Here is a 72,089-nt window from a genome sequence, read left to right as displayed (position 1 = left end):
TAGAGGAAACTGAATTGAATCTAAACAAGCAAAAGAGTTTTATATTCTGAAAACTCCAACCTTTGGAGAATGTCTTATGTACTCTGTACTAATAAGAAATGTAGTAAAAAATTACTCTGAAAATTTACACAGACACATAAACACATATAGATGCAAATTTGTATAACGTGCAATGGAAAAAGGGAGGTAGATTTAGATGTAAATGCAAGAAGGAAAAACTAAACACAGCTGTGCTGTCGTAGCCAGAAAATGAATTAGTACTGCATTTTTCTGCCAAGTACAGCACATGCATCTAATTTTTGATTGTCTCCTGAGCCATGGATATACAGCAAAATAAACATGATGGAAGGTCAGAGGTTTTAAGCTCCATGCTGAAACAATGAAAAAGGCAGAACTAATTGTCCTGAGACTTTTTGCATCTTATAAGAAGGACAAATAAAGCAACTTCAGTCTGGTAATTCAGACTTGATCCTGTGTCATGGAGTTTAGGGACATATTGACCTTTCCCTGTCCCATAGAGAACTGGATTTCTTCCTCAGCTAAGCATTTGTGAACTCTTGGCTCAAACACTTCTCAGGCAGGGCTTGAGGCTAGAGCACACCAGAGCTGACAACAATGCTGGTCAGCTTCAGATCCATCTTAATTATTAGTCTCCAAATTTTTATTTCTCTCTTGAGACATGCAGTTTTCTCAAAATTCAATTCTAATAAATCCCATTCCTCTGCCAGTAATGACAAAACTACAGGGGAAAAAAAGCAGTGCTGTGAAAAAAGTAAAAGACCAAAGTCCACATAAATATTTGAAACTATGAGAATTTACCCTCTCTGCAGAGATTTACACCCATCTGCACAGGCTCCAAAGAAGATCTATGAAAACTGTCATCTGATTCTTCCACTTCCTTCTTAGGGCCCAATCTCTGTTTACCTTGATGACCATCTCACAACCATGGCCAGCTGTCTTGTGCTAATCTGTGGATTGGTTTTCTCTATTTCTCCTTTCTACTGACTCCCCAAGAGGGCTTTCTGCCCTTACCCTTCGTCCTCCCAACTTGTGCCCATCCATCCTTCCCTAGCCACAAATGAATAGTGTTTCCATCTTTGGCAGTAGCAGTGATGGCAAATATCTTGCTCTTTTTCACCTTCCTGGCACTGGTAGTAGCTTGTTGCTGTCCTGCTGGGCTGTAAGTCATTTTGGTGTGCTGCCAAGGAAGTGTAAGTTTTGGTAGACTTTGTCAGCTACATGGCAGCACTCAGGGCTTGTTCTGCTCCAAACTACTCCTAATAAAAATTATTTATGAGGGGCATTGTTTCCCAAGATGGTTTTGAATAAATTACCCTGGTATCTTTATCTATGTGTCTATGGACACACATGTACAAAAAGCAGTGCTGGTTTATTTTTCATAAAATTAAACATCTCTGCACTTAAATACACAAATTTTATTTCATTTTCCTTCTGTGGAAATTTCAACACTACTGTACAGTGTTTCCCTGTTTATTGTTGGAGTGGTGTAATACTGGAATGAAGTTACAGATATCTGAAATCAAGAAGTTTTTTTATTTATTTTAAGAGTGGCTTAGAATAATCCCAAAGTTAGGAATTGTTCAGAACGTATATCCTCTGGAAAAGAAGCAGACATTACACTGCAGTCTGTTTATTCCTCTTTGTTTGCAAAATAGTCGTCCTTTCACCTTAATAAATAGAAGAATTAATGACAGCTTTTTTTGGCACCGTGGCTATTACTTTTATATAGTCATCAAAGGAAATGTGAACAGGATTGACAATTTCATTTATCTTTGTGATAGAAATGCAAAGCAAAGAATCGGTAGCAAGTTGTGTGCACATCATAATAAGAAGGGCAGCAAGAAGCCCTTTTCCAGCCAGTGCAATTTATTTACCTCTTTTCAAAATCAGCTTCTTATTGTGTGCCTACAAATCTGCCTGCTCTGAATAGGCATTCAAAGAGAAAGAAAACAGGACAACTTTGAAAGGATATTACATAGGAAATTGCAAAAAGTACTTTATAATTGCTTGGAAGTTTTGTCAAATTGGGCGGTGTATTTTTGTGCATTTCAATAGGGTATAAAAATGCACTTAGCTGATGGCCATGTAAAAAGCAAGCCATCATGAGACTAGCCAGGTCCATTCCTGCTTGTACAGGTGAGCATGTGTCCATCTCTAGTAAAGGAGTGACTGCCTAAAAGCTCTCATCTACAGGGGGTTAAAGACCAGGGAAAATTCTGACCCTGAAACAGAAGTGATTAATATACCCTATGATTAGGTATTGTTACATGGAAAGGACTGTAAGATGAAGGGACTGAAATTAAGACTTGAAAGAGATAATTCTCCTCCATCACAGGGGCCTCTTCATTGTGCCTGTAGGATGGAGATTGTTAACTGCCTAGTGTGGGTGACTCCACAGATTCTAAACCGCTGTTAAAAAATACCAAATTTTCAGATAAGAATTTGGGGAAAAAATTGCCCACATCTATCTGCCCCAACCTCCTTTGTCCCACCCGCTCAGACACACCAGGTCTGTTGACCCTCACTGCCACAGCCAGGGGCAACAGCTTCACAGATGCATCTGTGTGATGCTCCTAGCTCATCCCAAGTTGTGAAAAGGCCCCAGTAAAGTTAGCCAATGTGAACTGCCCTGGAAGCCTTTTCCTGCTGAAGCAGTTGGGTAAAGTAGGCAGTCAATTGCATTCATGGCCCTCACACCCTCTGGACTTATTAAACATAACAAATTTAAATAATAACACTTATATTAAAAGTAGCCAGTGTTTGTTACAGGAATGGAAGAGAAATTTACTCCTTGGTAAAGGGAAGGAGCATTCTAGAAAGAATTCTGGGCTTGAGCAAGGCAAGATTTTTAAACATGAATGCTATAGTGCCCACCAAGCACCTGCTAGAAAATTTCAGATAATTAGCCATGAAAGGGGAATCATGACAATGAATACCTGGAGGGGGGGAGGGGAGAGAGAAAAAGAAAAAAACCACAGGCTCTCCGTGCCACTCCAAAGTGATATTTCCATAATGTCCTACTCAAGGAACAGATCACCAGCATTACTGTTTACCTAAACCAAAGGTTTATGTGGTTCTCTGTCCTGGAGATAAAATGCAGTCTCTGCAGAGATGAGTATTAAGACTTGCAAACCTAAAAACTCACAAAACCTTCAGTCCAAAGGCAGAGGTACAACCAAAAACATTGCTGAGTCCAAGATAAAAAGGATTTTTGGCATTCAGGTTGGCAGCATCAGTGTGCAGTATCAGGAATATCTTCCTCTTTCCCTCTGTCTCCTACCAGCAGCACAAGTCAAATGTGGAAATAACAATAATTCTTCAGTAGAAACTATGCTGTGTTTCATGTGTTTTCTCTGTCTGGCTTTTCATTGAATTTGCAAAAATCTGACAAATCTAACCAACCATTGACAAGTCTAACCAACCGTTGACAAATCTAACCAATGACAACAAAAAGCATATTTTGGAGGAGCATACACATGTAAATACAGCTGATGAAGAAACATAAGTAGCATTTCTGACTCAGAGATTGAATAATCTGGTCAGACAGTTTTAGTAATTTGTCATTTATTCATTAACTTGTACTGTAGCATGTTCCTACTTATTTTGAGTGCATTGGAAAAGTATATCAGCACAGAATGCAGGCAGAGAGCTAGCTCAAGGACAGTTTTAGGATAAGTGGTGTCCTAGATGTGTAAGAAGGCCTTTCTATAATTAACACTGGATTCCCCACATCCAAAACATTCACTCATGTAATGTGCCTTCATGTCTTATCAGAGTTATACTAATGCCTAGCAATTACTTTGCAGAATTCATAAAAATATAGACACCTAATATATTTGGAGAGTAAAAAGGTGATTCACTAGCTGCATTTTTAATTTAACAAATTTAACTTCATAAATAAGATTTTTTTCCCCTGGGCTATAATTTCTAATTATGCACCTATATAAATTCACACTATGGTATTAACATTTCATAAACTACAAAGGAAGTTCTCAGTCTGTGTAGAATATTGTAGAAAATTGTCTGTGCAATACAAGTTAATGGCATACAAAATTACAGTCCAAACACTTGTTCAATGTTTTTGGAAGCAGCCCTATGTCAAAAGTGTAGCTTTTTTGTTCTGCCTGGGTAAGCCACAAGTTCAAGCGCAATCAGGTGAACATTTTAGTCTTAGTTTAACCTCTAATGTTAGACAAAGAGTCTGGAAAGCTATCAGTTATTGCTCAAGAAAAGGTCAAAAATAACTGGCAAAAAGACTGAATTCTTTGTTACTGAAAATAGAGGTTGGTACAAGTACAGGCAAATCAATAACAAAAAAATATCTTGCAAGAAAAGCTAAGTAAACTTAAATCTTAAAAACAGAAAATATCACACCAGTTACATTGGAAGGAGAAATCTACCTACATTTTTAATAATCTCTAATATTAACTTTACCCCCGAAAAGGTGACATCTTTTGGAGACTTCATGACAGTAGTGCCTGTGGGCTGTAGCTACCCAGTGCTCAGGAGCCTCCATAGCCTCACTGCCTCTGCCCTTGCATCCTTGTGTCCTGTCCATCTCTCCACCCATCTGTTTCCCAGATTGCTTACAAACAAAGGAAAATTTTACAGAGTTAATATCTTCTGCTCTACAGAGCCTGGGGTAACAAAGAGCTTCATTTTTTTTTTGGGCTTCTGAGCAAGTTCTCCTGCACATCCCTCCCCTGGCTTTAGGTGCCCACACATGCAGAAAGCCATAGATTATTCCAGCAGAGTGCTCTTCCTTTACACAGCACCTCTCCCTTCTCTGTAGGGCCATGCTATAACATGGGAATTATTTTTAAAATCAATATGATTTTTTTTTTTTTAGCCATGACCACCATCACCAACTTCATGCTTTTGCTTTCCAGAGATCTGATTTGACTTTACAGTGTAACAATGACAGAGACACTACAGACAACAAAAGAGCTTCCTAATGCAAAGAAATGTTGCTTATTATCAGGATTTTCAATAATCATTAGCTAATCTGTGCTTCCCTATGATGTGAAGAGTCTCATTAGCCAACCAGCCCTGCCTATTTGACTTGGCATTTCTCATCCACAAAACAAGGTCATGAAGTACATCTTTCCTGACAGCAGAAAGTGTTTTGTAGAAGATCTTAAGCTGCAATGAGGAATCATCACCCACAAGATAAAATAATACTCTAGTAAGCAGATAATGTAATACTGATAATCAGTAGAAGCTGAAGTTCGGTAAGGTTATGATTTTGAAGGTCAACTAGGAGATGCCCATTCAAAACCACCTTTGAAATTTGAGGATAGTGCTTATAGCAAAAGCCATGTGTGTCATCCAGGAAAGAAACACAGCAAACATTTTGGTGAGGTTTTGGCTTTTAGGAGCAGGTCTCAGAGGCACAGCCAGACGAGTCAGACAGTGCAAAGCAGCCTCTCTCCAGTGCAGTGACTGCCCCTGGAGGGGTGGTCCCTGTGCCTATTGGCTTCCTGCTGAGAAAACAAGGCAGCGCTCAGCCCCAGCATGGCTAGTACTGGCAGTGAGGAGCAGGAGTGGTGCGCCTCACTGCCCAGGTATGCAAAAGTGTTTCTGACGTTTCTCCCCATTTATTAGAGCAACCATCTGGCCAACGGACTTGTTCTGAGGTAGAAAGCACTGCTCAGTGAGATTTTATTGCTAAGAAAGATACAATAAAAACAGATAAGCAGAAAACATCATATGTAGACCTTTCATACACAGAATAATAATGCTGTGAAAACAGACTGAACTTCCACATATGGTGGCTTGAGTCAGAAGCACTGGAACAGACCATGAGTGCTCAGAGAGCTCTAAGAAAAAAGACTGGCCTGGCTGGGATAGAAAACTCTAATCAGCGCTTAGAGTTTGTTGTCCTTGCAGTGTTTCATCTGCTAACAGTATTTTGGCTGCATTCATTCTGTTTATCACTGCAGTTAACATCTTAATAACTGCTTCCTCCTGGTTTCCTCCTGAAAACCTGAAGTCCACAGTAGGAGAAACTAGTGAGTGACATCAGGTTTGCTGCTGTATGCAGAGAGCTGTAAGACAGAACCCATATTATAGTAAACTTTATACAGGATTGTGAGGATTATCTCCTAAAAAAGATCAAAATAAAGCAGACCTTCTGAACAATGGAAATTCCTGTCTCTAAGTATCAGTGTAGTCAGTTTATTTAAACAAATATCTATTTTTATATGGTTGATTAATCTTGGATTAGTGAACTAAAAGCCTTAATATTTAAGTAGCTGTAAATATTTGAATTCTAGCATTTTTGTACAGTTATTACTGTTTATTTCAAACATCCTTCTGCTTTGTGATATGATTTACACATACCTTTACCTTTCTCCTGTTGGTTGCAATACACTTAAGGAGGATGTTGATCTGAGCAGGCTGTAGGTCCCTGAGGTTGGGACAGAACGTGCCTTGGCACAGCTGGGCTAGACCTGCAGTCCCCAGCACCATGACCGCTGCCCAGTGGGTGGTTACCCTGCCTACCAGCTGAAATACCTCACAAATGACATCCTTATAGCCTGAGTCCCAGAAACACAAATTCCTAGCATGCTATGAAGACTGTCCTTTCCAATTCACCTGGATACTTGCCTTTGTGTTTGAATGGCTGCCTGCAGTGAACTGGCATGACTGAATTATAGCTTCAGATGTAACCATTCTGCTCAAAATTTTTCACCATGTAGAATGCTTAAATAAGAGCAAAGTCACATCTGAACATCAGGACTCTTACCCACATAAGAGACAAGGAAAGGAGAAATGTATTTATGCGCTCAAGTTTTATCATCTGCATGTTATCACCTAAATTAGTCTCCTGATAGTCAGCAGAGCTTTCACAGGGAAGCATGTGAAGTTAGACACATGCTTTCCCTAAACAGGAGCCACTTTGAAATAATATGTGTTCCTTCTTTTTTTTTTTCACCCTAAAACTCTGCAAATAGAGCTATTTGCCATGAAACACTTTGTCAAAACTATTTGCTCACCTCTTATGGATTCATCTGATGAAGATCTTTATCTCAGATTCTTTTCAAAAATTATTTTGCAGATTAATTGCTGAAACTTGTGTATTCCTACAGTGGTTATTAAAATTATTTTAAACTAGAAAAACCTTATTTAAACTTTTGTCAAAGTCAAACTCTCTTGAGTGTTTCCTTGAATCCATCTTCCCATATGTTCAATACCTTATCTGAGTATTGGGCTTTATCTACCAGTATTTTCTGCCTCCTCTCCTTCCACCTGCCAAGCTCTTTTCTGCTGAAAATTGATAATTAGTTACCACTCTGTAATGCACAACTACCAACTCTGCTGCTGAGGTTAGGTTTTGTTGTTTGCTATTAGAATACAGAAAACCCTTATCAGAAGTTAACCCATTCTGATCTTGGGAGAGGGAGATGAGAAAATATTATTTTTAACTTTATTTCCCTGAGAACATTGAAAAAAAAAAAACATCAGAGTTCACACACAAAGGACGTGGAATCAAGGACAATCTGCCTTTCAGTTCCCATCTTTCCTCTGCTCATGGCAGCATCTTCCCAGGTCTTCTGGTATCACAATCTCTTTGGAGGTTGGGGAGAGGCTCCTATTCCTGCGCCATTTGTGACCAAGTGACTTAAATCTCATAAATTATTAAGATGTTGTTGGTCCTTTGGGGCTGTGCAAGTCTTTCTCTTTTGGGAAAAATTGCCTTAGGCTTGTGGGCTTCAGGAAAATTACCCACAAGAAAATTCATCCTGGCACTGACCTTCCCAGACAGAAGTTGTGAAGCAGAGAGAGGCTTCTCTCACATATATTAGTTTCTCAGGTCACTCACTGGAGCATCCCTATTTCCAAGCTCAAAACATAGCCCTTCACAAGTGACTGCCAGCATCTGCCTGAGACTCACACTGACTGGTTTCTTTCATTTTGGGGGATAAGCAGTTCGATTTTCTGGATGGATTTTTCTTCAGTCTGAGTCCTTCCTACCATGGCCATAAAATGTTAACGTATCAACAGGCCATAGCCAAACTTCCACAGTGTCACCTCCCAGTTCAGCACTTATTCCTCCAGGTGAATCAGCCCTGCAGCTTTCTAACTACAGTGAGCACTGGGGGAACACTAGCAAGTAATTGATCCTGCTTGAACAAAACAGTCATTTCAATTCTAATTTAGAAGCCATAGTCTCTAACAGTCTTTCTGAAACAGTGGGTAGCAGGTTGATTCACCAACAGACTGAAGAGAGACATTATTGATGAAAGGGTTATCTGCAGCCTGAAAAATACACGTCCTTTTGCATTCCCTTCTCCCTTCCACAAACACATACTGCAATGAGAGGAGTGTGGAGGTGACCCCCACTCCTGCCACCCTCAGGCAGGCTGCTGCAGGCTGCAAAGATCCTCTGCTGGTATCGCCATCCAGACTGCTTTCTCCCAGTGCTGGGTTGCTGGGAGGAATGGGAACAGAATAAGGAATCTGGCCCAAAGTTTTTTTTTTATTTCATATAAAGAAACGTAATGTAAGTGCTTAAGTCAAAGCATCTAATTCATCTGTGCAGCATGAGGTCAGCTGATAAATTAAGACATCAACTTATTAGCCTAATTTTGGCAGAATTATTAAAAGCATGTTTACATTCAAGCTCATTAAGGGAGACATCTAAAACTAGAAACATCCAAAATTAATGGATGCTTTACAAAACTGTTAGCTTCAGTGAGTTGTGTTGCATTCTTTTATTAAATGGATAGGTTGTTTTGGTTTAGGCAGAGAACAGCTGCAGATAATTCCTTAAAAATAAAAGTACAGTCCTGACCTGTAGGAAAGGAAAGTTAATTGAATACTTAGAAGCTTTTCTGCACATCAGTCTAGATATGGAGTATTTAATAGAAGAAGAGAAGAATGTTTGTGCCTAACACAATTTTCTGTGTGGTTTGTGTAAATCATAACATGCTTGCTCTACTTCAACTTTTTTTTAATGCTTTAGTATTAATTGGAAAGACAAGATTTTTGTACATTTTCTGATTGCTCTGATTTAACAAAAGTCATGATTTTGGCTTTATCAACTAGACAGATTGACAGTCAACACCCATGATTCAAAGACATACCTCATTGGCATGCTGTGCATTTCATTCCTTAACTGACAGCTGAGGTAACTCGTGTCCATTTGCAGTACTCCCCTATGTTCTAACACCTTACTTGGCATTTAGAGAAGTATTTAATAATGAAAATCTTATAAATCATTTAAAGCATAACTTAGAATACTGAGTATCTCTACATATACTAGAGAGATATAGAGATATAGATATAGATGATATAGATATAGATATAGATATAGATATAGATATAGATATAGATATAGATATAGATATAGATATAGATATAATAAAATTTATTTTATGCTCACCTGTTATTAAAACTATTGCTTCTGGCAAAAGGCCCACAGATTACCACAGGAAGGTTACCCCCCCACACACCTGGATAATCATTGTGGTGAGGCCAGGAAAGAGAGACCATGGAGCCGCAGAGGATGGTGCAAGTCCTGCTGGCTCAGCTTTCCTCCTCACTTCTGCTGCAAGAGCAGTATCTCTGCCACAGCAGCTTATTGCTGTGAGCTACCTAGCAGCTAAATCAGGAAACCTCATGCAACCACATTTAATATATTTTTTCATACTAGCTTTATCTTCAGCTCTTGACCAGAGGGATGCGAGAGATGACTTTTTAACCATGTTTTTCCTTCTAATACTTTATCAAGTATTTATTATTAAAGCTTTTTTAAAATAAAAGAAATCAATGCATTCTAGCAAATAATAGTCATTTTCCCACCTCCAGTTAATCAGGCTTTATGTACTTAGTATCTGTGATGTTGCAGTAATTATACTAATTCTCCAGTCATCCATTGAGTCTGTCTTGCAAAACTGGACAGATGTGACTTGAATTTCTAATTCTTTTGATTTTCTGGCTTTGTACTCTTGGAAAGCCTAGCATGATGTGATCCTGGCAATGCAAATAACAAAAAGCAAATGAGAAACAGTCTTAGTTTAAAAGTAAAGCAAATTCTCCAGCTTTACACATGGAAAACATACAATCTGCTTTAAAACCTTGTGCAGTAGGTATGAACCTCACCCATTCACATCAGGAGCTGGCAGATTGCTGAGGTACTTATATTGCAGCTCACACAGAAATGCCTGCAGAACCAAGGTTAAACATTTTTAAAGTTGCTGCAGATCTTGTCTGATCTGTTGATTTCTTATATGTATGTTTTTCCATATGAGGTGCTGGGAGTTCTTTGAGGTCAAATACATGTCATTTTTTCCCTGTGGGAGATGTTCCTAGTTTCTCTGAGCCCAGTGGGAAATACAAAGTATCACCTAACTCAGTGGTAACATTTTTAGTGGTGCTCTTTTTTCAGTCTGTATTAATATTTTTATTTTAATTCCCCATTGGTAAAAAAAGTTAGAATTATTTCATAGATCCAAATGTAGAGTATTTTGAGTTTTGTCAACATGCTTCTCTCTTTCAAAGGACGATTATATTACTTTTTTCCCAGAAGAGGGACAAGTTAATTTATAATCTATAAAATATTGTTTTATAATAAATACGTTTAAGATATAAGACACTACAAGAGAGTGATCTAACATAGTTTATAAAGATCCTAGTGTAAATTAAACACAGAGATGCTCTCTTATCCTCCTGTCTACGTGTTAGGCAGCTAGCATCATGTCTTCTATTAAATCAGACCATATGCCAGTTAAAGTAGAACCTAAAGGCAATTAAAAATGCATTTGCTGCATAAAGTGAGAACTGTGCCTAGAGAGAATGCAGAATCATGCTTTCTACCTTAATCAGTTTCATGAAAAGTAAAATGAAGCATTTTTGGTGGAATTGCCACTTGTCCAAAGATGAGTAAACCAGAGATCCATAGTCTGACAGTTTTAACCTTGAATTTCCTAATGTAAGATTAACCAGTTCTTTCTCAAACACTTGTGTTACATTTCTGCCTATCCCCTAGATCTTAGAATAACTTCAAGGCAGTGCAGCCCATTGCTTGCATATGGGAAATAAGAAAATTATCATGTGTGTTTAAAACAGTTGAGTCCTTGGAACCTGCAGCTTTTGTGACCTTTTACAAACTTCTTATGGGAAAACAAATACACTGTCAGTTTGGTTTGGGCCTGATCAGGATGGGAATTTAGGGGGTGGTGGGAAGAAGGAAGGAAGAATGCAATTATACCTCTTGATTTGATGTTAAACCAGTGACATTTTAAAGGCAACCACACTGGCAGTTGCCAGCCTGTTGTTATGAGCTACTCTGAGGCAGAAACTCCACAGTGAAGGTCACTGTGCTAGAAGCAGAGATGTAAACATGTCAGCATCTCTCGCTTTTGCTTTTTTGGGGCTTCTTTATATCAAATACTCACTTCTGTCCCTCACCTATTTTCTAAAGATAATTCAGTTTTCAGAAGCCAGCCAGCATGCCATCTGCTTAGCCAGGTTCCTGGGGAGGCATGATGAGCCCCAGTTTGCTTGAACGCTGCCTGAGAACTGTGAGCAGCAGAACTGACTGCTGCACCACAGGAACTGAGGGCCAGGAGTGCCCTCCACATTCACAGGAGTCATTTGCAAAACCATTGCTCAGTGTGAGCAAAATTGGTCCCTGTGACTATGAAAACATGTCAGTCTAATGAGAAAACTGTGGGAAAAATACCTAAGAATAGAATGATGAACAGGACTTATTTCAGCTAGAGGATTTAGGGCAAAGATAAACATTACTTAGATATGGTAGGAAGACTATATCACATGAAGTATGGTACAGCACTTTCACACCAACTCAAAGTAAGTGTCTCATCACATGTGCTTTCTATGTGTAAAACTGGATGGTTTTGCAACCTTCTTGTTTTCAAAGGTGACGTATGCTGTTTTAATTTCTGAATGGATTAACTCCAAACAGCAGGGTATGACTTAAAGGCTCCTCAAGCAACCATTAGAAAGTATTTTGGTTATTTAAATAATGGAGTTGGTAGTAATTTAAAAAAATTACAGGGAGAAATGTTCTTAAATGTCATCAGCTACACAGAGCTTAGAGGATTTAATGAGTTGCTATAATGCATGGTCCAGCAACAGCAAAATCAGTCTGCCATTACCAGTCCTGTAAGTCTGTGTCTGCTTAAAGCACCAAATACTCATCTGCACTGTCACCTATCAAGGTTAGTGATGCTCCTGCATTTTGTATCAAAAGAGGATTTGGGCTAACAGTGGAATATGAGAATGGGACTAAGAAACAACAAAGATGACTGTCCCTTCAGGAGGAATTCTGTTGGTCTCATCTAATGGTCCCTTCAGACTCCTTCTGGCTTCCCTGGAAAGGTGCTCACAAGCCAGGAAGGGAACTTCAGAACTACCCTAATACCATCTCTTTGGGGATGGCTTAAGGATGAAGTCAGGTGGAGAGAGTGATGAAGAGTCCTGTTGCCAGAACAAATGCTCCTGTGTTTTGGCTTACCCTGCAGCAAAGAGAATCTTCTCTACTAAAATCTGATTTGAAAATGGAAAGCTATGGAAATGCTACAGAATTTCTCCATAAAAACAACCAATTTCAGTTTGCCTACATGTAAAATATTGTTACCTATCTGCCACACAACTCAATGTAATATCTGAGTGACAGATACAGAAACAAAAAAAAAAATATATGGTCAGCAAAGCAAAGGCTTTACTTTAAGCATTGAACAGTTTTCCTGATTTCACTGAGAATCGCCAGTATGGATGATGATGAAGAGAGAATAATGATGGAGAGGGAGGTTCTCCCTGTGCTATTCTTGCTATTCATCACCTGCTCAGGGTATGAGTACAGGCAGGTGATAGCTTCTGTGCTGTGGAAGTCCCTTTTCTGGCAAGATGGAATCAATAAATTACTTCAAATGTTGTTAGAATCCTAAGAGCAAAAATTATTTGCACAGAGTACGTGCTAGTCAGTGTAGAACACAATAGTCCCCCATTATAATTTCAGTAAAAGAAGAGAACATAAAAGGAATCTTGTTATTACTCTAAGACTGAAAAATATTCTTGTGTTCCTAATTTTGTACTTTAATTGAACACCAGACATCAGTGCTCCATATAAAATCAAATTTGGTGGGTAGTAAATACAGTAGAACTGAAGGTTTTATGTTACAAATCGAGAGATGCATTCATGATAAAACTGTCTTCACTTCAGCAACACTATTACCACAGATTTATTAAAATAGAACTAAGTTTAAATGCATTTTCCTTTTCTTTTCAATTTCATTACTTTTTATATCTAAGAAACAAAATTCATTTAACATGAACTGGGTTTTTTTATATTACAAGCCTTTATAAATTCTCAGTGCTGCAGATTCAGAAGAAAATTTGAAACATCAATATTAATAAAAACTTAAGTAAAAGTTTTTTAAATGCTATTTGTCTCTAGTAATTTGATCTAAAAAAAATACTGCTTTGATTCTGTTTCTACATTAGGAGTTTTCTAATTAGTCCTGCTGAAGAGGGCACAAAACGGTGGAACTACCTCACTAGCAGAAGGCTCAGCTACCCCAGTCTTGGGATCTGACTGACAGACTTCAGCTGCTGAGTGGAGTGGCTGCTGGGTTTACTTCCTCAGGTATGTCCTATCATGACTGCTTCTCCTTGCCTTCACACCACCGGGTAGGTGAAGCACTATGTGGGGACTCTGGTGGCAATAAAACCCACTGCAGTGCAACATGGCTTAAAGCTATATGGGAAAAGAGATGATGCTTACCTACAGCATGCAGCACACTGAGCTTTTGGGCAGAAAAGCAAAGCATAAGGGTTTGTTAGATTAATTAATGGTGTTTAATAGCTATTACAATGAAAGCTCTTATGATTGGTGGGGGCTGACTCCAGCTGCTCGGGGAACTGCACTCTGCCTGCTGGCAGGATTCAGGCTGGCAGGATTTACATTCCCAGCAAAGACTACAGAGGAAGGCAAGGAGTTACTCTTTGGGCAAGCTGTTGTAGACCTGCCAGAGGATTGTCACAGGATTTAAATCATTATATAGTCAGTAGGAATGACTGAAAATACTCAAAGAAAACATTTCCCAACAGGAAATACTGATTTGATGCGATTTCAGTATTCTTCAGGATTGTGTGAATTTTACTCAGACTTCCTGGTGGAAAGTATGCTGGTGGGGTTTTCCTAGCAGGGAGCAGCAGCGGGCAAAGCCTAACCGCTTCAACCTCCAGCAGTCTGTCTGGCCAAGCAGGCAGTTAGCTGGGAAGCTAGATAAAAGCACCCATTTAAAAATTGGTGAGATTCAGTTAATCAAAAAGGGAATGCATCCAGCTTTGTATTGTGGTACAGAACGAAACCATTAAATACATAAAGTTTCTGTGGATCATGATATACACTTCCCATGCCATCCAGTGATTAGATGAAGTTGTGGCTGAATAAAATGGTGACTTAATAAAATTTCAGGGGGAAAAAAAAGGCAAACATTTTTAAAAGACACACCTCAAATTTATTAAAAAAAAAAATCTCTATCTCATTACTTACTGCAAAAATCAAACTGCTTCTGACGGTGGTTCACTCTAATGACTTTACTGGCTTGACGTTTGAGCTCTTACTTCTTAATGTGGACATTAGCCAGTGAAACAGCTGACCTACAGAAACATTTTATGCTACTGTATTCTAAATCAGTAGTGTTGTTTTGCTGGGGCTTTCTTCCGTAATGTATCTGAACAAGTAATAAGCATAATGAGTTTGGAAGCCTGACAGGACTGAACAATCAGCTCTGGGCACACACCCCAAGAGGAGACCCAGACCTGGATCAGGATGCTAGCAAAAAGCAGTCACTGTATTGCTCTTCATTCAAGTACTACGCAGCTACTTGGAGAGCCAGCCTGGGATCTTGAGGCAGGCGGAAGCCACACGCAGAGTGCCGACGAGCCCAGGCTCCACAGACGGTCTCCGTGGAGCTGCGCGATGAGGGACAAGTGGGGCCGCGGCGCGGTACGAACGGCGCCAGGCGGGGCCTCCCGCTGTGGGCGGAGCGGTGCGCGGCCGCGGAGGCGGGGGCTGGGCCCGCGGGGCAGCTGCGGCCGGCGCCGCTCGTCGCCCGGGTGGGGAGAGGCGGGCTCAGGCGTGCCGGCGCGCACCCGCGGTGAAGCCGCCGCCCGTGCAGGGGTAGAGCCCGGGCCGCGACGGGAATACGCCGGACGTTCCCCGGGTTCGAGGAGGGGAGTCTCGTCCCTGCCGACTCGCTGGACCTTCCTGCGAGCCCCAACATCAGACTTGTCAGTGTGATGGGTCTCGGAGGGGAGCCCAGCGTCGCCTCCCCGCTTGCGGGCAGCAGGAGCCCGTATTCAGCGCAGGGCAGTTGAATCCCGCTCGCGGCGGAGCAAGGAACCGGGACGAGATTTATTACTTCATTCCTAGAACGTCGCTTCCACCTGCGAGCGAGTTTGAGCAGCCGGCTCTGGATTTTATATTTGCTTCTCCACAAACCAAGGTTAGTCGGGTGGCTTTGGCTTTTTTGGGAAGGAGCCCTGACCCGGCCCCGCTGTGTGCGATGGATTGAGGCGTGCCCGGCTGCGCCCCGAGCCCGGCCCCCGCCCGCAGCCCACACAGATGCGATGGGAAATCGGGGGCTCTTCTGCACCCTCTGTTACCTGATGTTCAACGCGCCTCTGCTCTTCATCGTCACCGGTGAGTAGGAAACTTCAGCCTCTTCCCCCAGTGAGCCGCTTGCTCCGGACACAACTTGCTGGCGGGAGGCAGCGGGGCTGCGGTTCGGGCACGGCGAGGCTCCGCCGCCCTGTCCGCAGCCGAGTTCTAGCCGCTGGACTCCTGCCGTCAATTGCTCCCAAGTCCCGTCCTCCCTGCCGATTTTTCCTGTGGAAGTGTTGCTGGCTGGGGGCAGGGAGCGCAGCCTGGGAGGGCTCTGCAGAACAAGGTGGCACTGTTGCGGCCACAGCTGTCGGCAGCGCGGGCTTGGTGCCTCGCAGCCACCGGAGTGGAGCACGGCGGGCGCGCAGACCGGGACAGTCCCCGCGCCGGATTCGGGGGAGGGGGCAGTGGGACACTGGAGTTCTGTGTCTAGCCAAGCGCTTTCTTGTAATTTTAAGGCCCACCTGAAACTTCCCATTTCCGCTGCAGCCGCGGCCCCGGCTGCACACTGATGGGGACCGGCTCGGCCTTGCCCCAGGTGCACAGTCCCCGAGGCTCTGGTTGTCCTGCGGTCACTGGTCTGTGGGAAACCCGTGTCTCAGCGCTTAGGCCATGAGCCAAAGCATTTCACGTTACACTGAAAAGGACTGATCTTGTCTTTTAATCTTTCCCATTAACCACCCCTTGTAACTCTGTCTTCCTCTCCCAGCTACCTTTACTGAAGTTCCCAAAGATGTGACTGTTAGGGAGGGAGATGATATTGAGATGCCTTGTGCTTTCCGAGCCAGCGGATCCACTTCTTACTCCTTGGAAATCCAGTGGTGGTACCTTAAAGAACCAGCCAGAGAGCTTGCACACGAATTAGCCATCAGTGTCCCCGGCAGCAGGAGCAAGGTAATACAGTGCTGTGGAGATAATACCGCTTCATCAAGTGCAACATGGTCAGAGGGCAATCAGAATAAGTGCAGCAGTTTCAGAGAGGAGTGCTTCCTCTACCCAGTGCCAGCGAGCAGTTGGAAGCACTGGCATCCCCAGGACCTCCCTGGGACAGAGGAGGACAGTGCATGCACCATGAGGGACATGCACCTCAGGAAAAACCATGAATGCTTTAAGCACTGTAAATGGAAAATTATAACTGTGCCACTGCAAAAGCAGCAATGAGGACCCCAGACAGGCAGTCAAAAATAGCTGTGATATGAAGGGAGGACAAGCAAAAACCAGTGTTTCTGTGGACTGAGCTAGAAAAAAAGGTGGGAGAGCCTCTGTTTGCTCACTGATGGAACATAGAAAGGCATGAGGGATACACCTCTCTTTGCTGCTATATTAAGTACATGTCAATCTGCATATACAAATGCACAGTTTCTTGGGGTTGCACATACACACCTGTGTCTGTAGCTCAGCAAGACATTTTCAGACACTCAGATGTAGTAATTAAAATGCATGAAGCAGAGTTAAATCTTGCATGTCCTTTCCCCTCTCCCTAGCAAGCTGCCTGGCGTGAGGGTAGGCTAAATTTTTCAGCTGCATTTCCCCAATATAAGCCAGTTCATTCTGCAGCCTTCCCCAAGTGCACAACTGGTGACAAATGGGGCCATACAAGAAGTTGGACTTCCAGGCTATGTTGCCCTATTGCTCAGGGCACATCATCCTCTCCAGCCCTGGGCCCCTGTGCCAGCAGGGTGCCCCATGGCAGCCTCTGTGCTTGTGCCAGCTCCCCTCTCTGTGGTATGCTTGTTTTCCTGCAGAGCTCAAATAGAGATGCAAAGCATATAGACACTGAGCTAATGCGATGCCGCCTAGCTGGGGAAAGTGTAGTCAGTTGTCAGACAGGAAAATAAATCGCATGGATTTAAATGTCTTCCTTAACCTTACATAAAAACTGTGAGTTGCTTGAACAATAAATGATGGCAGGGCTTTCCTGGAGAGTGATGACCATCTCCCTAGGAGGTGCATCACTGAGATCTGAGGCATCACTTAGGTTTACAGTAGTTGGCTGCAGACAAAAACTAACCAAACAAAGCACCCAAAAACCCCACAGTACAAAGCCTGCAGAGCGATACCTGCTCCCAGGATGTTTCAGGACTGAAGCTCTGCCCTGAACAGTGTGGGATCCAGCCTGCCCAAGCACTTCACTGGCATGCTATTGCTGCTGGTAAAGCATCTTCCCCAGTGTTTGTCAGCAGCTGTGAGCAGCACAGCATGCAACAAGCACTTCTTTGGCAGCTGTTCACACCCATCATGCTTCTGTGGGCACCACAGGAGCTTCACCAAAACAGTACCCCAAGAAGAGCACTGGTTTGGTGCCTTCCCCATCCCCTGGGGACCTCCCTCCCCTCCTACCTCTCTCCTCCCACCATCAGCCACACATGGACTGTGTGAATGGCAAGTGGAGAAAGTTGCATCTGCCTGTGTGCTGTCCTTGCACTGGGGTGGGAATAAAGCATCTTGTTGATGTGCTGGCAGAGCCGAGTCTAATTTCCCTTTTTTTTTTTTTGTTATTTTAGGTAACAAATAAGGATGCAACCAAAATCAGTGTAAGTGCAGCTCCATCTGGGTGACGTGCACCCCTCCTCCCATACACATGGGATTTCCTGCATGCCCCTCTTCTCTCCTGACACATGAATGCAGCTGGTCTTACTGGCAGTCCCGCTCTAGCAGCACAGCGGGAGTGTGGCACGTTTCCCTTCCTCCCTGTGTGGCGCTTCGGTCAAAACTTTACCATCTGTTGCCGGTTTAGCAGTCACATCTCATTCCCTGCAAATGGGGAGGAGGTGATTCTGTGTGATACTTGCCCTACAGCCCTTCTTTAGCCACATCTGAAAAGGACTGCGGTGCCGAGGCACGGCTGGAGCCGTTGTCTCCCGCCGCAGTGGCGGAGAGTGGCCTGCGCCGCTGCTGCGGAGCACCTTCTTGATCTGGGCTGGGTGGTACGACAGCCAGCAGGGCTTCGCCCGCGGCAACAGGTGCAAGGCGATGTCCAGGCTGCTAGGCTTCCCCCGCCTCTCGGATGTGGGGCGGTTCCTGCGGGCTGGAAACCACCCCGGCATCTGGGACGGCGCTGGAGAGCCGTGCGGGCCTGGCCAGGGGTAGAGGGGCTAGGGTCGGACAGCAGCGGAATAGCAGAGTGCGCGAGGGGCGGTGGGAATGACGGGGAGCAGCGAGTAATTATGCATGGCCCCTCGGGATCCCGAGGTGGGGCTTTAACAGCGAGGGGCTGGGCTCACGCCCGGTGCACTCGATATGTGGGGAACGAGCCCAAGCACGCTGATCTTGACAGCGAACGACGCATACCTGGGGGAAGAGCGAGCTCTGCTGGGGCTGTACTGAGGAGAGCAGGGCTGTTACTGGGGAGGGAAAAACGGCGGGGCCGAGTCAGGTCCTCGAGGCGGTCGGGGCCGGCGGCCGCTGCTGAGTCGCCGCCTGGGGTGCACTCTCTTGCAGACGGTCCGCGTCCAGGGCAACGACATCTCGCACCGGCTGCGGCTCTCGGGCGTGCGGCGGCAGGACGAGGGCGTCTACCAGTGCCGCGTGGCGGACTACAGCGACGACGAGACGCAGGAGCACAAGGCCCAGGCGCTGCTGCGTGTCCTCTCCCGCTTCGCGCCGCCCGACGTGCAGGCGGCCGAGGCCGTCTCGCACATCCAGAGCGGCGTGGCTCCGCGCCGCCACGGTCCCGCCGCGCGGCCCACGCCACCGCCGGGTCCCGGCAATCGCCCGCAGCCGCCGCCACCCCTGGCCGAGGGGAATACTTCCGCCGCCACGGCCACCGCCTCGGCGGCCGCCGCTGCCGCCTCCTCGGCCTCGCCACCGCCCGGTCAGACCGCCATCCTCCGCCAGCAGCACGGGTCAGGTAGGGTGCGGGGCCGCGGGCGGGGAGGCACCTATTTTCAGCCCGGCCGGGGCTCCCCAGCCCTGTTTAGGGTCGCTCACCGCCACACCGCTCTGCCACAGGTGGGACTGTCGCTGCAGTGCTACATCTGAGTCACTGCGGCCGAGTCTGTAAGTAAGTGCACGTGATCTGCAGCGCCCCGCACCTGCCTTGTCAGATTTGGCACAGAGGCGTAGGGCTGGGGAGGTGAGTCTGACCTGCTGCCTTTCGGTAGGTGCTGTGGGAGACCACCCCCTTGCAGCTTTTCGGACTGATGTTTCAGTCAGTAGCTGCAGCCTCAACTGAGCGAAACACTATGGCTGTTCTGCAGCTAATTCAAATCAGTGAGTGACTGCAGGGACTGGTCGCCCAGAGCAGGCGCAGGCCCCACGTGGAACAGAGTGCAGGTTCGGACGGGAAACGTCAATTGGTGTGTGATGAGCTCCAATTTGGGTTACTGGCCGGGTAAGAATTGGAGATCCTGTGCTCTGTAATGATTTGCAAATGTAAACATGCTGATTTTGATCGTCCGGTGCCATGTTATTACATTACAGCTTTATTTACACTGATGACATCAAAGTCTGGGGTAAAGAACCCAGAGTCTGAAATTTGCATTTGCAAAGGTGTTTCAAGATTCAAAGGTGTGGTGCTGGTCTTGCTGGGCTTTAAACTAAGCCACTGCCACTTAGCTAATGTTGAACAGATGTCCCTGTCAAAGTAACTGTGGTAGAAAGGAAACAATATTATGCCACTGACTGTGCAGGGAAAGCCCTAAGCTCCCCTCTCTGCTGAGTCTCTTCTGACGTAGATTCATAATCCTTGCACAGGAGTGTTCACACTTCTTCCTGATACCTCTTTGCACTCTCAGGGCAAATGGTTGAAAGTTTTGGATCACGGTAATGGGAATCAGTTGTATAGGGGTCACTGTGACCTGCTGGTGCTGTGTTTTGTCTGGCTACTGCTTTTGACTGTTTTCTGAATAATTTTTGCTTTTTCGTATGTAGAAATGTGTGTGAAAACTGGGCTTTACTCCTCGTAATTTCTAAAACAAAGCTGGTGTTTGTTGGTGTCTAGTGGAAGACAAAATGGTAATTCCTGAAGTCTAATGAGACCTACAAAGAAAAAAGCTGTTTGCTTTTGCTGAATGCACTGACCACAAGAAAATAAACCAAACGCTGTCATGCGCAAGACTTGTTATTTTCCTATTGGAAAGGTCTGCTTTCCTCACAGGAGCCCAGGTGTGGTGGCTGATTGTGTTTCCTCTTTCCACTCTCCCATAGTGAGAATTCTCACAATGTGAGAAGATAACAACAGAAGATAGGTTTAAGACTTACAGCCCTGTGTGCTCTGCCTACTCAACCCAGAGCTTATGTGGTGTATATGAACTAAAACCAGGATGATGGAAGTGCAGTGGGCTCAGTTCCATCCCAACAGATGGATGTGAGCGTGTGCTGCCAAGGGAGCATGTCACATATGTCTGTTAGGGCAAGACCCCCTGCCCAGATCATCTAAGCTGCTGTCTGACCTGATTTTTTACATGCCTGTGGTTCGAGGATGTGGCACTGTTGCATTGTTTGTAGGCTGAGGTATAAATTTGAACTTAAAGTATGAGCATGGTGGCCAGCAGTGGAAATTATGGAATTATTTAAATCAGTGAAAAAGATAGCGGAATGCAGAAAAATATTTTGTGGGGATCTCCAGATGGAGACATGCTAGTAGGACTACAAAATAGGCTAAACCAGAATTTCCTGCTGTGCCATCTCTCCTGTGAACCCTGTTATCCGTGAACAGTGCCACTCTGTGGCAGTTCACATTCCAGGAGAAAGCTGAAGTTGGTGTAGAGGACAAGACTCCTGTTACTGTTCATAATAATGACTTTATAAGGTATAAACCAGCAACTGCTTTTGACCCTGTACGAGACAGGCAACTAATACTGTATTTTGGTGTAGTTCTCTGTAAAAATGTTGGGTTTTTTTATACTCTGCTTGAATCAAGACCTCCTGAATGACAAGCTTTTACATGGTTTATTATAATTGTCATACCTGTGGCAGTTTGGTGTTGCCTTTAATTACTTATCAATAAAGCATCAGCCACAGCATGGCTCAGGAGATTAGCAGCCAAAGACTTGGTCTTTGAAGTTCCTGATTCAGGTGTCTTCTGGACCAGAACCATCTGAAAATTACTACCACAAAGTATCCCTCTTGTTGCTTTTGGAAAGCAGATTGATGGTTCCCATCCTGGTCCCCTTCATTGGTGTATTTTAGAACTGTCCAGGAAAGGCACTTGATTTGAAGCAGAGAGGCAACTTCATGCAGAGGCAAGAAATTGATTTATCTCCCTTAGACATGAAGTGTCAGAATGAAGGTACGTGAGTAAAATAGTAATGTGGAAGTCAGTGTGGTGAGGACTTAAAGGGATATTGTGAGGTTTTGTGAAGAAATTGAAGTTTGAGGTCTCCAGTGTTGTCACTTGGGTTGGATAAGTACTAAACTTTCTTCTCAGAGAGGTTGTGGAGTCTCCTTCTCTAAAGACTTTCAAAAACCTGTCTGGATGCATTCCTCTGTGGCCTGCCTTAAGTGATCCTGCTTTGCCAGGGGATGTTGATAATCTCTGGAGGTCTCTTCCAACCCCTACTATTCTGTGATTCTGTTTTTCAAAATATCTTCCAAGAAGATTACATCCTTCAGAATTCCCTGTTTGTTTGTGAAAGTGGTGTTCTTTAGAGTTATTTTAGGTACACTAATTATTTTTTTCTCTGCAGTCTCTTTATTGAAAATACTTTTTTATTCTCTCTTTTTTTTACCTCTGCAAACTAGAAGCCCCGTTTTGAGTCCACCCCCTTAAGGTAGTGTCACAGCTGATTTTCCACACAGTAGACCCATCAGGTCAAACTAAATCTTTGTTCATATAGATGTATAAGACTGCAGGACCTAACCCGGTGTTGCTGTGTGAATTACATGTATGCATAGTAGCATAATCATACGCTTCATTATTCTGACTTCTGTAGCACACATGCAGATAAGTACCTTGCACCAAATCTGTGTGTAATAATTGAATCATCTAATACACTTACTCACAAAAGTCTTTAGCATTTGTATGTCTTGTCATTGTACCTGGGGATATTTCCTCTGGATAAAGGCAAAAACGTGCTCAAACAATGGGTTTGCCATTAGTGATTAAGAAACACTCTTATTTAATACGCTGAAGAGCTCCACCGAAAAACTGATGTCATGGTACTAGCTATGGTGTCCTGCATGGACTGTGCTCTAATCCTATTCTCCTTGCAATAGAAATCTTTCCAATATATTCAGTGTAGGGGAAGATAGGGCCTCTATGTGCTTGTATTCCAGTAAGTGCAATTATAGATCAAGTGCTGCTTTCGGATGTGCCTGCAGGGCTCTTGTTTACTTCAGTTGGAGTCGCAGTCTTGCAGCATGGAAAGATGTGATTCTTTATATCTTAAGAGTTGAACAGAAGCATGAATTTATTAGAATAAATGTGTCTGCCACTGACATTCTCTAAAGAGCATAGAGACTCATCCATAGTTTTGGACATGCTATCTGAAAGTGCATTTAGTAAAAATTTGTGGTCAGCATTATAGTATATAAGGGAATAGATTCAATGTAACAGGAAAAAATGCCCAATGTGCCAGGAATACTAGCTACTGAAACAGAATTTTATCTGCAGTGTTTCTACGACCATGTAAAAACTTAGTGCTCTGGTCTCATGAGAGTAAGAAAGATTACTGCTTGTCTGCCAGCAAGGTAGGCTGAAGTGGACACACAACATATTATTTAGACTGCAGGGAGGCAAAGATCTGCTGGTCAGATCATTGGTTTTCATATTACCAGAGAAGGAGTTGCTCTCCATGTGGTTGTAAATTAAAAGAATACTTAGCTTTCAGTTTAAATACTTATATACAAATGGGATTTTTTTTCTGTAGGAAGAAAGTCAGGGTGCACAAGTGAAGGACTGCATACAGTGTTAATGTGATTAGAACTGTTCCTAGTTTGTGCTGGGTGGTAAGTAGGGGAGGATATAGGAACGTCACTGAGCAGAACGTGCAGTGTTTCTATCCCAGAAGGTTTGTAGTCCAAATAGATGAGTTGGGCAAGTGGCAGGAAGAGCGATGACCAACTTTATTAAGTGTGTGGCCGTTGTGAAATTAAATACCAAAACTTAGTTTCAGATCTCTTAAATTTAAGTCCAGTGCCTTAGTCACGAGGCCAACAATTTGTCGCCTGATAGGTGAAGTCATAAACAAGGATCTTCATACTGACCTTCTGGGAGGCAAACTGTCTCTACTATATCCTCCCAAACAGTCTTCAAATTGAGTGCTTGTGTATTGGCTTGGGGGCAATTTTTAGCTTCTGAGCAGAATGTAGATCAGACATTGCAGCCTCCAAATTCCCTTTTATTTGTTTGATCTCTAGCCTCAAAGCTATGAAGTGAAAGCTTTAAATAAAATAAACAAAGATGGGAGTGTGAAACAAGAAACTGTGCTTCATTATGCTTAGAGTGCTCTAGGAAGGACACAGACAGACTCGTGTTACATAGAGATGAAGTGTTCACAGCAAAGAAGAAAGTAAGTTCTCACTTCACGCCTATCCCCTTCTGCCCCCCATAAAGCCTTTTATGTTTGAGGCAGAGGGAAGTCTGCTTGTGGGCTACACAGCCTGAGATAATAAAGCACCAGGTCCAAATTCTGCAGTCTCTGCATGTGCAGCTCTCAGTGATGCTTGTAAGAGCAGTGCTTGCACAGAGTCAAGCTGTGGTGACCTACCTTGAGGCAGGAGATGGTGTGGGAGAGTGCTGATCTCCATCGTGCACTGGTAAGCAAAAGGGTTTTTTTGCAGCTCGGAGACAGGAAAGTAAATGAACACACTGTTTTCTGCAGTGCAATGAGCTGTGGCCAATTAGAGGGCCTCTGTTTGGTGTGGCTGTGGTTGAGTTTGGATTAACTCTGGGTAAGGGCTTGGCTCTCCAGATTTTGCTAGGATTAGAATGACTCTGCATGTTAGTTTGAGAAATAGCCCATGGAGCTCGTTTATCTTTGATAGATTAACATTACACAAAATAGCAAGAAAGGAAAGTCTGTGTTGCTCTTAAGCTTAGGCTCCCTACCTTTCCACTTCATTAATGTATGGGTCTACTTCACTGCCCCATGAGTGCTCATTCTGTTGTTATTTGTAGTTAGATGCAACCTATGGGTCACATCACATTTTCCTTTACATTAGGTAAAGTAGCAAGACAGAGGCCATAACTGAATTATCAGGCTGACCTCCTAAATGTCACTGGATAATAAACATGCAAAAAGAATCCTCATTAAATACACATCACTAGCACTTTAATATCTAGGCAAATGAGACTGCTTTGGGGACAAGTGAGGTCAAATATCTTCTTTTCTGTGTGTGTAATAGGAATTAATTCTCAAACTGGACAAAAACACAAACTGCAGTACCGTGTCACCTCATTACCTAGGGCAGAAACAAGCTGTGCCAGGGTGGTTTTGTACTGTGGAAATGCAATTTATTTGAGTAACTTCCTTTCAGCAGTTCTTGCTTGTTCCTGGGAGAACAGACAAAACTGACTAACCTGTTCTGCTAAGTCCTGTGCAGTGTCCTTGAAGAAATCTGAATATTATTTGAACTTCATTAATATCTTTGAGTTTTAGATGGAAAGATGTTTCAAAAAATATTACTGAACACAGTGAAAAGGGTATTCCAAGTCTTTCTACTGAATGTGGAAGCTGTACCTAATGTTGATCTATCTATATGAGATTCATTAGTGGGTGAAAATTAAAAATTTCTAGGAGGGAAGGCTAAGTGCACCCACAAGTCATTTTGCATGAACACAGAGCATTTGGGGCAAGAATATACATACATTGCTAGTTAGTTCTTTATGGATGATTTCCAACAGATACATTGCAAAATGGAGTCTTAGTTTGCAGTACTAAGAAGCAGATAGCTGTTACAGATTCCCCACATCTGCTGAACTTACGCAGCTTTACTGACATGTAAAGTAACACTTGAACTGTGTTGTGGATTATATAGGACCCAAATCCTTTAAGCAGCATACTTAGCAGTCATAGCAGAAAGAAATGTCAAGACAATCTCACTAGTACTAGTTTTGAGAGGGACATTAATAGTGGTGGTCTGTTGTTGGAAAGCAAACAAAGTAGGATCTGTCAGGAAATTCATCTTACAGTAGTACTGTGAAGAAAGTGTTTCTGCTTTACATAACAGAGCTTGACAGGACTGTGCTGGCAGTAGATGTTTGCTTGGGGTTCTGATTTAGCTTTGCTAAAGCAGTAAGAGAATGCTGGCGAGTTCACTTGCTGTTTACTATGTGTGTTTCAAAATTAGATAATGGCAGAGCAGACTCATATGTCAATAACAAACAGTTCAAGTAGGTTTGTATTGGAAAAAACAGGGTTGTCAGCAGAATAGTATTATTTGTCATAACAGCAGTTAACAACTGACTATTTTCTATTGCTAGGCTGTTATCAGTTGGGAGGCAATTTTATTAGCTGGAAAGAAGAGCAGTTTGGCAGAGCAGCAGCTGTGCTCTGTGGAGAAACCAGTGTGATCGCAGTGCACAGATCATTGTGCCACGGCTGGAGAAGGGAGCTGTGCTAACGAAGCTTATGCAGGATATCAAGTGGTTGCTGTACTATCTGTCCTTGCTCTGCATTTGTGTTGCTGTGGCTAGGAAGCAGAGCATCCTTACTGTGTGCTACGAGCGGCTGCTATCTCCAGAATGAGGCAGAGCACAGTTAGTAAGTCCTGTAATGGACATCGTCTTCTGTGTCTGCCATTTTATTAGTCATGTGTAAAATTCACTGAACTGGTATAATTAGAACTACTTTACTACTGTATAAATATTTTAATTGGTGTTTTAATCTGAATGCCTCTAATGCAAGGTTGCTGGGAATTTTGCATGGAAAGAGGGCATTGAGGAATATCACCCTGCCACACTTTTTCCAAATAACCCTTTGCTGGCTCATTCTGTAAAGTATGGCCTCTCCTAGATCTAGGGCATGACAGTGTCTTTAGTTAGATATACCTAGTGAATATCAGTCTTTGGAAAGGTTTGGAGGGTCTGTGTACTTGTGGGTCACTCCCCAAATGCTGCTGTCTGTTTATAGCAAAAAGGCAGTCCCTTCTTCTGCGTAAATCAAAGGCTCTGCTTTTTCTTCAGCACATGTTCTCAATACAGCCATTTGCCTTGTGTTCTGCTAATGCACTGTTCAGTTCTGCTAACCCTAATGCACTTAGTTGTGTTGTTTAAGCATGGACAGAATAGGGTTGTTTTTCAAAGAAATCCATAGATAATCTGTGCTTGGATTTACTTAATTTCAGTAATTCTGATTGGAGTGATAATTACAACTACCACTGGCAGCTTGCTCCTAATCCTGATCAAGTCAAAAAAACTATCTAAAAGACAGTGAAGTGGCAACTGAAGTGTCTCGTTCTTCACTTCTGGGTTGCAAATATTTATGGCTTGTATCAGTTGCAGAATATGAAATTGGTGGTTCTGTCCAGTGTCACTTTTACTGAAGTCTTTTCCTGAAGTGTCAACTTAGGGAATTATGTGACCATACGTAGCTCACCTGCTTTTTGCAGTGTGGTTTTTTTTAACTCCCCTGCTTATAATGAAAAGCTTGAGAATATGGCCAAGACTCACTTCAAAGCCCAGTAACTGAAACCCCACCACCAGTACCAGTATTCTTTATTGCCTCCTGGTTTGGGTAGTTTGAGTTGTGCTTTTTACTATTTGTATATATCAGTATACTGAAGAAAGATGTGTAGGGCTGGATGTTCATTTACCATCTGAACTACCCCTAATGTAGTCAGTTATTCTTCTGGATGTTTTAGTTCAAAATTAATTTTCCACCAAATCACATTACAAGGAATTTTGTATCTCTCATTATTCAAGTGTCAAGGAACGAATTAATGGTGCTTGGTTTTGTTAAGTTAGTTTTGGATCATGGACCTGCACGAAATTCTGGAAATTAAACAAATCCATAGCTGCCTGGTTTAGGTCCCTTTAGTAAGTATTTGGTGAGGGGATGTGATCTCACAGATACAAAAGCAGAAATCTGTTTATCTGAATGTACTACAAAGTAGAGACGATCTGTAGATCTCAAAAGAGGAAAGTTACTGGCTTATTTAGGTGCAGATTAATATAAAGTATTTAAGTTGCATGATCTACATAGAGTGAAGGACTCTTTTCAGGTATATTCCTATTCTATATTGACACTGCCTATAGCAGTGTTTCATTTTGGAGCTCATTATCTATTAGTGTGGTGTTTTCCTGAAGCACATGCTGGTGTTTTCTTCAAGTTTTTGCTTAATTTCTCCAAGAGTGGATATTTGGAGTGGTTGGGCAGTTGATTTGGCTGTCTCCATTGTAGGACAGGTCCCAAGAGCCAGCCCCTCAGGGGCCCAGCTCCATGTGAATCGGCTGAGATGCTGCTCTTCTGGGCTTTCTGGGGGCACCACCTTCTCTCAATACAGCAGTTTCCATAGTCAAATATAGCATTTGGAAGAAGTAGAAGGAGGCTTTCAGTAAGACTGCTGGCTATACATCTGGATAACACAGAAAGGAAGTGAGGAGATTGAGGGAAAATTTACCAACCATTCCACGTATTATGTGTCCCTACCTCTAGTAACTTTGGCAGGAGATGAGCTTTTATGATCTTATCAATAATGAAACTGCATATTTCTCTGGTGCACTAAAAAGCAGAACCATTTTCACTATAGGCAGAAGTATTTCTTGCTCTCTACCTGATACACACTTCCATGCATTCATCAAGTCCACTAGTTTAACTACCCCTCTTTCTTTTTGTTAGTAGCTGCATTTAGTACAAAAATATCTTGCTATACTGACCTGCAGCACTGTCGAGCTGGATCAATTGTCTGTCTAATCCTGTATCTTATGTCTAATGCCCTTGTGATGTAGGAGGAAAAAGGAAGAGCCTCCATAGAGGATAACTGACCACTTGACTGATCTGTGTGCCATATGCAGGTTTGGAAGGGATTGTCAGTCCTAGTATTTTCAGTACAATTTGGCCTTAATGAGTCTTAGTTGAAATGAGCTCTAATGTGAGCAGAAATCCACCTTAATAATTGCAAGTGCCGTAAGAAACATAGATGCAACTCCTGTCCCAAAGGCACTCAGAGTTTCACTTCAGCAAAGCACTGCAGTACTTTAGAAAAATCAATGCTGCAGAAGGAATCCTTTTCTCAGCTTTGTATCAGAAGCAATCTTATCTTTTCTGCATCATTTCCTTGCATGACTACACCTCCCTCTCCTTGCCATCCAATTTGTTTTCTAATCTGTCCATAACTACATATATACATGACCCATTTTTCATAGAATATGCTAAACCAGGGGCTTCTTGGTATTCAAGGGTGGTCAGCCATGGTGTAGTTTTCTTTCTCCCCAGTAGGAGTTAAGCATGTCAGCTGAAATGCTCAGGGAGCTAGCAGATGCTGTAATTCCCATGCCTTCCTGCTACCCATGCTGTGGTTTACCACTAAAACAGAAAAGTCTTTTGTCCTAGATGGGCTTTGTCAGATGTCATATTAAGAACAATAAATATTAAGAATAAGACTGTGACAAAGAATTCAATTCTTCTTAAATATGCATACTTACATTTCTACCTGTGCTGGAAATTTGCATTGTGCTGCCCTGTATGGAGCTTCTGTAGAGTTAGCAAGCCTCACTTTCTACCTCACCTCTCTGTTCAGTCACACGTGTTCAGCCCAGCACATAAATAGATGCAGGTCAAACACCATCTATCCAGGAGTGCTAAATATTCCAAATTCAAAAGGAATCTTATTTGACATACTAAAACCTGCTGAGTTTCCAAAATTAGGATAGGAGTTGAGTTCCCCTTGCTACATGGCATTTTGGCAATTCACTTCTAATTATAAGCCTGCACATAGCAATAGATATCTTAAGGGAAAAGGTAGACAAATGAAGCTCGAGTATATTTAAGAAGACCTAAACTGATGACACTGTTTTACAACTGGCTAGTGTCTTCTGGCCACTAAAACTGGTTAGTTATCTTGGAGCATTTATGGTGTGGGTAAGGAAAGAGGAATGTGGGCATTGTCAAGAAGAGTGTGGAGGGCAATGTTTATAGTTTCACCCAGATGCATGAGAAGGTTTTATCCTTCATCTTAAAACCCTTGATGGCATGGATGAAGGAAGAGGGCAGGATCACTAGCTTTTATACCTGTTTGGTTGTGGAAAAATGCATGTGCTCGCTTCTGTGGGGTGTTTTTTTGACATGAGTTATGGAAAGCTGTTCCAAAATTTAGCTAATCATAAATAAAAATGTGTGGTGGTTAGAAAACTAATTTTGTCATTGTGCCTTCTAGGCAGGCTCAGTAGTGAACAGATCCTCTGCAGCTGCATATAAATATGTGAGAAATCACCACAACCAAAATTACCAGTACCAAAACGCAGCTTAGCAGCTGGTTCTAGTTGTGCCTGGGCATGGTGGACCTCAGCCAGCTGAAATCCAGGAGCAATGAGGACCCTGCAGTTCAGTATAGTGCCGCTTCTTTTAGCAAGAGCACCTCATGTTACATGCAGTATAATGAGGTTTAGCTGGGAGGCTGCACTGAGGTTAGCACAGGCTCTGGATACACTGTGCACAGAGTCCTGGAGAGCTGCCACTTCATGAGGAGTAGGAAGTTTAAGGCACCAGTTACAAGCCTTTGGGGAAAAAAATATACAACATGGTAACAAAAATGCCATGTGACTTGTGCTAGTATTGGAAGAAGGATACATGCAGCTTACCAGTTTGTGTCTTAGACTGCAGAGCAATTCTGATGTGGTGCAGCTTATTGCCTCTTCAGTTCAGTAACTGGATAGTGACTTTAGTAATGGTATTTTTTAATTAAAAGACTTGTAAGAAGCTCCTAGATCTGATGTTAGGTAAATTCCCTTCAATTCAGTGGAAGTGCTCCCTATCTGTGTCAGTGAGAATTTACCTAGGTTACTGTCAGTAATGATCCTTGACCAACAACCCATATAATCCCCTCTTTTCTCCATAGATACAAGATAGTAGGAGAAGTTTCTGCAAGAATTGACCAACAACCCGTATAATCCCCTCTTTTCTCCATAGATACAAGATAGTAGGAGAAGTTTCTGCAAGAATATCTCTCAAGTACAGTTTAAAGTTTCTGGACTGAGAGAATAAATCAGTCTATGTGGTCAGTTTGATCCTTCTCCTCTTAATGAATTGCTAGGTTTGAGAGATTGAATTGAATGTTGTTCCTTAAGAAAACTGACTGAGGCTAACAGATGACTACAGAGAAATGTTTCATGATACTGCCAGCCAGGGTCCCAGCTCCCATCATGAAGAGGCAGCCGGACTGTAGGTGTTATCTCATCTTTCAAGGAAAATAGGCTACTGATGTCTTTCAGCTTTTTATTATATGGGCCACTGCATTTTACTGGCATTTCAGAAAGAGACATCAGGAGACTTTCCAGATTCTTTCTGGGAAGAAAAATAGGAAACTGCTAGAAACTGGTTTTTTTGGTCATTGGTTAAATATAGCTTGTAAAAGAATCTTCCCGTTTTTTGCTATGTGTTACAAGTGACTTGGTTAATTAATGTTTGTTTTCAACTGGATGAACTGTTTCAAGTCAGACTTTGATGAATGCTGGCACAACACAAATTATTAAATAGAAAACTACAGTAAAACATTATTATGTTGTAAATCGAAAAGAAGGATGAGTGATGCCAGAGAGCAATTCACCATACACCAACAGAACAATTTGTTATTGTTCTGCTTAGTGGTAGACTTCCCCTTTTAGCCATGTGCATATAAATAATGTAAAAGCCAAACTGTACATCTGTGTAGTGATAAATAAGCTTACAATAACAAAACATCAAATGAATATTCAAAGCATAAATGTTTTCTTATAAGTGTCTCTTGTTTGTAAGTAACTGCACGCTCCTGATTTAAAGTCTCTTGACAGAAACTCTCCGTTCTCAAATCTGGGTCGATGATGTGCCCAGATCCCAGTAGTCAGGACCCACATTTGCTTTGTTTACATCTGCAAATGTCACAGTTTATTAACTGAGCATCAAGAGCTCCACTACTGCAGCAAAAGCTGCAGAGAACTGAGGAGACTCAGGCCAGCTTGTTTATAAACAATGCTACCTACAGCGAAAAGGGTTTGGGTTAACTAAACAGGGAGAAATTACTGCTTATGTACAGAGAGAGAAGAAATCTGAAGTTCTGTGTGTCTGCTTCTACTGCCTGAAGTCTTAGAGGGAATGAGACTGAATCAGCGTGAATAAAGAAGCTTGCATTTGGTCTTCAGTTAGAATAATTTCCTAAAAATATGCTTTATTTAACTGCTGAGGTTCTGTTAACAGACTCTGAGCTCACATTCTGCTGTCAAATTAAGCAGATGGAGAATATGGATTTAAAAACAATGACTAGTGCTACAGAACGAAAACACAAAAACATTTGGACTTGCATTAATTCACAGTTCTGCACTGAGATTTAAGCTAAAACTACTACATAAAGGTGGGAATGACTTTGGTAAGCAGGCACAGAGCTGCTGCATGGAGTTGTGACTAATATTGCTTTCCATTCAGAACAGAACAATCCTAACCTGGTGTCCTTTGCAGCCCTTCAGTATGATGGTTGTTGTAAGAGGACTTGAGCTACAAGAGCCTATTTCTCCAGGTTGAATTCCTCAGCATTTCCAGGGGGATTTCCCCTTACCAGTGTGCAGCTTTCTTTTTCAGTAACTGGCAGCATTTCCTCAGACTCAAGCCCTGTTCATTGAAAGAACAAGTTCATCCCTGGCAAAGGGATGGGTTCTCACTACCCTCAGGTTTGAGCATAATCAATACCCAAGGCCAGATCTTCACCACAGTGGTGGGCAGGTCTGGAATTGGCACAAATTCAGCACTTGTGATCTGCATGCAGCTGCCACGAGTGTCAGCTGCTGCCAGACTGCCCTTGCCATCCTTGGGCACAGGGGACAGTGACAGCACATGGGGACCATCCTGGGCTGGCATTCTTGCAGCTGGGCCCTGTCCCAGAAGTGAGAAGAGCCATCTGACAGCTTGGAAATGGGGATGTGCTGACTGAAGGCTGGATCCATTGTGCCAGTGACTGCAATCTGTGAACAAGCAGCCTGCCTTCAGATACCACAGAGCATCATGTCAGGCTCAGAGATGGACAGAAAATGAGGGTCTACCTTCAGCCTTCCTAGTCAGCAAGCTGTTCTCTTTTGGTGTAGGTAGATCTGTTTTAGGGCTTTACCCTTGTTGAAAGTGGAGGATATGATGTATTTGTGAATTGACTGTGTATTTTTAAGGGAACCATGTAACCTGCTGAAGGAGGGAGGTCCCTGAGGCTGAAGAGTGGCTGTCTCAGCCCTGTTTGCTCCCAGACTGGTAAAGTGGCTGGGAAGCCTGGCAGGGTTGGCATCAGCAGAGACAGGGCTCCCACTGCCCCCACTCTCTCAGCAGAAGAATGGGGGTTGCTTATCCTACCTGCAGGTCTCCAGAGGCAGACCCTCCTTACAGCTTGGCTCTGCAGGGCATGTTCCTGGGGCAGGGAAGGCAACTCTGAACTTGTGAGCTCCTGCGTTGCTGCCTCAGAGCTGAAAGAACATTTGGGGCTGGTGATGGCCTAGCCCATGTACTGGCCAGGAACCTGAGCTCCATCAGCTGTTGTATGCTGTCCTGCAGTGTCTTCTGGTGTATTCCTGCAAGGATTTAATGAGTTACTCCGTTAGTTCCCTGAATGGTGTTTGTTAATGATTTTTAGCTTTAAAAAGAAAAATCCTGTATTCTATCTTCATGCCTTGCTGTTGCTGTGTAGGCAGTCCTTAGCCATGTGTGGGTGTATGCAAGGATTTAATTAAAACCTTAATAACTAAATAATCTCCATACAGTCTAGGTGTCTATGAGCTAGCACTATGGGGACATTCAAATTCCTCAGCTGCACACTGTATTACTGTGAACTATGGGTTTATATTGGATAATAATGCTCCAGCTTTGCTGGTGAGGTGTGTATAAATCATGAGGCAGCCTGAACAGTGAGCCCATGAGCAGCAGTTCACTCAGGAGCTCTTCCAGGTATTTCCTTTGATCATGGCAGAGCTGAGACAGGCTCACATCTCCTACAGTCCAAGACTCAGGTATTTGCATTAGGGTGCTTGAAGTGAGTTTCTTGAACAGAAGTGGCCAGGTTCCTTTTCCAGAGATACTGGACACAGAAAGCTCTTTTTTAAGCTTTCCTGCTTTGCAGAGTGGCTCTGACAGTCACTTTTCTGTCTGATTATCAGTATTTTGGGTGTCAATTACATCTGTGTGTAGGGTGTTCACTGATGAAGCCTTTCCCCAGGTGCTCCTGTGTACTCCAGCTGCAGGGCAGAGCTCCAGCTGGACTCCTGCTTTTCCATTCTCCTCTGTGGCAATGTCCCACAGCCAGATCAGACATTAGTCATGGGTATGCAGCTCTGTACTGCCATATTAGTGTTGGTGACAACTGCACATGCTAGTCCATGTCATGACATTGACACTTGGCACTCAAACAGCTGCTGCGGACCTGTCCAGCCTTGCTTGCGTGGGCTCAGCAGGGGCTTGGGGAAGTGCAAGGCAGTAATCTTGTCCTGCAGCAATGGAGTAGGCTGCACTAGGACAGGAGAACTTCTCTGTAGGAAGGGCCATTCTCACCCTTGCCTGGCAGCAGATCCAGCCTGCTCCCCTGACAGAGTGTGGCAAACAGACCTCAGCCCTCCCACACAAGGGAGAGGAGCCAGACCATGGTGGCACACAGTAAATTCCTCTCCTTGTGGTGCAGGTACCTAGAAAATAACCTGAACCAATATCTTGGCGTAAGTGGAAGTGAGGCAGGAACAGCCTTGTTAGCTGCACTATGGACATGGGTGCCACTTCCTGCCGTGAGCCAAGGGCACTGGTGTCTGCCTCTGCCTAGGGACAGCTGCATCCTCCTCCTCCAGCCATAAAGTTACAGGCATCTGCTTTCCATGCTGGCACCTACACAGCTACCCCTGCAGCCCTGTGCTGATTACCTCACAGGAGCAGGAGTGGTCTTGCCCTCCCTGGGCTTGCATGAAATGACTGTAACAGATGTGTTCCACATCCAACCTCTGTGTTTCCACAGCTCCTGTGCACATTTTTGATTTAAAATTCTGCTCTTTCCTGTAAAAGGTAAAGAAGATGTCAAGGTCTTGCTGTTCCCATTCCAAATGAAATGGGTTCATGTCCTGTTAATCAAGGAGTACAGCTGCAGCATTTGTCATTTCCCTTTAAAGTAATGGGTGGTTGATACCTGTCATTTCTCAAGAAACCATATACCAGATTAAGGTGTATTTATAGAAATGTCAATTGCTGGTAACTTGGCTGAAGCCAAGTTTAGGCATCCATTAGTAATGCATAATGAAATCACCTAAGTGGAGTTAGATTTGGGAGGGGGAAGAGCAAGCTATTTGAATTGGATAGCTTGAGGATGCTGTTTTACTATTAAAATTAAGCTTCTGACCCCTGGCTCTGAAGTGATAAAAATAAATCTTCTTGTATTTCTCTTCTGCATTTAATCTTCTGTATTGGAAAAGACGAAGAACTAAATCTCCTTCTCTTCCTTGTCTCTTTCTTTTCTAGGTACAGGACCTATTTATGCTACAGACCCACTCCTATGTATGTCCCTGTTAATACTGCATAAGCTTGTACATTTATTAGTAAACCACTGACAGACTGCTGCCTCCACTCCTCAGCCAAACAAAAAGGAACCTATTTAAAAAACAGAACAAACCCCTGACAAAAAAAAAATACCTACAGTTTTAAAGATGGACAGAAAGAGACTGAAGAAGCATGATAAATTCTACATGGGGGGAAAAACATATTTTTGGGGATGCCACAGAAAGTAAACCACATAGAGTCTGGAAACTAGATGCATTATTCTATAGTGTAAAGCCCTGCTCTGTGCATGGCACTTATAATTTCTCTATTTTAATGTAATTTTTTCTTTTCTAAACCTTTCCTCTGACTCTTCATTTTGCACGAACTGTTGAACAGTTATCTTTATGACAATATGTAAAGATGCTGGGTCAAAGCCCTTCCTAAGAAAGGACATACTTTTAGTAGATTATTGTGTTTAGGTTTTTTGGATTTCCTTTTTTTTTTAATTAAATTATTTCTTTTGGAGACATTTTAATTAAAAAGGTGCATCTTACCATAATGAATATTCACTGTCAATAATATTTATTTTTAAATTAAGATTGGAAACAAGGTAAGACATTTGTTTATAAACTGTATTGTATATTGCTGAATAACAGTTGAATAAAAAGATTTTGAAATAAAGTTTTTACAGCTGTATGTGCCTGTCCCTGTCTCCTGAAACTGCATGAGAAGGCTTCATGCTGTGTATATTCCCTACCTTGTCACAGCACAGAGAACTGAGGAAAGATATGTCACAAACTGAATGCAACTGAAATCAATTCTTTATTACACACCCCCACGTACTTGCAAAGCCCATAGCAGAATGTGCTGGCAGCTTGTCACAAGCTATAGCTATATTTTCCTCTGGTGACCTCAGTTATCTCTGAGCAGTTAATGCAAGATCTAGTCAGAGGGACAGTGTGACATTCAAGGTAAGTTGCTTTGGTTTTCTCCAGACCCTCTTGAAAATAGATGAATCAACCAATGGAAAATAAAAATGAATCAACCTGAAATATTGCACTGTCCAGAGCTGATTCTAATGTTTATTTAAAATATATTCAGATTTTTCAAATTACACTTGTCTTACTGCATGAGCTTTCCTCTAAGTGCAGCAAAGGTGATAAAATCTTTGAGAATGTTCTTACCCTTAATGCCAGCTCTCATATCCTGTGGATTGGGAAGTAATCCATAATCCTCCTGCAAAAACCCAAACTCATCATTGAAAAGACTTCAGGAAGGTGGCTGTTGCAAGGCTCAAGTGGATCAGAATGTGAGGCACTGAAGAGCACAGTCCTTGGCTTCCATATGTGCACAGGAAGGCAAGTCTTTTATAACCTGAATGGAAAAAACAAATGGGAAAAAAAATATCTGAATGTTGGCCGTGCTGGAATTAATAATGGCATTCATGTATGGGAACTTGGCAAGGACGGTTATTCACTGCAGAAGTGTATCTGTAGTGTTATGGGAGCTCTAAGCCTTCAAGTAATGGGTGGTCATGAAAATGAAACCAGCCTGGGTTTGAACTGTGGGTGCTCTGGTGAGCTCATCAAGGCTGCGTTTTGTCAAGGGAAGTGAATCTTTCTCAGTAACTTGTCTTCCTACTAAGGGAGTGAACCAAAACATTTTTTCCACCAGAGAAAGAAGAAAATCTGCCTAAATTTATCTAAATAAATAGGTGATGCTTGAAGCATGTCTATCTAGGAGTAGTTATGCTTCTATTTCAACTGCAGCCATACCTCAGCATGGGCTCTTAGTAAACAGATCATCTGCTACTGTTGTTTCATCACAGATGGAGTACGTCATGTCTTGAACTGTGTATTGAATTGTGAATTGGTTTGCAGAAAACATGGGAGGAGATACATTATCTTGCATTTGTCCTCTCCTTGTATTGTAGCCTGTTACCTGCACAGGGATGTGGCAGTTTCATGTGCAGTAGCAGGAGCAGAATTATCAAGATCTTACAGATTTTAATCACATTAAAGGTGAAAAAAATACTGTATCTGCAACTAAAAATAACTTTTTTTTTATCCTGAGATCAGAATTAAATGTGTCACAGTAGGAATAACAATTCTTATATTCCAATTCACTATAAAGCCTCAGAACTACTAAACAATAACCTGAGGACTTGATTAAAAAAAAAAAAAAAAAGGAAAAAAAAAAGCAACTCTTCTATCAAGCACAACAGGCATCTTTTCTTTCCAGTGAAGACCTGCACACATGCAGAGATAACTCATCCCCAATGCCAAGATAACCTGGCTCTACCTTCAAAACTGTGCAGAATGAATCCTCCAGCTTTTGGAGCCCTGGCTTCCTACGTTCAAACCAGCTTACTTAAAAAAGAAAGACACGTCCTGTGTTTGGCCCCGTATTTGTGTAATGCAGGGGAAATGACTGAAGATGGGGGCTGCAGCTTTTGGCACAGTATTTAGTCTTTTAAAAGCACCTGAAGGAGTGTGAAAGATTTTGGTGGAAAAAAATGTAAAGAATTTGGAGCCTTATTGCTTGTGTGTTACGGACTTTTACTAAAAACATCTGTCCTTTGAGAGTGCTTGCTCTTCTGAAAAGGGCAAATGCCTCACTTCTGCTGATTGTCTTTACAAAGGGCAATGTGAGGTTTTGCTGTACCCTTAATGGACAGAGGCTAGTGGCAAATCTTGCTCTTTCATAAATCTCAGCATTCCTTGTGGTGTCTGCTGTCAGAATCGATTAGGAGTAAGTGCTTGGACTGCAGCGCCATGGAAAGGCGGCCTGTCTTCTGCAGTGCCATGCAGAGCTGGGCAGAAAGCTCTCCAGTGCCAGTGGTGGGGTGGATGCATCCCCAGGCACCTGGGGAGATGGTCCTTCTACTGGGGGACAGCTCAGTCAGCTACTCCTCACAAAGCCAGCAAGCAGCTGAGCTGGGAAGCACAAGTGATGGCTGTTAGGGGCCAGAGCTGAGTCATCTGTAATATAATCATAAGGAAACACACATTTTTCCTGAAAGAAAATCAATAGAACTTTGCACTTTTCCTTGTAATATTTCCAGTCTGCACCATCAGGCATAGCTTGCTCACAGTTATACTGCTATAAATTCCCTGTGAGTTAATGGATTTCTACCAAGGCAAATGGATTTACAACAGTGTAATGGAGCTGATGCTAGAGCCATGCACATGTAAAAATACATGGAATAGAAGTAGTTTTATAGTACACAGGTGACCTTCCAAGTGCCAAGACCTAGCAAATAAAAAAGCAAAATTACCTGGTTCCTGGTGTCTTCTGTTTCTGGCAAAACTCCCAAGGAAAATAAAATGTGCAGGCCTGAGAACATCGCTGTGTGTGGCAAGAGGGCCAGAGACCCACCAAAGGGAAGATGGGCAAGTGAGCAGCTTCATGATGTGATGGAGAATGCAAAAGACTCTCTGAACATGTCATTTTTCACTTCCTGCATAAAGCATTTTGGAGCTTAGTCTCATGTAGAATTAGTAAGTAAGTAATGTGCTCCTAAACTCATGTGTCAAAACTAGGTTGGTTAATGTATGAGCTGCCTCTCTTGCATTTGTTACTACACAGTAAATTTCATGCATAGCCAGAGGCTGGCAAAGTTCATTTATTCATTAGCCCCAAACTTCGGGCAGTTATTATTCAAACTCCCCTAGTACATCTATTTAATAAGACGAGAACAGAAAATTGATGGGATCAAAAATGTTAAAGTCTTAATTAATGCTTTTAGCAAAGACTGATTGGAGGGGAGGTTGTTGTAAGAATATTAATTTGTAGCAAGCGAGCGTGCTGCCTGGTTTTGCTGAGAGTGGTGTGCCCATGTACCCACTCCTGTCAAGGCAGCTTGGCCTCAGCAGCCTGGTGATTTCTGTCCCATGGGCATACCATCTCTGTCACCCCAGGGGCTCTCTGCCACCAGAGTGTTAAAATGGTAAAACATTTGCTTACAACAGAGGAAAGATGTGGAATTTCTCTTTTCTCCTCTTTGCTGTTTTGGGTTTTGTGGTAGTTTCATCCCCAAGCAGCCTTGTAGTACTGCAAGTCACTGAGCTTCAATGCAGGGGGGCTGCAGGGTGGCTGAGGGCTTCATGCTGGTGAGACATCCTGAAGCAGAGCCCAGTGCAGGGGGGCGTGCATAGGACAGGTTTGGGTTTTGTTCACACAGGACCAGCGATTCATGCCCCACCCTGTCTTGCCCCAGAGCAACAGCAGCATAGTTGGACAGGGGATAGGGAAGAGAAAGGGTTGTTTTGGTTGGGTTTAGACCATGTTGTTCTTAGGCCAGCGATCTCACCTGAGAAAAGATGGACATTCTTGTAAGTGGAGCCAGCTGGGGAAAACAGGTGGCTGAGCTCTGCATCAATAACAATCCAAAATATAGTGCTGAACAGTGTGGGGCTTTTGAAAAATCCACATTAATGTCAACGAATGGATTAAAATCTCCTAGTTTCCCTCTAGTGACTGGCAGCCTTTTCATTGTAGCAACTATGCACATTCCAAGCAAATCACATTACACTGAGAGTCAAATCAGACTGCGCTACAGAGTTACTTAATGGTTTTCCCTATTTGTTGTCTACAGATCTGGTTTCCTGCTGTTGTTAAAATATTTCTTAAATCTTATATATAAAATCATCTGTAGTTTAATACAAGTAATTGATAACTAGCCAAAAATGCTTACCGTTCAGTTGAGGATTACACTTTTCAAAGAGGACATTTTGGGGATTCACTCTGGGGAAGATGCAAAAGGCTGTTCAATGGTAAGCTTCTGGTTTGGTTTCTTGGGGGGGGGGGTATCCCACAACTAGATCTGCCCAAAAACTTTAACTCATTGCTGTGTTCATACCCTTGAAAAAGTAATCAACAGGTAAGACTTCAAGACTGTTCTGCAGGATGAATAAAACAGATAACCACATAAAATTGGATCACTTTTTTTTGTTTTTGTCATTTGCCTTGAGAATTGAAAGTAATGGATAATTTTAACAAATTAGAATAGAAATTCTTCATTACTAGATACTTTTTACATTTATAAGTTGCACTAACAATCCAGTGACTATCACTGACTCATTTTGGGTTTCAGGATGATGTACATATTCTCTAGACAGCTGTTGATATTTAGGCTGTCAGTCAAAGCCAGCTGCTTCAGCAGAAAATAGCAGCATGCTTCTGATTTCCAAGTGCTGTGGTTTTAAACAAGTTTTTAATCTAATTTTTTTTAACAGTCCTGTATTTATAGTCTATGGTAAACACAAGATTTAGCTCTACATTTCCTACATGATAAAGTATCTTTTTAATGTGTATGCTGTAATTTATTTAGTGTTCTGGATGGCTGCATTTCAGTGGTTCCAGAGTTGTCAGAGTTGATCCAAGTGACTGATACCTGTCAGTATGTCATGAATCAACTGTCTTTGCAGTTTTAAAAATGTGTCACCAGACGCACAGGCAGAGCTCCTGCACGGTTAGGATGGGTATAAAGAAGGTCAACGTCAGGACTTTGACACCCCTCATTCATTTGCCTCATCCTTCCCTCCCAAGAAGAGCAAGATGGTGGGTTGGTGTGGCCTAGATAGGAACATCTTGGTCAGACTTTAGTGAAGGGGCCAGTCACTGAATCACCCCTTGGAACCCTTGTCCTCTCAAGACATCAGGCAGCCTTGGTAGAGGGGATAGTCAGTGCTCTGAGATGTACACTCAGAGGATTGGTCCTCTATGACTCCTAAGCATCACCAACATGGTGATTAGGACTATTTCTGTGCTCTTCAGGATCTTCTTCAAAGTACTGAAAGCAGGATGCAGTGGCTAGGTTGTCAGGCTCCCAGAGCCATGGACAGTGCAGCTCAGGACAGCTCTTGCCCAGCATCCCAGTTCATCCTCATGTGCTCTGCTCCAGGAGGACAGCCACTGCCTCTCCCCCAGCTTCTAGCCAAGGAGAGCAGGAGCACAAAGAAAAGCCACTCACTGGTTCCTGAAGGGAAGCTCAAGTGCCTCAGGATTTAAAAGCCTGTTTTCCCTAGTTAGACTAATTCTGTGTCTCCAACAGCAACTGGGATGTTGTTGAAACAGCCCACATGGTTATACTGAACGTACGTTGCTCTGAGCTCCAGAGTGCTGCAAGTAACTACTCAGCATGCCTTGCTGTGACTAAGCCAAGCAGCCCGGGAGCTGTGCCTGCTTGGGAATGTTGATAAATCTTTGGACAAGGACATGGTGTGCACATCTAAATCCTGGGTTAAGCCAAGAAATAACTTTGCTGAGTTAGACCTAGACAAACCATGTCTGTCATTGATGAGGGGAATGCAGCACTTAAGAAAGGGCACAAGAGAAGCTGAAGGCAACAAAATCAAATGAGATGATGAAAATATACAGTTTGATTAAGGAAACATCAGTTATTTTATGATCTCTACACTCACATTTGTGATTCATTTATGCTAATTCAGTGCAAGACAGTAAAAATACAATCATTTGGTTCCACAAATAATGATAATACTGTAATCCACTTACTGAGTCCTTGGGTATAATTTCCCCTTTTATAGTATAGTAGTATGAAAGTGTCAAGTTAGTTAAATGCACAGCAAGGTGCTAATTGCAATCCTGGTAAAAATGTACCTCCACCATTTAAGTGGCTGGTTGAGCTAATGACTTTGTATCCAAGCTAGCTGTGTCCCACTGAAGTCAGCAGCCAGACTCCTATACAGTGAAATCCTTTAATAATGAATAACTCTGGCGTTTTGATCTCAGAGAAACAAGCAGAGCTTGACTAGAGAAGAAGGCCAAAACTGCATATATATGGGTGCACTGGTCCTGTGGTGGGCTTGCTGATGTGGCCACCTTGCAGTTTTCCAGCCAGCAAAAAGGTTCACCTCGCTGCTGCCCGCATTGGGGGAGCCCAAACCCAAGCAAGTAGTGGTTAGCAACACATACCAGGCTCCTGTCAAAATCCACACTGTAACGCTATTTAATATCAAGCCTGACTAAATGGAACTAAATCCAGCTTCCTGTAGTGTCAAATGTGAGAAGTTGAGCTTTTTGCAGTATTTTCCAAGAACTTAAAAGCTCCCTATTAAGCCCAGAGTTAATTAAGACCAGAGAGATCATAATGCTACTTATGCTAGACTAAAGCAATTCACTAAAACAAACCATCAAAAGTATATGCATGGAGCTTTGTTGGGTTCAGAAAGTGGTTTGTCAACCTGGTTGTAAATGTGTATGGAAGAGTCAACCGAGTTTAGGTTCATTACCCAGGATAATTCAGACATTAACGCTGCAGGGGTTTGGGGCAGGGAAGCACCAGAGAAAGCACTACTCTTGTTCAGGGCCATGAAAACACCATGTGTTCACACAGCGCATTGCCCCTCATTCAGTGCTCATCTCTTGCTGCTGTCATTGACAGGACTTGAGCACAACATCCATCCAGTCTGCTGTTAATAGCTAGGGAGTGCAAGTGCAAAATGGCAAGGGAGGAGGGGAGGCAGTGTGGGAAGCTGCGGTGCCATTTACCTGAGGACACTAAAACTGACCTGCTGACAGATGTGCTGCACAGCCTGCACAGAGAATGTTCTTAGTCGGCTCTGCAGCTATGTTAAAGTTTTTTATTTTTATTTGAGCAACACTAAGCATTCCCAGACCTGGATGGAGCTCAAGGAAACAGGTGAATAAGCAGGAGCAGCACAATTTGCCACAGCTCAAAGTTTCACTCTGCTGTGGTTTAAAAGGGTGTAGGTTTTTTATTTGTTATGCTGAACCAAGTAGCAAAATAGGTGTTTTCCCAAAGAGACTCACTGATAACGATTTTTGTCATGCATCCCTAGCTAACTGGGGTGCGATCAAGTGCATCATTCAAATGATATCTAGCCTGAGGGCCTAAAGAAAGGCTTAGCTCTGCCTGCAAGCCAGAGTGGAGATAGCTGGTGTGACAACTGCCTATCAGTAGGCTGCAGGCTTTCCAATGAGCAGGCAGCTAGGTGCACTATCTGACTGTAGCTCAAATTCTGCCGAGTTGTGGCTGCTGTGTTCAGAGTAGTTACTCAATGGCGAATAAGGCATTAAATACTCACAATGTACATCTTATTTCAGGAGAAAATATTTTACCAGCACAGGTGACTATCATGCATGCATTAAGAAAACCAGGACACAGCGTATCAGATTTGGTTTAACTGCAGTAAAATAATTGTGATAGAGGAATGCTGACCTGGCTTTTGCTGCACAGGAGAGATTAGGGTTATTTTCTGGTTTATTTTCCACCCCCCGTATATATATTTCATGTACCTAGCATATATTTAATATTCAGATGCTTGAGACAAACCCCCAGCATTTTAGAGAAGTGCCCTTCAAACCCAGCAGCACTAACTACACTCTCATGGAAATAGCAATTGCAAGTGGCAAATAGCCCCTGCTGTGCAACACCTCCACTTTGTTATATTGCAATATATCTCCTTATTTTTCTTGTGCCTGGCTTGCGTGACCCTGCCCGTATGTAAAAATGGTTGTTGACAATTTCTTTGGTTTTGTTTTATTCTAACCTAATTTATGGGATGCTGAAAGCCCACAAGTTACTTGTACTTGACTGACATTTCTCCGAGAGTCAAAAAATTGCTATGTATATTTGATGGAGATTAAAATGGGTAGACTGTTTCTTAGCTGTATCCTGCTTTCAAAGTGCGGGATTGGAAGGTTTCCATTATATTGTTATTTTCAGTTATTATTAGCTCCTAAATCACTTAATATAATTTCTTTTCCATAATAAATGCACAGCATTGTAAGCCTAAATGCCATATTTTCTATTGATCTATCTCCACAACCTGTTTAGTGAAATAATTAAAATGATTTACAAGGCTGACCCACTATCTTAGTGGTTTAGTAAATCATGTTGCCATGTGGGAGGCTCAGCTAGTTTTAAACTCACAGCTCTTGGCAGCACCAGGGCCTAGGAATGCAGCTGCAGCTAGCACTGTGCTGCGTCTGAAGGTGTGCTCAAAGTCAGCCTGTGCAAACACCTCCTCAGATGCTTGGACAGAACAAAGGCTCCAAGCAAGAACACTTCTCGGTGCTATTGAGCTAGAGCAATTGAGCTACAGTCTGCAGGTACTCACTGGCAACTTGAACATCTCCGTTTTCTACCCCCAGAACTGACCCCGCATGTCTGTGTGAGCAGCAAAAATGGGAGCAACTGTGAACCTTGCATAATGTGAGAAATAATAATTTCTATCACTTTTGGTCATTCTAACTTGTAAAAAGAGGACAACCATAAATACGATCTCTGTTTAAGCAGCAGGGCTATGGAAGGGCCCAGTAGGACTCAGTAGTGTGAAGACAAGAGTCACACTAAGGCCTGCCCCAAAGCCTCTTAAAATCTCTGGAAGTGCCTCTGGTAATCTCAAATGGCCAGAGGTAACACCTCAGGCAATAGGGAGGGCATGCTCACAGGCATGTAATGATATGGGGGCTCCTGACTCTTCCATGTCTCCCATAGCTCATACAGGAAAACACACAGGGTAGATACAAGGAGGACTTCCAAAATATTCCCAGGCTTGTTTCTAGCTCACCTCCTGGTGTTCCAGTAACACGAACCAGGGGCCCTCAGAGCAGGGGCAGAAGGACACTTAACAGCAGCGGTTGCAAGGAGATGTAGCAGCCACTGTCTTTTAGCAAGAGTGGCAAGTGCAAACTGTATTTAAAGTATTGTTATGATGAACTGGTGGCAACCCTCTTTCTCATGAAAAATGTGTGTTTTGACAGCTGCGGTCTGGAACAAAAAGGGTTGCAGTGACTTCTGTGGGATCAGGACTGGCTGCAAAACTAGGAGTGTGAAGCCAGGGCCAGCCCTCGTGGGGATTGTGCCCCCACAAGTCCTGTCCTGGGCAGCTGCAGAGGGAAGACATCCCCTGGGGACACATGAGCAGACAGGAAGGCCACAGACCTCTGTCCTGGTCCATGACAGCAAGGACAGAGCCTACAGCTCTGAAATAAATCAGTCAGCATCCGATTTCACTATTATGTCTCCACTTGCAACCCCTGAGCAACTCTCAAGCCTGCCTTCAGTATCTAGTACAGTTTTGTTGTGGTTTTTTGTTTGTTTTTACTTCTTTCATATAATTTTACAAAGAAAAGAAAAATGTCCTATAAAAAAAGCTTAACATTCTGAATATGGTTGTTGGATGCACTTTGCAGAAGAAGTCATTATCTTCTTTCCCTGACCCTAACCTGCCACCACTTCTATTTTGCTTTAAATGGACCTGTAATTTCACAATGTGAATTCAGCTGGAACTGTTCTTTTTGTTAAATAAACTTTACCCTTGTGCTAACTGCTCCAGACTCTGAAAAAAGCACTTCTTGCTTGTGACTGTTCCAAAAGGCAGGTCTGAAATTCAGAAAGAGGTGTTGGTAAATGTGCTGTAATCACCCTGAAGGGCAAGGAAGTACTCCTCCTCTAAGGCAGAAGAAAACAAAGGAAAATCTGCTTTGCCTTTTGCTGCCTCAATCCTGGCAATTTTACAGATCAGAGATTTTTTTTCAGAAAGAAGCCTGTTGTGCTGCAGTTTGTATTTCAGAGCTGAAATACCTATAGTCATGCTCTTACCACCACGCCTGGAAGTGTAAATCAGGACCTCATTTGTACAAGCAGCATAATCCTGTGGTGCCGGCAGTGGAAGGCCTGCATGGTGGTACACAACAGCGGCAAGCCCCAGCAGCTCTGGACTCATCACAGAGCACAGCACACAATCTTAGTGGCATATCTGCCCTCTAGGGCAGGCAACTGTGTGTACCAGAGCTGCAGGGATGCTATATGGCAGCATGATGGCTGTGACAAACATGTTGGAAACTGGACACAAGAGTCAAAAATTACCTCAGAGAGGGACACGCACACACGCTGCCCACGTGCACAGTCACTTCTGCATCAGGCAAACATCTCTGCGACTTTGACATCTTTCTGGCCTCGGACAGGGCAACCACAAACCAGAAGGAGCTGGGCAGCACTGTCAGCAGTAAGTGCCACATCACTAAGGCTGATGAGGTCCTAAGCAGAACCTTAGATGGTATGTGCAGTTGTGCTGATTACCAGCACTCTTTTACATGCAGTCAGCCCTCTCCTGCACCACCTCTGTACACCTACCAAAGCATCCTTAACCTTACAACAGTCTAACTGTTGTTCTTCCTGGAGGGATGATCTACAACTGCAGCACTCATTTCACACTCATGGAACTCTCAGAAATCCAGTAAAACCACACCAACACAGAGCGACTCAAGCTCTGTGCTAACTAGGGCTCTGTATTTACTGAGCTGCAACCAAGCAAAAAATCCCCTGGCAGCTGTCTGCAAACGTGGTTCGGGTCAGTTATAAATCTGTGAGATCAGTTAATTCTGGTTAGAAGATCTGCTTAAATTAGTATTTTCTCATCCACTGCTCTAAGAAGTGTATGGTGCTTAACAACCTCTGCCACCTGAAATAATCGCCTTGCTCTCCCACACCCACTATTCTGTCCCACTGCAAAATGTATTGATTAATCTCATGCTAAAATTAACATATATTGCTGAGGCAAATGAATTGGCATCTCCATGTATATCTATTCACTTCCAGCATTTCCTGAGAGGGGCTTTCATTTAATTACCAGCCTGACAGGCTAGCTCACTCCAGAACTACAGCCACATTTATTACTTTTATCTCCTTGGACACCTGCCTCTTTCTGTGGTTTATCAGATTTCTACTGAAGAGATGGACAAAATATTTTCTATTGCACCAGGTTATTGTTTCTTTTAAAGGCACTTACTAGAGCACTGACCTCAAACAGGGGGGTTTTGGTTGGCTTTAGATGAGCTTTTTTTCTTTTTACAATCATCAAAGCAATCCAGCAGCATTAACCCTCTCACTGCCCCACCACACACCATCAGATCAGAAGCAATCAGATTACAGGCAGAGGGCTAAAACCCTCACCACTAGCTCCATGCAAGCAGCTGACCATCCTGACCACCAAAGACCTTGCCTGCAGCAGGAGTCAAAGCCTCCAGATCCTATGACTATTTTTTCTCCTTTTGTTACAAAGAATGATTCACTCCTGACAGCCTAATCCACAGCATCACAGAATCATGGAACACCAAGTTAGAGGGGGCCTCAAGGAATTGTGTTACTTTGAAACAGTAGGAAACTTTGTTACAGAGGAAAAATGAGACATTTCTGTTTGATTAATGAATCTTTTCAACTTTCTTGGGATTACATCCCAGTTCCTAACTCCAAGCATGCTGGCTGTTTGGCATAAAGCACCTGCTGGCACTCAGCTGTGCAGTAGGTGGCTGCACTGCATATGCTGCCCTGTATGTCTGCAGCCTCCCACTCCTCTGTGTGTTGGGGCAGCAGGAGTAGCCCCCATGGTCCCTGGAAGAACCCCCTGAGCTGAAGGGTGCCCTCTGCGTGGGCTCTGCCCCAAGCAGAGAAATGCAATGCAGCAAAAGATCCTTCCATGAAGCACAACTTGTTTTAACATAAGCCTTGTGTGAAAAGTGCCTCCTCCTTCCTGCCAACTTAGCTCTAGTAAGAACTGCTTCATCTCACTCCAGAGCCCTCAGGCTGTTACACAAAGCAGATGTAAAACTTGTTTAAGAACTCAACTGTGGTTGGTCCTTGAGCATGTGGGTGGCCTGGCAGTGCCAGGAGGTTTAGAGGTGACCAAAAGAAGCACCCTAGCTGAGAGGGATGCACAAATACTTCAGCAGTCACAGCTTTTTGAGGTATTGTTTTGCATTACACCCTCTTACGAATAGCAACATGCAGGAACATATTTCTGACAACCCTTTTCTAGAAAAACGTCTAAAGGTTTTTTTGATGAAAATCCAACATAATTGATTTTTGACCCTAAAACCTTTTTCTCTTGTATTTTTTAAATTCTAATGAACTATATTAATTGCATATAGTTTAACCAAAACCAAATTAAATACATTAAACTATTCAATGACTATTATTACTTTATAATTTATCTGTTTTTATACTCATTTTGCATCATACATCCCTATCACATAAGCCAACATTAATTATGTTTTATAATAAAATATTCAACAAGATCTAAATGAGACTCAAAGCACAACAAAAGTAATGACTGTAAGATAGACTGTCATGGAATAATACATGAACACAGAATGCTGGGATTAATTAGAAAATACAAACTGTCCAGGAGCAGCAGTGATGTCTGTCAGCCTCATTTGTGTTTGGATTATATGTGATCTCAGCAGCAGGAAAACCAAACCAGCTGCCTCAGCTTACTGACTCCTCATTACTGTTTTGGGGAGCAAGTGTTTATTAGTGCTGCTCCCAAGGCCAAGCTGGGCAGTTCTAGTTCACGGTAAATATCTCCAGGTATTCTAAAGTCACTGATCTTTTTGACATTTTAGGAGGGATACAGTTTCTTCTTTTAATAGCAGTTCATATCAGTGTTTAAATAAGTAGCCTCCTTAACTAATGATGAAATTAACTCATTTGAAATCCTCTTCCCACTGAGGATGCTGAAGGTGCATGGGAGAACTGGAGGCATGGGACTGGAGGACGTGCCCTATGAGGGGAAGCTGAGACCTGGGGCTTTTTAGTCTGCAGAAGAGAAGACTGAGAGGGGATTTAATAAATGTTTATAAATACCTGCAAGCTGGGTGTCGAGAGGGAGGGGACAGGCTCTTCTCAGTTGCACCCTGTGATAGAACAAGGGGCAATGGATGTAAACTACAGCACAGGAGGGTGCTGTAGGAGGGTTATTCACTGTGAGGGTCACAGAGCACTGGAACAGGCTCCCCGGAGAGGTTGTGGAGTCTCCTTCTCTGGAGACTTTCAAGACTCATCTGGATGCATTCCTGTGCGACCTGCGCTAAATTCCATGGTCCTGCTCTGGCGGGGAGGTTGGACTGCATGATCTCCGGAGATCCCTTCCAAACCCTAACATCCTGTGATCGTGTATACAAACAAGCTGAAAATTGGAAAATTTCTTCCAAAAGAGGAGCAATTTTAAAGTTTACACTCGGAACGGTTGGTTGCATGATCACTACAGGCAGCCGCAGTAAGCACAAGAGGCTCTGACCGCAGCAGCCGGCCCCGGTCTCAGGCTGCCCTCTAGTGAGAGCAGCCTCGCCACAACTGGGTCAACCCCAAAAGAGACACCGTGGCTCTGGCTTCACTTCACAACCCAGCTTTTGCATCAGGGACACTTTCTGAAATCACTGTGAGGTTATTATTTGCCTTCTGATTTCTGTGATATTAAGTTACAAAGGATTTTGTTTCCAAGTTTCTTCTTCTTTCCATCATGTGTAGAAAGCTAGTCTGTGTATCTACCCTGAAGCGGCAGTTGCCATCTGAGATGTCAAGAAGCCAAGCCTGTAAATGAACCTTCAGCTGGAAAGACTAGCTTATGAGCTGGAGGGGAAATGAGGGACAAGGACACACATCTCATCCTGATCCATGAGTTAAAGACAAGCTTAGAAAGCATAAAAATTCATGAAGAAATACGTGGAAAAGAAAACCGAGTCTGGTCTTCCACACACAAAACCTACTCCTCCAGCAAACATACAATGATGTAAAATGAAAATTCAGGCTACTGATATCAGATATTCTGCCCACCCACTTGCTGAAGGCCAATTCTCACCCTGCCTGCCCATTGCCACCCCCAGACATGACCCCTTCCTAGATCATTCCCTTTTCCAGGAAGCCAGAAGCACCAATGCCTGGAAACATATTGTATGTGGCACACAAACACTGCCCTGACATGGCACAGCTGAGCTAGGAGGAACGTAGGTAAGGCATAGTATAGTCAGCCAAGGCACCCTAAAAATGCTGGCATGGAATGGCCCTGTGCTACTGGCTAGGCAGACAGGAGGTGTTGGCAGGACAGGGCAGCAACCACAGCGCATCAGCAGTGGTGGCATGATGGGACAGCCACCGGACTTACACAGGCTGGCTACACGCTGCTTCAGCACAGTCATGGAAAAGGGGGTGGAAATTGTGTTAGAAGCTCGACATCTGGATAGGAGAAATCAGTTCAGAGGGGTTTAAATGGAAATTATTTTCACCAGTACAGACATCCCTAGGGACCAAATTCACCTGCTAATACAATTTGGCCAAGAAGAATAGGCTATATTGATCTCGAGAGCTCAAATGCCTGCTGAGGCACTCCTAGAGAATTACAGTATTTATTTCTTGTATCAATGACAATCACCAAAAGTACAACAGTGATTATAGGCCAGTCACTTTTCACACACATAGCTAATTTCAGGTACCTCTGCTCATCTCTTGCTTCAGTTAACACTTGCTCTCTTTTTTTTAAAAAAGCACTTACCTTCTATTCTTTTATCACACAAATATCTTTAATTACCATCTTTGGCCACTCTGCATCCCAAGTTTTAGCTTTCTGTGACTGTCAGCATAAAGCTCTTTCTCTAATTGCTCCCACACTCACTAGCTTTACCCAGGACACAGCTGTTACCTAGTCTGGCCCAGACATTTTTCCCCCCCATCACTGTAATTCAGCACCAGTACCTACAGGTACAGCAATATGGCCCCCTAGTGCACACAGTTAGATTGCTTCAGTACTGGGGGACTGCATGTATTTTTTGTTAATTATTATTATTGGGGGGAATAAATAAAACCATACATAGATTTAATAGAACAAGAAATTACATTGCTAGCACCCATAACTTGGTACTAATATCAGGGACTTACATCACTAAACCTATTCCAAAGTGATTTACTTGATGTGAAAAACTACAAATGTCTAATGCAGTAAGACAGGCAGAGTGGGTGAAACTGCACATTCAGAAATAGACATTATAATTTTTTTTTTATGGCATATTTCCACTTTATTTTATATTCATGTTTTATTCAACTTTCCACATCTTTTTGAGCCTTCTCAGGAAAGTTGGAAGTGGAAATTGAGGCATAGGAAGTTCCATGGAAACAGGAAGAAGAATTATTTCACTGTGAGAGTGTCAGAACACTGGAACAGGCTGCCCAGGGAGGTTGTGGAGTCTCCCTCCCTGGAGATATTCAAGACCTGCCTGGATGAGTTCCTGTGTGACCTGGTATAGGCAACCCTTCTCTGGCAGGGGGGTTGGACTAGATGATCTCTCGAGGTCCCTTCCAGCCCCTAACATTTTGTGATTCTCTCTCTTACCTGCAAACTATCTTCATCTGGTTTCTCAGTCTCTTCACCTATTCTTTTTCATGTTTGTTTGGGGTTTGTCTTGCTGGGACACCAGTGTGCTGATCTCAGTCCCACAGACATTATACCTGAAGATAAATTGAAAAATTAAGATGTAGAGCTGTTGGAAGAGACTGGCTTCCCCAGGCACCAGTTTAGCCCTGGATCATTGGATTTACAACACCAGCACTGCCAACACTGATTTGACTATTAATCCCTGAAGTGCCCTAGGAATTGCAGCATAAATCCTGTGAAGGAACATTCACATGGCCCTAAAGAGCCATAGTGCTTATCCTGGCACTCCATTCATGGAAATTGATCTTTTCTTAGTAGCAATGACAATTCAAGGAGTCCAAGCTTTGTAGAACCAAGAGATCTGCTTGCTGTGGCAATGTACTGAACTACCAGGAGGTCTGTGATACAAACCAACTGGTGCTCACACTTAGTATTTTGCAAAGACTGGCCCTGTCTTCTTTACACACATACAGAGAGATCTACAATTTAAATCCTGTTAGGGATCAATTTAGTGCCTTTCTGCTCCACAGCAGGACTCAACAAAATCATTGTGTTTCCTGTATCCTGCCTCAACAAACTTGCTTCCCAAGTATCCTTTTACCAAGCAGTGCTTAACTGTCTGCTAAGCCAATATCCTCCCATGACAAGAATATCAACCTCCGATGTATTTGGAGGACCATCAGGTCTGTTTAGAGGGCAGCAAGAGTCAGGACTAAGACTGACAAGGAAAATTAATTGGCTGCTTTAGTTGCATGGTACCTCTGTGCTGTACAGTGAGCAGGTCTTTCTCCTATCACAGGAGGAAAGAAGCAGAGACCTGTCAAGAGGAGGTAATCCCCACAGCAAGTGGCATCTTCCCGATTTTTTTGACCTTGATTGCTAGAAACATGAGGATAGATTTTAAACAAAGATCTCACGTTGCTGGGTGTGCAAGTACATGCATGGTATGGGAGCATCTGACCCACTGCTAGCTTCTGGGAACAGCTGAACAAGAGCACACATGAGTATCTGCAATGACTGGAGAGGCCTTGAAAGACAGGCTGGGACTAGGTGAAAAAATCTTGCCTACCAAGAGAAGTGAGATAGGAAGAACCTTAGCATGGTGGATGACTAGAGAAAGTGAGCTGGTGTGTGCTACAAGAGATATGATTGGTGAGACATTTATTAAAAGAAATTTTCCCACAGTAATAGCTATCTGGAGCTCAACTTACTCTCCCAAGTCAGAGAATTTCTTGGTGTAAAAGAGAGAAATAATAACCAGATTAAATTTTGTAAGATTTTTTTTTCCTCTGACTCTGGTTAGAAATAATGTTAATTTTACATCCTGATCTCTGCTGAACTAAACCTGTGACTTGCCTAATAATAGTAACATGACTGTTCAGACACCTAACAGAAATTAAAAGTATTAAATGTTCTCTATCTAGCTTAATTTAAATGGCTGATCTAACAACCTATCCTGGCCATGGCTTCACCTTTTGTAGAACCTCATGGCTGTGATAAGCAATGTAACTTCCCTGTTTAACATTCTTGTCTTTAAATTTTGAACTTAGCAATGGCCTCCCTCTAAACTAGAGTCCAGCACTGATTCCACTCAGCAAAAGTGACTAGTTTGTTAGCCTTTGGGTTTTTTTGAGATAACACAGAACACAGCTGGAGAAAGAGACCATCTTCATAGGCCTCAAAGATGATGACGAATTGTGAAAGGAAAGGTAATAAACTGTGAAGTCAGCAGTTTTCTTGAAGATAAGAAAGCTTCTAAACAATTAAGACTTTCACTAATAAGTCCATACTTCTCTGAGCATGTGTGAGCCTCAGGGTCAACTAGGGAACAGAATGATGAAGAACATCAGAAGGGGAGGAAGTCAGGGGGATTTTTCTTGAAGACCCTTCCCCAAAATTTGCCAGAGTATGGGAATGCACATGTGGGGGAGACATTTGCAAGAAAGGGCTCTGAAAGGTTGATTAAGAAGTTAATCAATTCCCAGAAATTTAGTGAATATGCATAGAATGCTCATACATATTCTCTGTAAGATGCTCAATCAGATTCTCGCATGAGTAGAGTGATCCTCTGTATGCCCAGCTGTAAATAAAAGGAATGTCTACTCCTCAAAATTAAAATCAGTGTTGGGGAGTTCATTTGCTGTTTTCAGTAACAGCATGGTTTGTGATTTATGACACAGAGTTCTTTGGAACATCAGTGCTAGCCACATTAGGCAATAACCCAGAAATTAGCACATGACATGAGGTTCCCCTTTCCAGAACACAAAAGGGTCTTGGTTACTTCCATCAGCACAGCCTCTATAATCTGAGGTTAAGGCTGAGATTTACTACCCTAACCAGCAGTGGGGGACATGGTAACAAGAGGGTATGTCTGCTGAAATGCTGAGTATTATAAACTCTATACAAGCAGAACCGAACAATTATACACACACAACTCCTTTCCCTTTTCTTTGTCTCCCGTTTACCAAAAAGGTTTTTAACGTACCCTTCCCTTTATCCTTTACGACTTCGTTGCACAGATGTCAGACAAGGCCTGACAGAAAGTGGTGGCTTCCCCCTTAACAATGGTCTCCTGCGCTTCGATAGCTGCTGATGCTCCCACACAGCTCATAAAAGGAGCCAAGGCTGGTGTGGCGGACACGACAGTTGTGTGAAGATCAGCTATGAGTGAGCTCGGCCTGGCTTCAGCCAGTACCCAGGGGCTGAGCTCCTGTTCCCTCAGGGCTGGGAAGACCACCGAAGCGCCAGGTCTGCATCCGGCCTTGGCACCTCTGAGGGCCCCTGCAAACTTTCAACAGAGTAGGAATTACAGTGAGCTACTTTCAGCGCGTAATAATTCCAGGACAAGCACGACCTACCATCCTTTCCCCGTCAGGCCAGCCCTGCTCACAAGGCCCGAAGGCCTCGGCCTCGCCACAGGCACACAGGCGCCACCTTGCGGCCTGCCCCGGAAGCCACCTCTCTACGCAGGCGCGAGTCGCCTCAGTGTCGTCAGCATCTGCACCGGAAGCGGAGGCTGCTGCTATGGAGGGTAAGGCCGGTGGGCGACCGGGACCCGCGTTGTGGCGGCTCCGCCTGACGCCCTGCCTCGCTATGCCTTGCAGGGGAGCTGTACCGCCGCCTGCCGCCGGAGGAGACGGGGGAGCCGCGCCTCCAGGTACAGCCGCCCGTCTGCCCGAGGAGCCCTGGCCCGGCAGGACAGCCGTCGGGACTGGTCTCGGGAGCAGCTCCTGGCGCCCGAAGCTCCCGCCCCGGGAGTGTTGCTGGCGGGAGTTACGTGGCAGTTGAACTATTGCCTCACAGTCTCATAAAAACCTTGTTAGGAACCAGAGAATGAGGTAGGGGGGCTGTTCCCGCAGCGGCGCACCGGCACGGCCTTCCCCAGTGCGCTCCTTTTAGCTTTAGCCTCAAGCTAACTGTACGCAGTGGCGACTACTTAGGAACTGCTGCACGCTTAACTCGGCACCGCATGCACCAGGTTTCAGCACATGGACACTTTCCGGTTACAGTTACTTCTGTGTAGATCTCCAATTCCTATTGCGAGTCAGCAGCAAGTTCTTCATTAAATTAAAATGTAGTATTTTTAAATATCTTTTCAAATATCTTTAGCCTCAGGGATCAGAAGAGGCCAAAGCGTTTATAAATGCCTTCCTGAAGCGTAGTATGCCAAAAATGAAAGATGAAGCTATCCAGGATATATTAACTCGGAAAGCTGTAGTTCTTGAGCATTATTCCAAAAAAAAGGCAAAACAAAAGAGGAAAAAAACGAAAGGCTTTACTGCCAAGCAAAGGCGAGAATTACGTCTTTTTGAAATTGAACCTGAACAGCAAAGGTAAGAGCTTAATTTTTTTTTTTTTTTAAGTAGAAAGCGCATCAAAAGTCTACAAAAACAGTGTGTAGACATGGTTACTAATTCTTTAGTATATAAGGTTAATAACCCTTTAGTATTAGTCTGAGACTCTAGCATTTCACCATCAGAAAGCAGTTCTCTTGTCTGTTCTCCTTCCTTTGGTATACCAAAATCTAACAAAATCACACCCAAATACAGTTACTTCTGATTTCAGTTTTTAAAGTCAGACTACCAGTAACCAGAGTAAAATTATGCATCAGGTTTCTCAAACTAATGCATGCTGTATAAAGCCCAAGCTGTTGCTAACATGGGATAAGTGGGGGAGGTAAGAGTGGAAATCTTTTTGGTCTTAGACGTACCTTGATCCCCTAAAACACAAACACAAAGTTTGAGTTGATATGAAAGGAGCATATGTAGTTTACACTTTTTTACCTAAAGCAAACCTTGTTTGGAGTGGGATACCTCACAGCTTAGGTTATGAGAGCAGATTACAAAACTTATAAATGTTAGTCTTAATTCTTTTGCAGATATGGATTACTTCAGTAATCGATCAATAGATTTTTTTTTTTTATATATAATTAAATTCTTGTATAAAGCTTTTTGTCATCTTCTGCAGATACACCCTCTTTCTACCACTACATGAACTCTGGAAACAGTATATCAGAGACCTGTGTCATGGACTTAAACCAGATGCGTAAGTTGAGATATGTTAAGTTAGTGTGGTTTTTACTAAACAGATACTTCCAGGTTTACTGAGTCACTTTTTAAAACATCACAGTTAATTGATAAGGATATGTACTATTTCTGTAAGCTCTGACCATGATTTCAGTAGTCACATTTTGTAAACCTAACTCTATGTAATTTGCTTTTCCTCTGATCCCACATTCTTCAAGGCAACCACATACGATTCAGGGCAAACTGCTAAAAGCTGATCTCCATGGAGCTATTGTTACAGGTATTCTGTTTGTTTTCTTTTACAAAATCACCTGAAGTTAAGTAGACACTCCTGTATTTCAAGAGGTTATTTTTACATTCCTTTCAGTATTATTAATCTAGAACCACATAGCTGAGATCGTATGTCGATGGATTCTCTCTCTACTTAATCATGCCAATTACTTTTCAACTGCTCTTGAAAAATCACACTCTTAGTTGCAAGTTTTACTCACGATTACTGTAATCACATTATTTCAGAATATTGCAAACCAGTCTTTTAAATGATGAGGTAACTGTAGAAGACCAAATAAACTGCCTGCATCTGAAATTTTCTGATATACCTCTCTTTCAGTCACAAAGTCAAGGTGCCCTTCTTATGTTGGGATAACAGGAATCATTCTACAGGAATTTAAACATGTCTTCAAAATTATCACTAAAGAGGACAAATTAAAAGGTATGTAAGACTCTACATGTGGCTTATTCACCCGATTCCCATTAGATGATCTCTGCAACACTTAATGCATGCTCCTGAAGGAGCATTACTTTAGTAATTCCAGTTTAAAATGCTGAGATTTTTGTTGTTTTGTTTTCTTCTCTTGCTAAAGAATAAAAAACTTGGAAGGTGATAAACCTCAAGTCTAGGTGTGAATAATATCCTCTGATATGTCATTATAATTTCATAACAGGGACTTGCTTTAGTCCACTTTTGTTAATTTCTTCCCTACTGCATTTTCAGTTGTTCCCAAACTTCACAATGTATTTAGCTTGGAGATTGATGGGTTCGTTTCCTACATCTATGGAAGCAAGTTCCAGCTTAGAGCAAGTGAGCGATCTGCAAAAAAATTCAAGTTGAAAGGAACTATTGACCTATGATTTTTATGGAAAATCAGAAGTATTTATAGAAATGTCTGCTGTTTTCCTGCAGTTTAAATACCAGGTTTTCTGGCACATTGGAAGTAGAATAGCTGTGTGAAATATTTCTGAAGCTTTTCTTCTTACTGAAGAATTAACTGGTATGTGTTGTCTTTAAAGGAGTCTCTCAGACTGTTGGCACTTGTTATGTTTTTTTATTTGTATGTAACATTCTGGATTATTAAATGATTAGTATTGATTACCTGACTTCTGATTCAATTTATAATCATAAATTTGCACAATGAAAATTCTATCTTGTAACTCTGATAAATGTTGTTGTTACCTTCTGTATAAACTGGTCTTTACCTGCCTATCATATGCTTACAGTGGGACTGTAGTTGATGACAGTTGCTTTGACAATTGTTCCTGGGCCACCATCAACACCTTTGCCTAGTGCAAGCCTGCAAATAAGTTGGTTCAACTGATAGGTTTTACCTTTTGACTTTCTCCTTCCCTGTGGTTAGCATTGTTACAGATAATATGTATTCAAGTGAAAAAATAAGCATACTAAACATGTTACTGCAACCCTACAAGCTGTTGGCTTATCCGGTGCTTACTACTAATAACATATTACTAATATAGACATATCTGATTTAACCTTAAACTATGTATATATTGACATGCCAGAGTACAGGGAGCACAACACATCACAGGAAAGAGAAGCACTTTAAGATAGAAATTCGAAAATGCAAGTGACCCTATTCAATCTTGTATTTCAATTAGCCATAAAACTGCTTTATGAATATTTAACTTCTATTCATAGAGCTTTAACCTATTTTTATATATATTTAGATGTGGTGTCTCTGTTACACCTTTTAAAAAATACCCTTTTTCTTATAAAACATACATGACCTACTGCTTTTAAAAGGCTATCATGGATGGCAAATTATTTCACTTGTCTGTGAGCACTACATCACCAGAAAAGACATCAGAAGTTTCGTAATTAAGTCTTCTAAACTCACTAACCACCCTTAATAAAGCAGCACTTTTATAAAGAAGCCTCTAATGTTTAAATCTTTTGTAAATATTTGCCTTTTGCAGTAGTCTGCAACAGTGGTTGCAATGGAGACCTTATACTTGCCCCAGCAGAGACTCATTCAGCTTTGAGACTCATTCAGTGCTGAGTACCCTCAGCACTACCATTTTGCTGTTATAGAAAAGCCTCTGTGGTGTTTGTTATAAAGGTAGCGTTCAGTTTAAGTTAGGAAGTCAATTTCCACATCAAATGAAAGATTTGTATCTAGGAAGAAGAGTTTCTCCTTGCCAGCATTCAAGCATTTGTAGCCAACCAGGGTAATTTGTTTACAGAGAACATAGTTGTTCCTCACATCCACTACACCAAAGCCTAGTACAGGTGTTTGGAGGCCAGCTCCAGCTTGAGGTCCTAACTGTGCTGCACGGCACACAAGCTATTTATCTGCCACGAGAAAGCCAAAGTTCATTATCTCCACCCCTCCTGAGTCCTATGAAAACACTAACTGCCAGTTAGACCTTAGTCAGTTTGCCTTCAAAGCTCCTAATTCCTTTCTGGACCTGTTCCTGGGGTAAGTTACAGGGGAGCTGCACCTTCCTGGTATGGTCTCAGACATAAACCAGATTCAGCATCACCAAACCAGACTGAGCAGTTGAAATCAGTGTGGGCAATACTGGTTTTCATGACAGGCTGCTCTTCTGACCCCTTTGAAGGCAGGAAATAAAGTAGTTGGTATGGAAATAAATCTTTGTTGCAATTATACAAAGACCTGATATTGAGATGGGAAAATGGGCAGTGTTTTTGCTAGAGATGTGTATTTTATACAGGCAAGTACAGTCATTTCACAGTAATGGGAAACTAGGGGAAAGAAACACTGGGAAGGCTTTTGAAAATACAGATCAACAGGCACTTTGAAGAGTAGATCCTTTTTTCAATGAATTTTTGTCTGTCAAGCAAGAATAAGATCCATTTATAGTTGTTAGATACAAGTTATTCTGCCTAATACCCATTACTCCTCAAAGTTCTCTGAAATTAAATCCCCTGGTTTCCTGTGAGAGGTCTGTTTGTTTTTTCTTCTAAGTGGCAGCATAAATCATAGCAGAAACTTTCCTTTTAGGGCAATGACCTAATTTTAATTTTGCTCATAGCCTTCAGTGTAACATCTAATTAAGGCATCCGTTAAATGCCTATCATGTTAAATTAATAGGGGGAAGCTAATAGAACTTTATTGGCACAGTCCAGTTAATAAACATTAAGGGCCTTTAATGTATGTCTTAACTAGACATCGTTAATGGGAATGCCATACAAATTGGAACTGAGCACAATCATGTTTCATTGTGCTGTGAAGGATATGCCATAGTCAACCATATGGACAAATAAATGAACAAAATGCACCTTCCCATAGTTTAAAAAATGGAAATGCCAGTGGCTATCTCAGCAACCAAAAAAGATAAACAATGCCTAGCAGTCCCTTTCGATAAATAATAGTAATGCATTTCTTATTTACAGCAAAGAGTGCTGAAGAGATGTTTAAAGGTCTCTTCAAGGTAATCACATGCTTGTAGCACATAAAGAGAGATGACAAATGAAAAACAGCTGAACAGCCAACACATTCAAGATGCCTTTACTGTAGTTGGTAAATCTCCTGAAGAGGCTTGTAACGACTCAGTGAGGTGCTCCAAACAGCCCCCATAAGTCACTTAAGCTAAATCACTCCAGCAGGCCACTGGTATTGGCATCTACCCATCAGCTCCTCAAACCAACCCCCTGTCCCAGCTGCTTTCTCCAGAACATGGCTCTGTGTTCACCTCTCACTAGAACACATTAAACTCCCCACTGCTTGTGAAGGAACCTACTTAGAAACTGGGTAACATGAAAATGACTGACCCACACTCTGCCAGGCACATGCCAAAGAACCAGCACACACCACAGAGCTACCAACAGGTTTGCCATGAAATAATTTAAATCTTTGCTTGTAACTCCTTTCTTAAATAGCATCCTTTGCCTCATATAAGTGGATTCCTCTGGCTATTTTTTTCTACTCCTTTGAAAATTTACTTAAGACACAACTGTGATGTGGGGCAGGACCCACTGATTGGACCTGAGACACCATCTTGCTCCTCTGCATTGGAATCACAGAATTGTTTTAAGATCATTGAGTACAGCCATTATCTAATTCTACCAAGTCTGGTGCTAAACCATGTTCCTTAGTACCACATCTTTGCATCTTTTAAGCATCTCCAGGGGTGGCAATTCAACCTCCTCCCTGGGGAATCTGTTCAAGTGTTTGAGAACCCTTTTAGTGAAGAACTTTCCTCTAATATCCAACCTAAACCTCCCTGGCACAGCTCGAGGCCATTTACTCTCATTCTATCAGTGCTGGTCCTGCTGGTCACGCTGGTCCTGGCACAGGCCAGGATGCTCTTGGCCTTGACCACCTGAGCACAATGCTGGCTCATGTCCAGACAGCTCTATCAACACCCCTAGGTCCGTTATTCCCCAAGCCAGTCTTTCCAGCTGTTCTTACCTAAGCCTGTAGCATTGCATAGGGTTGTAACCAAAGTGCAGGACCCAGCACTTAACCATGTTGAATCTCACACAGTGTCAGCCCATCAATACAGCCTGCAAAGGTCCCTCTGCAGAGCCTTCCTACCCTCAAGCCAACCAAGGCTCCACCCAAATTAATGTCACTGCAAACTTACTGTAGATGCACGCAATCCCTTCATCCAGATCATTGATAAAAACAAGATAAAGATGAGCCCTGGGGAACACCACTCTTGGCTGGCCACCAACTGGATTTAACTCCATTTACTACCACTCTTCGGTATGTTTTCAGGAAACAGGAGCAACGTCTTCACAAACCCAGGGTGACACTGTGTTCATCTAAACAGGGGGATTCCTCAGCCCCTTACTAAAGCAGTTATATGTGCCCATTTTCCAGTTTCAAGTCCCAAAACCATGCACTCCTCCCTTTTTCCCCGTTAATTTCCCTAATTAATCTCCCTTTGCCTCCACATTGATCTTACCAGAGATGGTGCAAGTACAAGGCTTCATCAGTCTGCAAACTCTCCTTTCTGATCCCAACAGCTCCATCTTCTTCAGACTACATGCCATGTGAGGCTTGAGGTCTACTGGCAGGACAGAAGGTTGCCAATAGCCAGTAACAGCTCTATCAGGCCAGTCTCCTGCACCATCACAGGTGAGGCAAATGCCTAGCTGGCCTCTTCAGCAAAACCAAAACTCCAAACAAAAGCTCTCCTGATATAGAAAACACCTGAGTACTTTGAGAGATTAATCCCTACCAGCTGCACCTCTTTCCCCAGCTGCACTGCCCTCTTGCACCTGAGGTGAGCTCACTAGCATATGGGATCTTGGTAAGTAAAGCACTTTAGCTGACCTATATAACAAACACTCACCTTCACTCATCAAATGAAACTGGGATTTACAAAGCTTGTCATGCTACAGCATTCACCAGGCCATAGTCCTGTGTACAAATTAAATTATACATCAACAATGGCCGGTTCCAGAGGTTTGATCCACCTTGGTCTCATGCTCCCCTTTCCTTAATACTATCATTCCCGTGGTAAGTAACTTCAATTCTGAGTCAATCTTCCCTACAACATGTGCTAAAAGTGTATATTTTTCGTAAAGCAAAAATTTCCCTCTATACTGGTTTAATTAAATTAGTGAAAATGAAAAATAGAGGCTCACACATCCACTGCTGCAGAGAGAAGTATATCTGGTACACACAAATCTGAGCTGCAGAAAAAAACAATACCTAGTGCTAGACCTACAGAGGGGTTTTGATGCTTAGCTATGCTCATTCTGCCTGTTGGACAGGGAGTACACAGAAGTACAGAGAATGCAGTAACATTTAACACTGAATTAAGAGTTCTCCCTGGTAAGAGAGCTCTCTGCTGTGTTCTATTATTGTATTATTCAATTAAGGAACAGTACCTTATAACCATTAAGAGGGGAAATAAATGAGTATACAATTGACTAAAATAACAGAACTGATAGGTTTGAACCAGGATGCTGAAGGAAAAGGTACAACCTAAACTTTACAGTCTATAATGCCCTGTCCCCCATCTTATTTTCAGGCTATTACTTTTTTTCATTCTGCTAGGAACTATTCCCATAGCACCTAACTATTACCAAATGACACCAATTTTAAACATTTTATTTTCATATACTTTCAGCCACTGACCAATCTTCTAACAACCATGACCTTCTACAGGCAGCTGAACAGCCTGTTAAAGAGTTGCAGTACCAGCCTGTTAATAGAAATCTCTTCCTGGTGTATTAGTAAATTAAGCCTTATTTCTTTCAGCTCTTAGAATGAGCTCCTAGCTTCATGACATCTGTGCACACTTTTGACTGAGACACTAATCTTAAAATATACTAAAATATGCAATAGTATAGTTAGAACATTAATTATAATATTCACATAATAGTTTCTGTGAAGTATGGTATTACCAGAAATGCCAAAAGACTTTGGCTTGACCTCACAAAATTGAAATCAATAGCCAAAATTAAATACAAATGCTGAAGTCTTCATATACTTGTTAAAGGCAAAAATTAAGACTTCAAAAACAAAGCCTCAAGCCTAACTACACTCACTTATCCATGAGTCAGAGCTTCTCAGCTGAGCCACATATCTCTCAGGCTGCAGGGTTGTAAGAGAATGTTTAGGCAGCATGATTGTTGCATATATGAGTCTGGCTGCTAATGCAACCTCTGGCTACAAGTTCCTTGGCCATCCACTAGTGTACACACAGTATGTGCCCCAAAATGAATGAATAGCACTGTTATTCTGGAAGGGATAAATAGGTTTATGCACTTGTTAAAATAATCCCATAAATTTTAATAAAATGATTTTTTTTTGGTGAAATTGTCTGCACAGTCTGCCATGCATATTCTTCCTCTAAAGGATTATTTCAAAATTATGGACTCAGAAGTGTTCAGCTAGATAGTTCTTGGGTGGCTGAGGTGCTCACTGAAGAATTTAAATGATGTAATAGCTATTGAACACCCCATTATATGGCTGTCTAATTAATGTAAATGGTAGTTATGTCTCACTCACAGAGGATTATTTTACACGGAGGAAAATCTCCTCACTGCCACAGCAGCCATTTTGATAGTTTTTATAGGAGCAGTTGCATTATGGCTTCATTGAGCAAAAGGTAAGTAGCCATCCTAAATAATGAAGATTGAAGGTTTAATAGTCCCAATAAAGAATCCTGCAGGTTTTTTATTTCAAAAATTAGAGTGTGATTGCAAGCATATGATAATGAGAGAGAAAAGAGCACTGGCACATGGAATCCTTCAGCCCAGGGTCCTTGGAAACCTCCATTTCCACCACACAGAAATACAGACCAATAAGGACAGAAAGGGAAAAAAAAAAAAAAAAGGAAAAGAAGCTATTTGTTACTTTTCATAGAATTGTTTAGGTTGGAAAAGACCTTTAAGATCATCAAGTCCAACCATAATTCAGCATTGCCAAGCCCACCACTAAACCAGGTCCCTCAATATCACATCTATGTGTCTTTTGAATACCTCCAGGAACGGTGACCCAACCACTTTCCTGGGCAGCCTGCTCCAGGGATTTACAACACAGCTGGGGATGAAATTTTTCCTAATATCCAAACTAAACCTGCCCTGCTGCAACTAGAGGCCATTTAATCTCCTATCATTTAGTACATAAGAGAAGAAACTGACACCCACCCTGCTACTGCCTCTTTTCGGGTAGTTGTAGAGAGCCATAAGGTTACACCTGAGCTTCCTTTTCTCCAGGCATGACAGTGTGTCCAGGCTCTGAGCCTCTCCCTGTGACAACATTTCAGTGGATAAGGATACATTGGATTGTGCCTGTTACACTAAGAAGGTTGACATTTCAGGAACAGCTGCAGAGGGCTGATCGCATACACAAAAATACCCTCAAATAATGTGAAGAGCCCAGCATAGACCCATTTGAGTGATGATATGCAGACATAAGCCAGCCTTGCAAATTCGTCTCAGAATTGTAGCCTACTGCAGCAACTCTTTTTTGTGAGGCAATAGTCAAGGGACTCGGCATTTCTGTTACGAGATCCTATTTCCAAGATTATATATCAGAGATTAGAACAGCTATAAAAATTCAAATGAGATTTAGAGCATGGCATGAACATTCTCACTTGGGTTCTACTATTTTTTAAGCAAATTTTTGCAGGAAAAGCTATAAGTTTACTTGTTCCACTCGTTATTTTAAGTCTCTATTGCTACATAATTCTCAGTCCAGATTCTAACATGCTCCCCATCACAGTACCCACATAATCTCTTTTCACAGCTGCAGTTTCAGAATGGCAGTTTGGAGCTAGGACAATTGATCTGACATTTGTTTCTCCAAACAGCAAACTTCCAAGTAGGGTTTTAAAAGAACTTCTGTTCCAAGGCAGCCACTTTTTTTTCAGTAATAAAGCACCACATGTGTTTTAGCAAGTAAAAAGTGGCAACAACATTAACCTGAATTATGGTAACAATGACTACAAAACAAGCTGGCTGGGGATTTGCAAACACAATCTCCAGATGTCTTGCAAAAGATCTGGTTTATCAAATACACTCCAGGCAGGATTTGTTGTGGGTTTGTACTTCCCAATAAAAGAGGTCTGTAGTTTTTATTTTCTATCAGTGTCAGTGAAAGGTGTTACCCTTGTGACATTTTTCAGAAAAACTGAGTACATCCCTTTAGAATAACGCACAGGATATAGAGAGGTGAGGACCCTATAAACTAAAGTGTGTTGTTATGATGAAATGAAACAGGATGAAGCTGAATGTTAAATATAGGGAGGAGGGGAAAAAATCATAGGAAGGAAAGCTCAGGTAGTGCCAAGGAGAAGTCCAATGATCTCTGACTGGTTAGGAACACTAAATGCAAGCCATGGAGGATGCAATCACATTAATCAGCACAGCCTGTGGCCATTTAAAATGCTTCCCTCTGTATGGGGTCTTACAAAGATCACAACGAAGAGTAAAGGCTAGTTCTGCCTCTGGTTTCAATCCACAGCCTTGCTGAAGCCACCATGACAAGCCTTTGCTAGTGCTTACTTTAGGGATGATTTTTGTGATATGAACCTCTGCCATACAGGAGGTGGACTGACATGAACATACTCTTTCCGAGCAGGTCTCCCTACAACCCTCCCCATGGATAAGTGCTGTATGCACATAATTCATCATTTGTGTTACTGGAGGGGTGGCACAAGTATGGGCAGAAGCAGTGATGACATTAAATTCATGTTCCCTCATCTTCATTCTCATTTCTGCCTTGCAGGAGTTTGGACTGAAATCTAATGTTTCATACAAAGAATACAGGGTCCTTTATATCCTAGATTCAAAATCCAGGGAAAAAATAGACACTTTACTTATATATGTACACAGAAATAAAATTAAACACACAATCCATGTTTTTAATTTTGCACTTAGAATGCCATACCTTCTATTTGCAATGATTTGTGAACAACAGCTTTAAGACAGCTCTACATCAAGGTGATTACCTTTGTTTTTAGTTTGTTGTTGAGTTTTGGGTTTAGTATTAGCTTTTTTTTAAAAAGCAACAAAGTTGGGGCAATTCTTTAGGATTACTTCGAAAACCCAAAACTTACTCAGAGAATGATAACACCTTCTGGTTTTGAACAATGACTTCTGTTTGAAACTAGTTACTAAGGTGAACAGATTGAGTAATCAAGCTCAATTAGGCATGCCCAATGTGCACTGTTACACAGTCACTGTTTGGTAAAGTAATATAACTGTTTTTTCTTTTGACTTCTGGCAATCTACCTCAAAAAAATGATCGTTTCTACTCCTAGTCCTACCCAGCTATGGTTCCAGGAAGACATACCACGAATATTAGCTGCTTTTGCTGGGGCAGGGGAAACAAAGAAAAACATCATAGAGCTATCATCAAGTTTCTCTGGTACAATCCACACTATGATCAAAGATTGGGTTTGTGTAGGACAGCAGTGCCATGCTTTGGAAAACAAGCCACTTTTGGGGTCACACCTTGAAGAGATTGAGACAGTTCTTTCCAAAGACAGTTTTCTTCCTACACAGCAGAATGGTTTGTAGTTTCAGGAAAACTACATTAATAACTTGTGGGTTGGCTCTGAGGCACAGGTATTTATTATTGTTGCTGTCTTTTTTTGTTGTTGCTTTTGTGGCAGCTAACAGAAAAATTCTCTCACCTCTCTCTATGCTAAGAGCCACACGTTTTGCTTTGGTACCGCAAGATGGAGCCACATGCTCATAGTTTTAAAGTGTTTTGGTTGCGGGGGGTGGAGTATGTTCCTACAGAAAAACCAGCCATGAAGCAAACAGTGCCTAAAAACTGCTCCCTTACCTTACATGAACTTGCCTTTTAACTGCATCTATGCGTACTGCTAATCTAGTGCATTCCTCAGCCTATGTCAGCTGCCTTTCTCAGATGTTTCCATAACAACTGAATTCTTACTACAAATATATTTTCTGAACTGCTTACCATGTCAAAATGAAATCAGGAAACAGAACCAAACTAAGCCAGAAATTTCCAACTGCTAAACTATTGTACTATTCATTTCCTTCATGAGATTATATATCCTTTTAAAGGAAGTCACACATGTCCCAGAACCGTCAATAGACAAGTCTTATCTTCTCATCTTGTTAAAAGGCCAAATAAATGCAAATGTAATGTCATGCTTACTCAATGTCTTACAGCTTAAAAATACATGCTTAGATAAAAGAACAGGCTAGGTTTGTACTCTGAAAATCTTTGAGTACTGCTGCAGTTACTCAAAGTAAGCCACATTATTTGGTGCAACTGAGGCAAGCCTTTGCTACCACAGCAGCATGATGCTGCCCAGTGTGACTGGTTGCCACATGGCAGGACATGGCTGTTTTTTCTCACTCTGTTGAAGAACAGTAAACTCCCTGCTATGCTTCAAAACCTACTTGCCAAAAAAAAATCCCAGTGACAGAGTGGGAGATGCTCTACCATGGCTGCTCCCTCAAGCTCTGCTGCAGGGCAGCTCTCATCCACTGACCTGGGGATGCATCCAGGATGCAGCAGTGCCAGTGGCCACTGCTCCACAGGCAGGACAGGCAAGAAGCATCCCTGACCTCCCTGCAGCTCCATGGGACAGGGCAGATCAAGTCTGACAGCAAGTCTGCTAAAACCCTGTCCCTTAGCCAGCAGAGCATGCTTGTCCTACTGCATCTCCATGGTACATTAAGATGAAAGCCTTTGTGAAATGACATACATCTGAGACGAAGATAAATCCTTCACTGAAGGTATTAAAACCTATTAGGGTTTTCCTTTGTTGGCTACTTGCTCTGTGTCAGCTGTATGAGCAGCTGGTTCTAGAGAGTCAGATCAAAGCAAGACAATGGCATTCCTAATAAAGCCAGCAGAGATATTTCAGGTAAAAATATTTATTGTTCAAGAACACTATCAGATCCTTTCATGTCTTTTCCTGACCTAGCAATGTCCCAAGTTACTACAGAACTCTTTTAAATGCACAGACTTAATTATTCTTCTTGCCACTCTTTCAGACTGATCTGATCAGAAGCAGATGATTAGTTTTACTCTCATTCATTTCCTAGGTACAATGCTGTAACCTCTTTGTAACAAATCTTCCACCACAACACTTAACATCTCTCTAATAGGAAATTAAAAATTAAGTCAGCAAAACATTCTAGTGAAGCGGTTTGCCTCAAAAAAGAGTAATTTATTTTTCACAAAATCTAAATGTGGAACAAGGCATGCTGCCTCTCTAAGCCCAAATGTTGCTATCAGGAGTAGATATTCACATGGCTTCAGCTCTTACTAGTCCTTTCTCAACTACCATAGGATGGGGAGAAACAGAAGGGTGTGAGTAACACTGAGTGGAGCCCACAGAGGGCAAGATCAGCAGAAGTGTCAGCCTCTATCCAGAACCTGTAGGTACCACAAGGCAGCATCCACATGTGGAACAACTAGATATTACAAATTCACAGCTTTTATTTTAAAAAGAAAGATACACTTACAAGCTTGTCTTCACCAATTAATAAAAGACAGCCTGACAAATTAAGAACATGGCATACCAGCCCTTTTCCCTCCATTTACTTCAGTGTCCAAAAGCCCAATTTACAGCTTTGGCTGCCAGGATTTCTGAGCTGTGTCTCTAGTGCTGCTGTATCATTTTTGGACAAATACTCAAAAAACTTGGATTTGTTTATTTTGCCTGTAATATATGAACAGTACTCAAAGTCCTCAGGGGAGCATTACATTTGGAAATCACTTTGGTGCTATGAAAACACTCTGTAAAGGGGGAAGGGAGCTGTGGGTTGTGATGCTGAGGCATGCCTCAACATGAACAAAAACTACTTTTATACTCCTCCTATTCATGGTCTGGGTCCCTCACAGAGCAGCCACAGTTGTAGCTGCAGTCCCAGACAATCTGCAGGTGGTGGAGCCAGCTCAGTGATGCACCATTGCAGGCAGGAGTCAGCTGTGCAGCAAAACCATGAAAAGTGGCTCTACTATGCATCTACCAGGCTTAATTTGCATTAGACTACCAAACCCACAAAGGGCACCCAGGTACAGCATGCTAGATGTATCCCAAATACATCACCTGCGCTGTTTGTGCTCTCTCTGCTTAGAGAGAAACGGAAATCCTGGACAGATACACAGGATTCCTATTGAAATGACTGCAGGCTGAGGAAATCTCCAGGAGGAAGCAGACTGACTATTGTGTCTGCAAGACGGATGAGAAATTTTAACTCCTTTCTAAGGAGACCAAACATATCAGTTAATAAAAACAAGGCATCCTACAATGAACCTCTCTTTCCCATATTTATTCCTCTCTAAACACAGCAGTGCACAGATTATAGGAAATGGTTTTACATTTAACTTCAACCCCAAGTGGTAAAGAAACGGATTGTATCTCACAATGTAAATTTGCATCTACCATCATTTAATGGATGTTTTATACATGCTATGTACTACTGTGTTTTTATGGAAAGGCAAAAAAATTACTTGGGAATTTGTTTTTAATTAAGCAATAAGGCTCAATGGGGTACTGCTATCATGCAATAAAACCATTCCTGGGGTGTTGTGAGGCATTTGGTCCAGATGAGTGCTTCAAATCACCCCCAGATTGTGATTAGATGATTACTCCCTGGAGTTAATATTAGATGGTTCTCTCTAGAGTTGTCTTATTGCTATTATAAAAAGTCTTCAACATGGGGAAACTAAGTAGCTTTTTTGCTTGAAGAAGATGAATTTCACAGTTTGGACTGTTGAGTGGCTGTCTGAGCTGTGTGGGTCCCATAGATCAATTCACCTATTTAGTATGCATGAAAGATCATCACAGTGCATTTCTTTGACCCAAACAATTTTACAATTAAGTGGCTTTCTTTTTTCCCAGGAGATGGAAGGATATAAAGAGCAAGCAACTCCAAAATAATCCAGAAAACAAGGCGCTGAGGAATTTGAGTCTGAGATATGTATTACTGGCTTTATCTTTTTGTAGGGAATAATGAATCCTAATTGCTATTATGCTAATTGTATTAATGAAGGCTAATGGATGCACTAATGGCAAGAGATTCTCTCAAACTGGGTGGATGAGGAGGTACACAGCCTGAGGCATTTGTGGGAGCTCCCAAGCTAATGAATTCCAACAGAATAATAGAATTACGTTGGAAGAGACCTCTACAGATGATCTAGTCCAATCCCCCTGCAGTGAGCAGGGACATCCTCAACTAGATTAGGTCACCCAGAGCCTTGTCAAGCCTCACCTTGAATATCTCCAGGAATGGGGCCTCAACCACCTCTCTGGGCAACCTGTCCCAGTGCTCAACCAACCTCATTGTAACTTCTTCCTAACACCTAATCTACATCTACTCTTCTCTAGTTTGAAGCCATTGCTGCTCGTCCTATCACTGCAGGCCTTCATTAACAGTCCCTCTTCAGCCTTCTTGCAGGCCCCCTTTTAGGTACTGAAAGGTCATGATTGGATCTCCCCGGAGCCTTCTCTTCTCCGGGCTGAACAACCCCAGCTCCCTCAGCCTGTCTTCACAGCAGAGGTGCTCCAGCACCCTGATCACCCTGCCTCGTGTGGGCCCACTCCATCTGGTCCATGTCCTTTCTATATTGAGGGCTCCAGTCCTGGACACAGTACTCCAGGTGTGGTCTTACCAGAGCAATGTCTCTCGAACTGCTGGCCACACTTCTTTTGATGCAGCCCAGGATGCAATTTGCCTTCTGGGCTGCAAGCACACACTGCCTGCTCCTGTCCAGCTTCTCATTCATCAGCACCCCCAAGTCCTTTTCTGCAGGGCTGCCTTCTATCACATCATGCCCCAGCCTGTATTGACAGTGAGGATTGTTCCAGCCCAGGTGCAGGACCCTGCTCTTGCTCTTGTTGAACTTTCTGAGGTTCACCTGGGCCCACCCCTCCAGCCTGTCCAAGTCCTTCCAGATGACAACTTCTCCCTCCAGCTTACCAACAGCACCACTCAGCTTGGTGTCATCTGCAAACTTGCTGATGGTGCACTCAATCCCACTGTCTACATCACTGATAAAAATATTAAACAGTACAGGTGCCAGTGCAGACCCCTGAGGGACACCACTTGTCACTGCTCTCCATCTGGACTTCGAGCCATTGACCACTATCCTCTGGATGCAACCATCCAGCCAATTCCTTCCACTATCCTCTGGATGCAACTATCCAGCCAATTCCTTATCCAGTGAACAGTCCACCCATCAAATCCATCTCTCTCCAACTTGGTGAGCAGGATGTTGTGGGGGACCATGTCAAAGGCCTTGCAAGAGTCCAGACAGATCACATCTATAGGTCGTCCCTTATCTACTGACATAGTCACTTTATCATAGAAAACCACTAAGTTGGTCAGGCAGGATTTGCTCCTAGTAAAGCAATGCTGGCTGTCTTGAATCACCTCTCTGTCCTCCATATGCCTTAGCATGTCACCTAGGAGGATCTCTTCCCAGGATCTTCCCAGGCACAGAAGTGAGGCTGACAGGTCAGTAGTTCCCAGGGTCCTCCTTTCTACCCTTTTTAAAAATGGGTGTAATGTTTCCTTTCTTCCAGTCACCAGGGACTGCCATGACTTTTCAAATATCATGGAGAGCGGCTTGGCAACTACATCAGCTAATTCCCCTAGGACTCTGGGATGCATCTCATCAGGTCCCGTGGACTTCCATATCTTCAGGTTCCTCGGATAGACCAAATTATAGAGACAAACTGCAGTACCTTCCCCTGCCAGCCCCCAACTGCTCTACAAGGTTGAGGTTAGAGAAAATATACTTCATTCTGAGACACAAAAAAACTCAAAACCACAACCAGAAAACAAAAAAACAAAGCTTCCTGCATCTTTCACACACTACACCCTAGCCTATGTCACATCTCCACCCCCTTGCACAACCCAGGCATTAATATACTCTCTAAAAGCAAATAAGCTTCTTCCATCTGGTGAAAAATTCCCATGGCTCTTCCTTCAGCTCAGCACTGCTTCATTTATAGATCCAGCATGCCAACGGTGGAGATCCCAGCCAAGCTGAAGTTTGCTCTCTTTTCTTCCAGGATATCAGAAGGACATAATGAAAACAAAATAACACACTGCCTTTCTGTTTTCTCTTATATTTGAAGAACACAAAAGGAAATGTGAATTTCCTTTTTATTGGCCTTTCCCTTTTTCACAGCTCTCTACACTATATACACTTGATGCATAGAACCTCCCCAGGCAATCACAGAAGCCTTCCTGCATAAAAGGCATTGGTGTGGAGCAAGGTCCCTTACAAAGAGACAATTTTTTCCTTTCTACACTCAGCCCAGGTAGCAATTCCAAAGGCACAAGACTAAAGCATCTTCTTCACATAAATAGAAGCTATACCCATGGGCAAAGCAGGGTTTATGAATTAAACTCTTTTATCTGTCTTTGACTAATCAGTCAATCATAGGTGAACACATTTACATCTTTTTAAATTAACTGATGATT

General features: G+C 42.6%; 2 protein-coding genes across 2 annotated transcripts; both read left to right on the top strand.

Moving 5' to 3' along the window:
- The first annotated feature begins 15,627 nt into the window (after positions 1–15,627).
- Positions 15,628–35,294, top strand: VSTM2B (V-set and transmembrane domain containing 2B). The gene is made up of 5 exons (XM_054389827.1): positions 15,628–15,700; positions 16,371–16,555; positions 18,166–18,195; positions 19,103–19,511; positions 35,206–35,294. Exons 1-5 carry the CDS (start codon positions 15,628–15,630, stop codon positions 35,292–35,294), a joined length of 786 nt encoding a protein of 261 aa, XP_054245802.1.
- A 19,371-nt stretch (positions 35,295–54,665) lies between these two features.
- Positions 54,666–57,247, top strand: POP4 (POP4 homolog, ribonuclease P/MRP subunit). The gene is made up of 5 exons (XM_054389653.1): positions 54,666–55,249; positions 55,884–55,961; positions 56,161–56,222; positions 56,553–56,654; positions 56,937–57,247. Exons 1-5 carry the CDS (start codon positions 55,080–55,082, stop codon positions 57,071–57,073), a joined length of 549 nt encoding a protein of 182 aa, XP_054245628.1. The 5' UTR covers positions 54,666–55,079; the 3' UTR covers positions 57,074–57,247.
- The last annotated feature ends 14,842 nt before the right edge of the window (positions 57,248–72,089 follow it).

The sequence above is a fragment of the Indicator indicator genome, chromosome 19, assembly GCF_027791375.1.
Source record: "Indicator indicator isolate 239-I01 chromosome 19, UM_Iind_1.1, whole genome shotgun sequence".
Taxonomy (NCBI): Eukaryota; Metazoa; Chordata; class Aves; order Piciformes; family Indicatoridae; genus Indicator; species Indicator indicator.
This window is presented reverse-complemented; position numbering and strand designations above follow the sequence as displayed.

Bases quoted from the DNA above. Each gene is read 5' to 3' on its own strand.
- VSTM2B (XM_054389827.1), top strand. From the start codon at position 15,628: ATGGGAAATCGGGGGCTCTTCTGCACCCTCTGTTACCTGATGTTCAAC. The intron at 16,556-18,165 runs GTAATACAGTGC...TTGTTATTTTAG, and splicing joins TCCCCGGCAGCAGGAGCAAG to GTAACAAATAAGGATGCAAC. The intron at 19,512-35,205 runs GTAGGGTGCGGG...TTTCTTTTCTAG, and splicing joins CCGCCAGCAGCACGGGTCAG to GTACAGGACCTATTTATGCT.
- POP4 (XM_054389653.1), top strand. From the start codon at position 55,080: ATGCCAAAAATGAAAGATGAAGCTATCCAGGATATATTAACTCGGAAA. The intron at 55,250-55,883 runs GTAAGAGCTTAA...CATCTTCTGCAG, and splicing joins ATTGAACCTGAACAGCAAAG to ATACACCCTCTTTCTACCAC. The intron at 56,223-56,552 runs GTATTCTGTTTG...CCTCTCTTTCAG, and splicing joins CCATGGAGCTATTGTTACAG to TCACAAAGTCAAGGTGCCCT.